Source organism: Heterocephalus glaber, unplaced genomic scaffold, assembly GCF_053883595.1.
Source record: "Heterocephalus glaber isolate CG9 unplaced genomic scaffold, H.glaber_assembly_v1.0 deba00001720, whole genome shotgun sequence".
In the NCBI taxonomy this organism is placed as follows: Eukaryota; Metazoa; Chordata; class Mammalia; order Rodentia; family Bathyergidae; genus Heterocephalus; species Heterocephalus glaber.
The window spans coordinates 2,743,894-2,804,808 of NW_028258433.1; the positions used below are offsets into that span (position 1 = coordinate 2,743,894).

The window sequence follows — 60,915 nt, forward strand, 5'->3', positions numbered from 1 at the left end:
AAAGCTTTCCAAGAAGGGGAAAAGAATTTGACATACAGATAAGTGAGGCATACAGGACTCCAACTAGCCTGGATAAAAAAAAAGTTCTACACCTAGGCATATAGTAGTCAAGATCCCAGAAACTAAACAGAACAAACAATTGCATTTAGACAAAAGTAACAAATCACATACAAAGGAAATTCCATCAGAATCATAGCAGACTTCTCAACACAAACCCTCAAGTCAAGAAAAGGCTGGAGTGAAGTATTTCACAAACAGCTTTCAACCCAGATTGATGTAATCTGCAAAACTATCTTTCAAAATTGATGGACAAATAAGATACTTTCATGACAAAGAACAGCTGAGGAACTTCATGAATAACAAACCAGCACTCCAAAAATTGTTCAACAATATCCTGGGAAAAGACAATGAGAGTCACAACCCCCTGAAGCCCAACAGAAAAAATCCATCAGGCAAGACAAGAAATTAAATGCAAGGGGGATGGGGTCAATCCAACAAGAGGAAAAGATCAGGCAATACATATCAGTTATAACCATCAGGGTTAATGGTCTCAATTCACCAATCAAAAGAAATAGACTGGCAGAATGAATCAAGAAGCAAGATCCAACGATATGCTGCATAAAAGAAACACACTTAATTCAAAAGAAATTCATAGGCTGAATGTTAAAGGGAGGGAAAAAAATACTCCATGCAACAGGAACCTGAAAAAAAAGCAGGAGTAGCTATTCTATTTGCAGATAAAATGGATTTCAAACCAAGGCTAATTAAGAGAGACAAAGAAGGTCACAACATCTTTGTAAAGGGAACAATCCAAGAGGAAGAGATGACAATCATAAATATATATGCACCAAACAATAGTCTGCCTAACTGTATAAAATAAAATTAACAGACATAAAAAATCAAATAAGCACCAATACAGTAGTAGTGGGGGACCTCAATACCCCACTGTCACAAATAGACAGATCAACTAGACAAAGAATCAAATTAGACTAGAACTCAACCAAACTCTTGAACAAATGAATTTAACAGATGTTTATAGAGTGTTCCACCCCACAAAATCAGAATAAACATTCTTTTCAGCTGCACATGGGTCATTCTTCAAAATAGACCACATACTTGCTCATAGAACATGTATAAGTAAATGCAAAGAAATTGAAGTTATACCCTGTATATTATCAGATCACAGTGTGATGAAATTGGAGATCAATAGCAAAAGAAATCACGAGAACTTCATAAACACATGGAAATTGAACAACACCCTCCTGAACAACCAATGGCTCACAGAGGAAATTAAAGAAGAAATTAGACAATTTCTACAATTAAATGACAATGCCAACATATTGGAATCTATGGGACACAAAGCAGCCTTATGAGGAAAATTCATAGCAGTGAATACCCATATTAGGAAAACAGAGTGAGCTCAAATTAACAACCTACTGCTGAACCTCAAGCTTCTAGAAAAAGAAGAGCAAGACAAACCCAAAGCTCATACAAGGGAGGAAATTATAAAGATCAGAGCAGAAATCAAAGCAATGGAGTCTAAGAGAACAAAACAAAACAAAAAAATCAATGAAGCCAAGAGTTGGTTCTTCGAAAGAATCAACAAAATTGACAAACACTTACCAACCTTATCAGAAAAGGGAAAGAAATGACCCAAATCCATGCAATTAGGAAAGAAAAGGGTGAAATTACAACAGATCCAGCAGAAATCGAGAGGATCATCTATACCTACTTTGAGAACCAATTAAATGGAAAACACAGAAGAGCCAATAAGATGGAAAACACAGAAGAAACAGACAGATTTCTAGATACATATGAATTACCAAAGTTGAATGAAGAAGACCTAAAAATTCCAAACAACCCAATATTAATCAACAAAATTGACAATGTAATTAAAAACTTCTCAACAAAAAAATGCCCAGGTCCTGATGGTTTCACTGCTGAATTCTACAAGACATTTAGGGAAGAACTATTGCCACCACTGTTTAAACTTTGCAATGAAATAGAAAGAGAAGCAATACTCCCAATTCATTCCTGGAAGCAACCTTGATCCCAAAAGCAGAGAAAACCCAATCAAAAAAGAGAATGTTCTAAAAGCCAATCTCCCTAATGAAAATAGATGCAAAAATCTTCAATAAGGCACTGGCAAATAGAATGCAGAAGACCATCAAGAAGATCATACACCCTGACCAAGTGGGATTCATCCCAGGGATGCAGGGATGGTTCAACATATGCAAATCAATAAGTGTAATACACTATATTAACAGAGCCAAGGACAAAAACTATATGATCATCTTTTTTTTTTTTTTTTTGGTACCAGGGATCGAACTCAGGTCCTTGTGCTTGCGCAGTATATGATCATCTTAATAGATGCAGAACAAGTGTTCAACAAAATCCAACACCCATTCATGATAAAAATCCTACAGAAAATAGGAATAGGCCATTAGACTGCTCCCAGCCTTGAAGTAGAGGCTTCCTGGCTGAGGTTCCACTGCTCCCAACCCAGAGGATGGGGCTTCTGGGCTGCCGTTCCACCACTCACAACCCAGAGGTAGGGGGTTCCAGGCCACTGATCCACCCCTCCCAGCCCAGAGGAAGGGGCTTCTGGGCTGGCATTCCACCCCTCACAGCTCAGAATAAGGGGCTTCCAAGCTGCCGTTGCACTACTCACAGCTCAGAAGAGGTGAGCTGAACAGGTGCCAAAAACACTCCCCTCCCCCTGTAGAAATGAGAAGACACATAAACAAGTATCAAAACCAAACTTCCAGATCACCTACAGCAACCCCACAGGGAAATGAGATGGAACACTCTGATACTCAACCACCTGGAATCCCTGAACTGGCAACAAAAGAGGACCTGGAAAAAGTGAAATCAGAAATAATTTCTCAGATAACAGCAGAGATTGTGCTCATAGTGCAAGACATGATTAATAAATCTAGAGAGGAGCTGAGGAACATGATGGAATCCCAACACAGGAAACAAATGGAATCCATAAAACGCATGCAAACAGATTTCTAGGAGGTCAAAAACTCCACTGAAAGTCTACACAGCACAATGAGCCAATGTGAGGACAGAATTTCAGATATAGAAGGTAAGATTGCAATTAGTGACCAGGAAAAAAATTGCTTCAAAAATGTAAGGGACCATGAGAAATCAATCCAGCAGCTGCTAGACAATGGAAAGAAGAATAACATAAGACTGATTGGAGTCAATGAAGAAACAGGAGAGAGTGCAGATGACATAAAAAAAATCTCTTCACAGAAATAATGGCAGAAAACTTCCCAAGTAGGGGAAAAGAACTTGACATACAGATAAGTGAGGCTTATAGGACTCCAAATAGCCTTAATCAAAAGAAATCTACACATAGCCATATAATAGTTCAGATTCCAGAAACCCAACAGAAGAATAAAATTCTACAAGCAGTTAGAGAAAAGAAACAAATCACATACAAAGCAAAGCTCATCAGAATCACAGCAGACTGCTCAACACAAACCCTCAAGGCAAGAAGAGCTTGGAGTGATATATTCCAAGCCCTAAAGGAAAACAGCCTCCAACCCAGATTGATGTACTCTGCAAAACTATCTTTCAAAATTGATGGAGAAATAAGATACTTTCATGACAAAGAGCACCTTAGGAACTTCATGAATACCAAACCAGAACTCCAAAAAATTTTAGACAATATCCTAGGAACAGAAAATGAGGACCACAACCCCTGGAAGCACAGCAGAATGAATCCATTGGACATGACAAATTAAATGTAAAGGGGGGAATCCTACAAAAAGAAAAAGTCGAGAATGATAACTCAATACATATCAGTTATAAGCATCAATGTTAATGGTCTTAATTCACCAGTCAAAAGAAACAGACTGGCAGAATGGGTCAAGAAGCAAAATCCAACAATATGCTGCATACAAGAAACACATTTGATTCAAAATGAAACTCATAAACTGAAAATTAAAGGGTGGAAAACAATACTCCATGTGACAGGAACCCGAAGAAAAGCAGGAATAGCTATCCTCTTTGCAGATCAAGAGGATTTCAAACCAATACTGGTTAAGAGTGACAAAGAAGGCCACTGGATCCTTGTAAAGGGAACAATCCAAGAGGAAGAGATGACAATCATAAACATATATGCACCAAACTTTAGTGTGCCTAACTATATAAAACAAATACTAATGGACATGAAAAGTCATATATGCACCAATACAATAGTAGTGAGGGACCGCAATACCCCACTGTCACAAAAAGATAGATCAACTAGACAAAAAATAAGTAATGAAATGCTAGAACTCAATCGAAATCTTGAACAAATGAACTTAACAGATGTTTACAGTCTTCCACCCCACAAAATCAGAATACACATTCTTCTCATCTGCACATGGGTCATTCTCCAAAATAGACTGCATACTTGCTCATAGAACATGTTTAAATAAGTACAAAGGAATTGAAGTTATCCCCTGTATATTATCAGACCATAGTGTGATAAATTGGAGATCCATAGCAAGGAAACCACACACTTCTGAATAACCAATGGGTCACAGAGGAAATTAAAGGTGAAATCAGACAGTTCCTTCAATTAAATGACTATGACAATACAACATATCAGAATCTATGGGACACAATGAAAGTCTTACAAGGGAAATTCATAGCAGTGAATACACATATTAGGAAAACAGAGCGAGCCCAATTACAACCTGATGCTGAACCTCAAGCTTCTAGAAAGAGAAGAGCAGGAAAAACTCAAAGCTCATACAAGGGAGGAAATTATAAAGATGAGAGCAGAAATCAATGCAGTGGAGACTAAGAGAACAATACAAAAAATTAATGAAGCCAAGAGTTGGTTCTTCAAAAGAATCAACAAAATTGACAAACCCTTAGCCAACCTTATCAGAAAAGAGAAAGAAAAGGCCCAAATCCATGCAATTAAGAATGAAAAAGGTGAAATTACAGCAGACCCAGCAGAAATCCAGAGGATCATCAATACCTACTTTGAGAACCTATATGCCAATAAGGTGGAAAACACAGAAGAAATGGACAGATAACTAGATATGTATGAATTACCAAAGTTGAACGAAGGAGACCTAAAAATTCTAAACAACCCAATATCGATCAATGAAATTGAAAATGGAATTAAAAACTTACCAACTAAGTAAAGCCCGGGTCCTGATGGCTTTACCACTGAATTCCACAAGACATTTAGAGAGGAACTACTCCCCCTACTGTTTAAACTCATCAATTAAATTGAAAGGGAAACAATTCTCCTGAATTCATTCCTGGAAGCAAGCATCACCTTGATCCCCAAAGTGGAGAAACACCCAACTGAAAAAGAGAACTATAGGCCAATCTCACTAATGAACATAGATGCCAAGATCATGAATAAGATACTGGCAAATAGAACGCAGAAGATCATCAAGAAGATCATACACCCTAACCAAGTGGGATTCACCCCAGGGATGCAGGGATGGTTCCATATACACAAATCAATCAATGTAATACACTATATCAATAGAGCCACGGACAAAAACTGTATGATCATCTTAATAGATGCAGAAAAAGCATTTGACAAAATCCAACACACATTTATGATAAAAACTCTACAAAAGCTTGGAATAGATGGTCTCTACCTCAAGATAAAAGCCATTTATGAAAAACCAATAGCCAGTATCATACTAAATGGTCAAAAACTGAAATCCTTCACACTAAATTCAGGAACAAGACAAGGATGTCCGCTATCACCAATCTTATTCAATATAGTTTTGGAAACATTAGCCACAGCAATTAGACAAGAGCAAGAAATAAAAGGAATGCAGATAGGAAATGAAGAAGTCAAATTGTCATTATTTGGAGAAGACATGATACTTATATAGAATACCCCACGAACTCCACCAAAAGTCTTCTAGACTTAATAACCAAATTCAATAGAGTAGCTGGATACAAGGTCAACACAAAAAAAGTCAATAGCTTTCCTCTACATGAACAACAGACTCACTGAGACAGAAATAGGGCAAACAATTCCTTTTAAAATAACATCCAAAAAACTGAAATATCTAGGAATCAATCTAACAAAAGTAATCAAAGACCCCTTCTCTGAAAACTATAGCACTCTGAAAAGACAGATTGAAGATTATATCAGAAAATGGAATGACATCCCCTGCTCCTGGGTAGGAAGGCTCAATATAGTGAAAATGGCCATACTTCCAAAACTGCTATATAGATTCAAAGCAATGCCAATTGAAATCCCAGCAGCATACATCACAGACCTTGAGAAAACAATCCAAAAATTCATTTGGAACAAAAAGCGACCCCAAATAGCAAAAGCAATCTTAGGTAACAGAGACATGGCAGGGTATCACAATCTCCAATTTGAAACTATACTACAAAGCTTGTGTGATAGAGACAGCATGGTACTGGCAAAGAAACAGACCTGAGGACCAGTGGAACAGATTAGAAAATGCAGAAACAACTCCAGACACACTCAGCCATCTCATCTTCGATAAAGGAGCCAAGCAGCCTCACTGGAAGAAAAATATCCTCGTTAATAAATGGTGCTGGAAAAATTGGGTTTCAACTTGCCAAAGATTAAAACTAGACCTATATCTCTCACCATGCCCTAAACTAAAATAAAAATGGATTAAAGATTTAAATATTAAAATCAAAACACTGAACCAGCTGGAACAGAGTTTGGGTAGAACTCTTGAAGACATTGGTGTAGGAAAAGATTTTATGAACAAAATGTCAGTTGCCCATGAACTAGCCCAAACAATAAACAAGCAGGATCTCTTCTTACTAAAAAGCTTCTGCACAGCAAGAGAAACCACCAGCAGTGTGAAGACACAACCCACAATGTGGGAAAAAAATCTTCATCTGCTGTTCCTCACACAAAGGCCTACTATCTTGAATCTATAAAGAACTTAAAAGATCAGACCTCCCAAATTCAAAGACCCAATCCAAAAATGGGCATCTGAAATGAACAGACATTTCTCACACAAAGAAGTAGAAATAGCAAATAAACATATGAAAAATGTTCAACATCACTGGTCATTGGAGAGATGCAAATGAAAATAACACTGAGATTCCACCTTACTCCAGGAAGAATGTCTGCTATCATGAAATCAACCAATAACAAATGATGGCAGGGCTGTGGGGAAAGAGGAACCCTCCTCCGCTGCTGGTGGGTGTGTAGACTGGTGCAATCACTATGGAAATCAGTAAGGTGATACCTCAAAGAACTAGGACTGGCAGTCCTATTTGACCCAGCTATTCCCCTGCTGGGCATCGTCCCCAAAGAATTAAAAGGATCATACCACAGTGATATATATGCACCCATGTTCATAGCGGCACAGTTTGTAATAGCTTAAAGTTTGAGGCAGCCCAATTGCCCATCAACTGGAGACTGGATAAAGAAAATGTGGGTTTTCAATAAAATGGTGTACCACTCAGCCATGAAAAATGAGAAATTAGAGATATTTATAGCTAAATGGATGCACATTGAGGCAATACTCTTAAGTGAAATAAATAGTACACACATGTGCAAATACCAAATAGTTTCTCTAGTTTGAGAAACTGAAAGTGTAAATAAGGACTAAAAGGTATAATAGCTAATGTGAAATAGGAAGAAAAGGGGCAAAGGGGAAAGGGAAGTGGGAGGGATATGGGAAAGGAAAGAAGTGAATGGAATTAATATGAGTAAGTGGAAAAATGGAAACAAAGTCTTTGTAAATAGGGAGGGATGGAGGGGTTGAAGGGAGGGCAGGGGAAGGGGGAAAAATAAGAACCAAGGGTGATTATGTAAAGGTGCAACTTTCCAATGTCGAATGTCATTATAATGTATATCTAAAATGTACCAATGATTAAAATGAATAATTGATAATGCTAGATAAGAAGAAAAAGTCCAAAGTGGTAGGGGAAGTGGGAGGGGTAGGGGAAAGGAAAAAGGGGAAAGGAAAAATTATGAGAAATGGAAAAAACGGAAACAAAGTCTTTGTAAATACCGAAGGGTGGAGGGGTGAACGGAGGGCTGGGAATGGAGAAAAAATAAGAACCAAGACACATCATGTAAAGGTACAAGTTCCCAAAGAGAAATGTAAATGTACTGTATACCTAAAATGTACCAACAAAAGAATTTAAAGAAAAAAAAAAGAAAAATAGAAAATTGGAATAGATGGTCTTTAAATCAATCTGATAAAAGCCATATATGGCAAACCAAAAGCCAACATCATACTAAATGGTCAAAAACTGAAATCTTTACACTGAAATCAGGAACAAGACAAGGATGTCCATTATCACTACTCCTGTTCAATATCGTTCTGGAAACATTACCCAAGAGAAAGAAATTAGCAATTAGACAAGAAAAAGAAATAAAAGAAATAAAGATAGGAAATGAAGAAGTTAAATTATCATTATTTGCAGATGACATGATACTCTATATATAAGACCCCAAGAACTCCACCAAAAGTTTTCTAGGCTTAATAACCAAATTCAGTAGAGTAGCTGGATACAAGGCCAACACACAAACATCAATAGCTTTCCTGTACACGAACACAGACTCGCTGAGAAAGGAACTAGAGAAACAACACCTTTCACAATAGCAGCCAAAAAATGAAATACCTAGGAATCAATGTAATCAAAGAAATAAAAGTCCTCTAGTTTGAAAACTACAGCACTCTGAAAAAAGAATTTGAAGAGGATATGAAAATGAAAATTTGAAAATGTAAAGATATCCCTTGCTCCTGGGTAGGAATAACCAATGTAGTGAAAATGACCATACTTCCAAAACTGCTATATAGATTCAATGCAATCCCAATTGAAATTCCAACAGCATACTTCTCAGAACTAGTGAAAATAATCCAAAAATTCATTTGGAACGAGAAGAAACCTAGAATATCAAAAGAAATTCTAGGCAACAAAGACAAGATAAGGGGTATCACAATCCCCAACTTGGAACTATACTACAAGGCTACTGTGATAAAGACAGCATGGTACTGTCAAAGAAACAGACCAGAAGACCAGTGGAACAGATTAGAATACACAGAAACAACTCCAGATACACTCAGCAACCTCATCTTCAACAAAGGAGCCAAATACCCTCACTGGAGGAAAGATAGCCTCGTTAATAAATGGTGCTGGAAAAATTGGGTTTCAACTTGCCAAAGATTAAAACTAAATCTATATCTCTCACCATGCACTAAACTAAAATCAAAATGGATTAAAGATGTAAATATTAAAACAGAAATGCTGAACCAGCTAGAACAGAGGTTAGGTTTAGAACTCTTGAATACATTGGTGTAGGAAAAGACTTCATGAACAAAACCTCAGTTGCCCGTGAACCAGCATAAACAATCAACAAATGGGATCTCTTTTTTATTAAAAAGCTTCTGCCCAGCAAGAGAAACCACCAGCAGTGTGAAGAGACAACCCACAATGTGGGAAAAAATTTTCACCTGTTGTTCATCCTACAAAGGTCTACTATCTAGAATCTATAAAGAACTTAAAAAAAATAAGACCTCCCAAATTTAAAGACCCAATCCAAAAATGGACATCTGAAATGAACAGACATTTCTCAGACAAAGAAATAGAAACAGCACATAAAGATATGAAAAGTTCAACATCTCTGGTCATTGGAGAGATGCAAATGAAAACAATGCTGAGATTCCACCTCACTCCAGAAAGAATGGCTGCTATCATGAAATCAACCAATAACAAATGCTGGAAGGGCTGTGAGGAAAGAGGAACCTTTCTCCCTACATTGTGGGAGGGTAAACTGGTGCAACCACTCTGGAAATCAGTATGGAGATAACTCAAAGAACTAGGATCTTAAGTCCCATTTGACCCAGCTATTCCCCTGCTGGGTATCTTCCCAGAAGAATTAAAAGCATCATTCCACAGTAATATATGAGCACCCATTTTCATAGCAGCACAGTTTGTAATAGCTAAATCTTGGAAACAGCCCAATTGTCCATCAACTGGAGACCTGATAAAAAAGATGTGTGTGTGTGTGTTTTATAAAAGAGTACTATTCAGCCATAAATAATGATAAACCAGAGATATTTATAGTTAAATGGATGCACATTGAGGTCATATTCTTAAGTGAAATAAATAGGACCCACATGTAAAAACCGAATAGTTTCTTGTGTGAGAAACTGAAAATATAAATGCAGACCAAAATGTATAATAGACAATGTGAAATAGGAAGAAAAGGTCCAAAGGGAAAGTGGAAGTGGGGGTGGGGGTAGGGAAAAGAAAAAAATTGGAAAAAGTCTTTGTAGGTAGGGAGGGGTGGGGGGTTCAAGGGAGGGCAAGGAAATGGGGGAAAAATAAGAACCAAGATATATCATGTACAGGTACAGATTCCCAATGATGAATGTCATCATATTGTATGGCTAAAATGTACCAATAAACTTAATGAATAAAAAATAAATTAATTTAAAAAATGTAGTGTGGTATGCTTTTTTATTTAATAAAATGAACAGGCAACTGACAAACTAAAAGAAACTTTTATATATAAAAATCTCTTCTGAACCAATATAAAAAAGATGAATTCAAATGTTAATGCAAATTCACAGTGGGAAAATAAAAATGGTCAATATACAAAGATTTTTACCTTTCCCTATAAGACAATAATAAATTAAAACAATAAAATCCTCCTACCTGATGGGGAAAAAAGAATGAAAATAGTCTTGGCAGCAGTTAGGGAAATACTGTTGACAGCTTAAAGTAGTACCTTCTTTTGGAGAGCAACTTGGCATTACATATCAAAATTCTTTACAAAGAGCAAAACATCTGATTTAGTCTAGGGATGGATTCCCAGCAAGTAATTGGACAATTTTCCAAAGATCCAAGTACAGAAATGTAAATGGCAGGATTTTTGCTTATAATACTGAGAAATGAGTAAGAACTTAAAATATTGACAAAATAAGGTCATATATATCATAATTAAGATAAAAAAGGCTTCTAAATACTATGAAAAGTTTGACGAACTTTCATTTAATACAAATATGTATATATATTACTGAATATACACATATAGGAATGTTATATATGCATTTAAAATGCACATGCATGAACATAACGTATGTATTGAGGGAGGAAGTGAAAGAGGGAGAGGGAGAGGGAGATCCACTTAACTGTTCTCAGTGCTTTATATATCATGTCATTTAATTCTCACTAGTACCCCATGAAGTGGGTGCTTTAATGAAGCCTATTTCACAAATGAGGAAACTGAGGCAGAAAAGGGAGGAATTGGCCTATTCACACAACTGGTGAGTGACCAAGCCAGGTTTGACACTCAGGTACTGTGACTTCCATCTCTGGCCTTGTTCTAACCCCTACCAGAGGTAAAGTTACATGCTCTGAGATCTCTGCTTCACGTGAATAGAGAAAGGACCAGCTTTCAGTGCTTATCTTGGGCTCCTATTTATTAATTTCAAATATGAAAATATTTTCTGATTTTTTTGCATTTAATGCAAATCAGTGGTGAAGCACTGCAAATTTTTTCAAATTTACAAAGTTGAAGAAATACTAATTTCCTACTTTGTTCCACTACGTTAGCAATTTGTAGGCCAACATAGGATTAACAGAGAGGCCAGGCTCAGCTTCCCTAACCCAGTTTTCTGCTAAGCCCTTGATTGTAAACCTCACAAAGGCACAGAATGTATGTTAGAGATTTGTATTTTCCCATTTCATTTCATTTCTTTCTGAACATTCTGGGTCTCTCAATTTTTCCTTCTCAGCAATTGTGGCACTAAGTCCAGCATTCCAAGGCCTTGATGTACAGACCATGAGTTCAGGCCCTCCTGTAAGAGGATTCTTCCCACTGCCGGTCACCCAGCATCGCCAAGATCCTTGTTATTTGTACTCAGTGTTTTCTCAAAATCCTAGAGGACATTAGAGTGAGGGAAATTCTAGTTTATTTTTGACTCAACTCATCTTGGCTCTAGAGATTGTAGCAAATATCAAAGGGGATTAGAAATAGCACAGTATTTCCTGGTATTAAAAAATATAAGATTTAGAATAGAGATCATAGTATAGGTTACTTCTGAAATCTGTGTCAGAGTTGTCAAATCCATGGTGGACCTGATTAGCTCCTTCAGTTCAGTAGTGATGATGATGGTGATAATGATGACTGTTAAGATTTTCTGGAGACTGGTCCTATGTCTGACCTTGTGCATAGAGCTTTGCCCACACTGTTTTATTGACTGTCCCCTACAGGCATGGGAGTTAGGGAAGGGCATCCCCACTTTTTTCAGGGTTCAGTGGCTCAGAGGCTGGCACATAGTCACAGAGCTCAGAAGTGTAAGTCCAGGGATCCTGAATCAGGTCTGTCCAAATTCAAAATCTCTGCCTGGCTGTTGAGATCAGAATTTAAGACCAGAAATAGCTATGAACGATGTTTCGAGTCAACATCCACTTAGCACTCCCTCATCCATGTAAAAAAGAACCAGGGCCAAGGGGCTTAACCCATAATGTTGAATTAATGAATAGTTGAGTGAAAGGATGCATGAGCAGAGCCACTGCCAACATGCCCAAGAGTGTGGACAGTAGAAAAATGGCCATCATGTAAGGTTCTTTTTTAATTTAAGAGAGTATTTCTCATAATTGGTAGGGTAGAGCTGGGTTCTGGGAGTGGCTTTTCTCTTTTGGTCTGGGGTCTCTTAGATTAAGAAAGGGATACTTTTAAGTTCTGCAGTGGGGGCAGGTCTTTGCCTAGAAAATAGGGAAGAGCTCACTCTTCATCCCAGTCTGGTTACTTTAGAGCAGGGATTTGCAGCCTTTTTCTGGAAGGGGCCAGGCAGTGAATGTTTCAGGCTTTGAGGCTCAGGAAGTCTCTATTGTAGCTACTTAGTCCAGCTGTTGTAACATGGAAGCAGCCATGTGTAAACAATGGATGTGGCCACATTTCCATAAAATTTTATTTATTGACAGTGAAATGTAAATTTTAAATAATTTTTATGTCTAAAATATTACTCTTCCCCTTTTTTCAGGGGTCCTGGGTATCAAACCCAGGACTCCATGTATGCCAGGCAGGGGCTCTACTACTGCCCCCCCCCCCCCCGCTTTGGTACTGGGGATGGAACTCAGGACCTTGCGCCTGCAAGGCAGGCATTGGAACTACTGAGCTAAATCCCCAACCCTACTGGCTCTTTAAAAAGTTTTTGCCAATTATTTAAAAAGATAAAACACATTTTTCATCACAGTCATGTGAACACAAGCAGTGAGCTAGACTTGGCTTGGGGAATGTAGTTTGTCCACTTATTTTTTTTTTGGTTCTGGGGATCGAACTCGGGTCCTTGCACTTCCAGGGCAGGCGGTGGAACCACTGAGCTAAATTCCTGGCCCTTGTCCACTCCTTTTTTGGTGGCAAGGCAAACGAGAAGAGGAACTTTTCCAACTTTTTACTGTGTCAGTTTGGACCCTGCTCCTGGTGTATGTTTGTGGATCTTCTAAATTCACAGATTGAAACTTAATCATCAAGCAGTGGTGTGAGAACACGGGGCACTTGGGAAGTAACTGGGTTGTGAGGGTGGAGGCCCCATGACAAGATCAGTATCTTAGTAAAAGACATCAAGGAAAGGGAGCATATTCATTCCTCTGCCATGGAAGAGCACAGCTAGAAAGCATCAGCTGTGAAACAGAGCAGCCTTTACCAGACACCAACTCAGCTGGTGCCTTGATCTTGGGATTTTCCAGCTTCCAGAGCTGTAAGAAATGTTTCGGGTATTTATAAATTACCTAAATCTAAGATGTGTAGTGTAGGAAAGAGCCTATGAAAAGTGCTTTTGCACTGGATCACCTGTGTGACGTTGGACAATTCATTGGAACTCGGTATGCCTGTTTCTCCTTCCATAAAATGGGGATGGGAATAGTTCCTAGTCTGGAGGATTAAATGAGATAATTCACTGAAAGCAGTCCTAAGAGTATCTGGCATAGAAGTCTCACTAAATATTAGCCATTATCATTATCATTGTTGTGGTTGATTCCATAACTGGGATGCAGAAGGATGTAAAAATCCCTTTACCAGTTTGGCCCATTTGACTTTTCTAGGAGCCTCAATGATGTTGAGGTCATTAGAAGTTCTCCTGGACCCATCCCTTGACCTTCCCAATCATCTTGTTTTGGAGTAATAAACTCCGAGTTGGAAGGGCTCTCTATCTTCTAGTGGAACCTTCTGTCCAGGCAGGACTCTTACCTACAGTCATGATTAGAAGGCTAGAGTTCTGCTTTGTATTCTTTTATGAGATGAACAATTGGGTGCACTACAAGAGGAGAGACAGGAGAAGCTCAGGAAATAACAGAGTTTATTGTACTCACATGTTCTACAGCAGGATGCACAGAAGGCCATGAACAATCACATGACAAAGATTCCAGGGTGGTCTTTGGGCTGAAGACAGGAATGAGGGGCAGATTTAGGCTATGGCTTTTATTGGAATCTGTTCCAGAAAGGCAAAGCAGGGGAGGTAAGCAGTTTAGGATTGGCTAGTTTCAATAATTCTGGCAGTTTTGGGCCTATCAGAAGGAATCTCTAGCTGCCTACCTCTGGCCTGGAATGTCTCTTGTAGAGGAATATTGTCACCTGGCTTGCAGGGCCAGCTAGAGGAGGTCTGACTGCACTGGCTAGTGTGCATATCAGAGTCCCCTGCTCCGGAGATAACAGCTTTCCTAGAGAGCCAGTCTCTCTACAGCCAAAAAGGACTTTTAAAATGCCAAAGCATCATAATGCACAGAAAAATTTAAAATATTTATAATGTACCCTCTCAAATGAAATTTCATCTATATCCAATCTCATTCAAATTTCTGGATTTGTCCTGGGTTGCCCTCCATACCCAACACTTCTGTTCCTGGGCTTTATGACCCTCCACCCTGACATTCTCCTACATATCTATTTGTCTTTATGTCCCCATCCTTCCTCCTCCATCATCTATTCCAACAGTTACTGACCACTTACAGCTGCCTTGACTTAGAGGACTCCAGAGACAGGGAACAGGTCTTAGGCATCTTTGAGTGCCAAGTACTTAGCTCATACAAATATTCAACCAGTGTTTTTGTAGCACTGAATGGTCCCTATTTCTACACTTGGTCCTCATCTGTAGATTCACCCTTTTTGGCAGGCATTTGTACTCCTCTGGACTCTCTCCATGTGCCAGATGCTCACAACTGCAGCAACATCCTGACCTACATTAGCCTTAGTGCCCCACAGCATTGAGCGTTCCACCAGCAATTAAAAAGAAATAGCCCAAGTGCCATAGAATGTACATAACCAAGATCAACCTACTGGCCTGGTAGGCTTCCATGTGACCCTGGAGGAGTGTTTATTTGGGCATACAGGAAATAGTGAACTCAGAGACTAACACAGCTAGAGCCCAATGAGGTAAGCCCAGAGGAAGGAAGGAAAATTTTCCATTCTAGTTCAGCCATGACTAAAGTTGTCAGGAATCATTGCAATAACTACAAATTTGAACTTATTTACATGAATATATCTCTTTGAAAATCTGGGCTTTTATTTCTGCATATGTTCCTACTTTAGCTTTCTTAAGACTCTGACAGTTACAATTGTAGAAAAACTGATACAAACAATGTTCAGTATTTTTTTCATTTATTTAATACACATCAATAGTATTTATGCCAATCACTATTTGAACTTTATATATAGCTGTGTCACAATGCTGCTTATCATTCATTTATTCATTCAATAAAATAAATTAGATGTCTTCTATGAAACCATGTTGTGCTTTGAATAAAAAGGGTTAAGATATAGTTATTGTTTTCCACTCACTGGTTTAGTAGGGGAGACACACAAGCAAATCAGTAGCACAACACTTGTAGATGGTGTGATAAGGGCCTTCACATTGTTCTATGAGGCAAGGAAGAAGGACATCTAACTTAACTTCCAGTAGACAATGTTTAAAGTGTGTCGTAAAAGGTAAGTTAGGGTCTGTAAAGTGAAGAAAGGGCCACATAGTGTGAGGGCCGGGCACAGAATGGAGGGAAAGCAAGCCTTGCCTTCAAGAGACCAGAAAGCCACAGTCCATTGCCTCAAGCTGAAGGCCTGAATCTGAGAGTGAGGAGGAATCTTATTGGGTCAGGAACCATGATAAAGAAACACAGACTGAGCAGCTCAAAAAAACAAACTTTACTTTCCTACAGTACTGGAAGCTAGAAGTGAAAGGTTATGGCACAGATTCTGTTTCTGGGGGCTCTCTTTCTGACTTGCAGAGAACTACCTATCACTGTGTCCCATATGGCCTATCCTCTGTGCCTAGCCCCCTGGAATATCTTCTTATAAGAACACCAGTCCTATGGGATTAAAGTTCTATTTGTGTGAACAGATATGGTTTGAATCTAAAATGTCCCTTAAAAATTGCATGTGCTCAGTAGCAGGCTTTTAAAAGATGATTAGATCATGATGACTTTGTAGTCATCAATAGATTAATCCACTGATGAATTTATAATTTGATGGCATTATTGGGAGATAATAAGAAAATAAGGTGGGATCTAGTAAGAAAGAATAGGCCATGGGAGTGTGTTATGGCTTGTATCTAGATGTCCTCCCAAACCCTTATGTGGTCATAGATGGGCTTTTGGGAGGTGGCTGGATCTAAGGTGTGTTGTACTGTGAATACAGGTGTGATGCTGTGATTAAGGATGCCTGATTACTAAATTAGTCCACTGAATGGTTTAGCATAGGGTGGGTATGGATAATGGGAAGGTCAACCCTGAGTTTGGGCAACCAAAAAGGTGGGTAGCCTGGAAGGGATAAAAGGGAGAGGCAGACTGCTGCTGCTGCTTACTGCTCACTGCTTTGCTGCCTTCTGCCTATTCTGTCATACCATGAACTGTTTTTCCTCTGTGTTTGCACTCTGCAGTGCCATCCTGCCTCGGAGCCAGCCAACTATGGATGGAAACCTCTACAAACGGTAAGCCAAAATAAACCTTTCCTCCTTTAACTTTAGTGTTGGGAATTTTATCTCAGCAATGAGAAAAATGACTAAGACAGACCACAACCTTGGGAACTACATCTGGTCCCCAGCCCCTTCTTGTTTGGCTTTCTACTTTCTCTGCTTCCTGGTTGGCATGAGGTTAGCAGCTTTCCTCCACCACGCCTTTCTGCTGTGATGCTTCTGCATTACTACAGGCCTAGAAGTAATGCAGTCAGCTGATCATGTACTGAAACTTTTGAAACCATGAACCAAAATAAATCTTAAGTTGACTTTCTCAGGTTTTTTGTCACAGTGACAGAAAACCGAAAAACTGGAAAACCCATGACCTCATTTAACCTTAATTCATTCTCTAAATGATTTACAAATATGAGGGGGTTAGGGCTGCAGTGTATGTATTGCGGTGGGGGGGCACAATCGAGTCATTACACATGGGGAAAAGGGGTGGAGAGGAGCGATGGCTTGTATGGCAGCTACTAAAGTAGTCCAGGGTTAGAAAAATGGAAAGCTAATTGAAATCAACTGCTGTGGGAGTGGGAAGGAAGCAAGAAATACCTGAAATTGGTAGAAGCCAAGTTTTAAACTCTGAAAACTTCTCAGGTAGAGATAGCCCGTCATCTAGGGAGATGGGGATGGAATAAGAGCAGAGAAGGGATTCGTGGGAGGAGGAAGAGTGAGGGTACAGTGTAGACTGCCTTTGAAGTTCTGGATGGAGGTATAATGCTTCCACAGGTAAGGAGCACCCCTATTGGGGTGGGAGAAAGATGATTTGTTAGAGCTTCCAGTGGAAGTCACAAGGAGAGGCTGGGCAGAAAGTTAGGTATGTTGGTCTGAGAATCTGACAAATCTAGTCTGGAGCTAGGAATTTGGAAATCATCAACTTTATGAAGTTACTGGACCCACAAATTTGGACAAAGTCATCTGGGGAAAGAGGAAGGTGGCCAAGGATGCTCCTTGGATCTTAGGAAAGAAGAGGACTGAGAAGAAGAGATACTATAAGGTGACAGGGACCTGGCACTAATAACTGAGGGCTTGTGTGTCAGACACTGCTAGATGCCATACACGGGCTGTCATCTCACTGAACTCTTACAGAAGTTCCCTGATATAGGCATCAAGCACATGCTAATGACACTTCCTTTGTGCCAGACACTGCACTAAATACTTGTCAGTAGCTCATCAAACCCTCACAAACCCTACTATTTGTACACATGGAAAGTGAGGCAAACAGAAGTGCTGTGTTTAAGGTCACAAAACTAACTTGGAATGTCAACTGGAGCAATGAGGCATCTAAGCCTGAGTTCTTAACTGTGTTGCTATTCCTCACTCCTGTATTGTGCTAATTTTAGAGGTGAGAAAATTAAGGATCAAGAGGGTTTAAGAACCTTGTTCAGGATGACATGGCTAACACATATCAGAGCCAGGCTTTAAACTCTAAAACCTTTGTTCACTGCACTGTACAATGCCTTCATAAGCTAAGAAACGAGAGAATTATACAGGTAGGTGTGTCTGAGTCTGATCAAAATAGAAAGCATCTGTGAGATTTGACAACATGGAGGTCATTGACACCTCATAAGGACAGTTTCATGGCAGAGGTCAGGGTGTAGTCTTGGGGAGTGAAAGGCAGGCTAGGAATTTGGAGGATCCTCTCAGGGAGTTTGACTATAGAGAGAAGATAAGAGATGGCAAAATAACCAAAAAGGGAGGGAGTGAGATGTAAAAATGTTTAAAGAAGTTTTAAAAAATTATATAATAGAGGAGGAACCTGCAGATATCTGTGTGGTAACAGAAAATTCGCGAATGCATTTTGGTGGTCTAAGTCTGAGAGTTTGGTGAGTTTGAGTCAACATCTTTGAATTTGTCCAACTTTGAACTTGGAAAGCTGGGAAGCTAAGCCTGTGAGCAGATCACTCTTGTGGTGGCACAGATGTCATGATCTTTCGCCTGTCTTGTTTTAACTGTAAGCATAACCATGGAATCAACAGTGAGTGATTGTTCTGCTTTAACAGACTTGTGAATGGTAACATCACAGCTCCTCTATCAACTTAAGAGATACAAATGTAAACAGCTATGCGGTACCCTACTCAGTACTAAAGATCCAATACCATGAGAATTCACTGTTGACCAGAAGACAATAGGTACAATTCTTTTGGAAAACAATGGTACATGTTTCCAGAGCCTTGCACATTCTAATATCACTTATTCTAATACTTTCATTTCTGAGAATTTGGATAGTGAAAAAAGTACAAAGATGTTCATTGTGGCATTGTTTATAATAAGGAAAAATAGAACAATTTCAAGTGTTTGCAGCTATAGAACTGTGTAGACAAACAAGGCTACATCCACTTGCTGGAAAATTATATAATGGTTTAAAACACTATTTACAAAGACAATGCAATTGTCAAAACATGAAATACATATAGTGCCAAAGAAGAAAAACAGAACAAAAATCCTATAATATGAAAGCAACTGTGTAACTAAACCAACAATGTAAAAAAATGGAAATATCTTCACTAGCAGTGATTATGTTTGCCTAGTTGTTACTTTGATAATGAAAAAGAAACTAAAAATGAAGAGATCTCTGGAACTCCACTGATTTGCAATGTCTAAGAGTACATTGAGCACTATTTTTTTCCATTCACTTTTTCATGTCTTTCTTTAGCATCTTTGTAGTACATAAATTATTCATAAAAATGCAGGTGTTTTACCCAAAATGCATCAAATGAAACCCCTAGGTAACATACCAATAAAGTATCTTTAAAATGTTTTTATTATGCTCAGCATCATTTTTTTTGTACAAAACACACATTGGGAAAATGCACAAAAATTATAAAATCAGAGAGAACTATAGAGAAGTAAAGAAAAATCTCTCTTAATCCTTCTCAGGTAATAAATGCTGATACTGTAAAAGGAACAGATTTTGATGGGAGGAACATGTTATGTTGATTTTAAACAAGTGCGTATAACTGACATAAAATTTTGATGTAACGTTTTTCTCTTCAACTAAGCCAAATCATCTATAAACAGAGCAGGTTTAAGGGAAATCAATATAGTTGTTGAGTTCAGTCTATACTGGGTCTGGGTGAGGCTCTGTAGTAGACCTTTCCCCCATTGACCTTACTCATCAGGAATGCAACTTTATTTATTGTTGTTGTTGAAAATACATTACACCAGGGGATCATAGACATGTTATAAGCAAAATATAATTAGATTTCAGCAGTGTCTTTGAACATGGAACCAGAAGAACCTCACTTATGGTGATCTCCACATTCCCCTTGTTATGGAGCAGGGGCCATTGTCTATTTACCTCTGTCTGTCCCCTATCGTTTGTTAGTGAAATGTTCTCTGCTATAGTTTGGATCTTAAATATCCCACAAGACCCATATACTAAAGACTTGCTCACTAGCCTGTGGTGGTGTTGGGAGGTGGTGGGACATTAAGGAAGCAGAGCCTAGTAGGAGGAAGTTAGATTACTGAGGGTGTGTTTTTGAAAAGGATACCCCATCCTTTCCCCTTTCTCTCTTTCTCTTTCACTTCCTGGCCACCATGAGGTGAACAACCTCTTCTATCATGTGCTCTGCCATGATTTACTGTTCCTCCACACACCCAGAGTGACAGGCCAACTAACCATAGAATGAAACCTCTGAACCCCTGGTTCCAAATAAAGTTTTCCTCCTTTGAAGCTGATTATCTCAAGTATTACATGAAAAGCTAACAACTCCCATCCACTTCTCTGGCTTCAACCTCCATTTTTAAGCTAATGACTTTCAAATCTCAATAATCAACTCTGACTCCTTTCTTCAAATCTAGAACCAGATAACTAGATAGCTGCCTCCTGAGCTTTTCACTTGGATGTTCCATAAATAGCCCAAAAGCAGTATGGCCCCACCTGCACTTACCATTTCCTCCCAACCCTGCTCTTTCTCCCACAATCCCCAGCTTCATTAATGGAAGCACCATTTCTCTAGGTACCCAAGAGGGAGAACAAATGAATTTCTTTCTGCCTTTTCATTATTTGCTTTTGAAACCCTGCTGACTCTAGCTCAGAAATGTCCTAGATTTGTCATCTCCATTCCCAACACTTCTGTTAGTTCAGACTCTCATCATAATCTTACCTGGATTATTATTATTTTTTAAAGTAGGAAGATATTTATTGATAGGAAAGCTCCTGAAGGGCAGGAGGGGTCCTGAGCGGGTAGCCAAAGACCCCACTTCGCAAGGAAGTTTTATAGGGTGAAACCCAAGTGGGTACAACCTGGGCCACAGCCATGAAGATCCAGTAAGGTTACGAGTATAGTCACTTAGGTAATGGTGGTCCAATTGGGAAGCAAGACACATAGCAAGCATACAAGGGTTTTCAGTAAGGTTGGGGGTCAGGGATATTTCCTGGAGAAGCTGGGTTAATACCTTGACCTCCCCACCCAGGTGACTGATGCCTATTTAGAATATCAATCACTGCTATTTATCTCCAGGGGAAACACAAGGTGTGTAGTTTCTCTCCTTTTACAATTCTGGCCCTCAGTGAATGTGCCTTGGGTCACAATTGTCCTCATGCCAAAGGCCCAGCCCTGTATAGACGGCTGGCTGTAATATTTATAACTAACTTAGCTGTCTACAATACCAAGAGTCCCCAATAACCTTCCAGCAAATCCCCTTGGGTTAGGTCGGTCTGTCCCTCTCTGAGCGTACAGCCAGGAACTCTAATTGATGTGGTGCTGTGGTGTGTTTCACCTTTGTCCTAGCCTCCTCCAGGACTTAGCCCTATCTGACTGCCTATAATATTTCTACCTAGCTCATCTGTCTATAATATTCCACCCTCTGAAGTATCCCGAACTGCCGTGAGGGCGCAAGGGGTGATGACTGCTCGAGCTACTTCATCTTACCTGGATTATTACATTGATCTCCTAATTTCTCCTCCTTCAATATTTTTGTTTCAAAGCATTTACATGGTCTAACCAAAGATATCTGTCCAAACTCAGGTATAATTATATTATTTCCTTCCCTAGAAATATAGAAAGTCTTCTTATTGCCTTAAGAACACAAATTCCTAGACAACTCTAAGAGCCTGTCACAGCCAGGCCCCAACTTCCCTTTCTGGTCTCATCCCTGATAAAATTCACCCTCATGAACATGGCCTACTTTAGCCACTCATAATTTCCCACTCTGCTCCAAATAGAGTGTCTTCTTTCTTTGCATAGAATGGTACAGAACCTTCTCTCTCAACTTTCTATTTCTTACTTGAGAATTCCTACTCCATTCAAAGCCCATCCCACACCATGTCTCCTCTGAGCACCCTTCCTGCGTTCTCCATGGCAGAAGTAACCATTCCCCAACCTTGTTCTCCTAGAACTTAGCCCATGCATCTATTGTAACCCTTATCTCTGTTGAGTTTTGTTATTTTATTTTGTATTATTTTTATTTCTTTATGTGTGCCCTCAGAGCTTAAGGGGGAGCCTGGTGGAGAGCAGTGCCTGTGAATGCTTGGAGGATAGCTCCAATTTGGATGTGAAGGACATAATGCCCACCTCACCTCTCTCTCGGGAAAACAGTTGAGCCTTGGGTCCAACTATAGACTCAGCCCACCCCAGGTCCATGCTGTGCAATAATCCTCTCATATCACTTTCCAGAAGAATCTCATGGCAGATCATTTCATTTTCAGATTTTTCTTTCTTCTCTGAAAAAGATGAATTCAATAGTGATCAATGTATCACATTTGAAATGCTCCCTGAATTAGATGTGTGCTGAGAGACCCCAGAACTGATCCTGGGTAAAGGAATTGTGTCTTGAGAAAAGATATGTGTTTTCCTAGAACAGGGAAGGAGAATGGAGCTCATGTTCTAGGATTGAAATGAACAAATATACACAAGAACCCACTTTGGAAGCACGCCAAAACAAATGGATGACATTCTCTAAATTCTACTTAACCTTTTCATCTAGAGTCCTATATCACAGTATTTCAGGAAACTTCAAACAGGCTTAATTCTCCTCCCATATCATCCGGGTTTATCCAAAGCAGAGATTTTCATTTAGTGCAATGCAGTGTTGGAATGCCTGCCTGCCCCTCTATTAGACTATAAGTTAGGAGATGGCAGAGTTGTGTTTATTCATTCTGGTCTTCTCAGAAAGTAGCTCATTATCTATTATCTGTTAGATGTTCCGGAAATACTTGTTTAATTAAATTGAATGAAATAGTCCTCCTTTCGTACCTCAGGAGACTAAGGAACACATAGCTAGCGCTCATAGCCGTCAGATATTTCTAGACTGAGCAAATGAAAATACTCCAGCACTCACAGAGTTCACAGCCTCCTAGGAGGCGGGGAGGAGCGAGGACAGCTAAGGCTTCCAGCCTGAACCAGAACATGCAACGTTGAGTCCACCAGCCAGTAGAACAAGAGAAGGAAGGAATGAAGTTCACGGAGATTGGCCAAGGCTTTCTGGAAAAGTGACATGATCATCATTGGAATTTCTAGGTAGAAGGGAATCCAGGGGGGAGAACCAGCGCCAAGAAAGAAGTGTGGGATATGATTTGGATTTGGGAAGAGGAGAGAAGACTGAGGCTCAACATTGACGGGAGACTTCTGACTCCAGCTTGGGGTGTGGATGGGTTAGAGCTGAAGCAGTGCCCTCTGCCAGGCCCCGGGCCCCAGGTGGAGAGTGGCGTGAGGCGCCTTGGGCTGCCCTGCAATCAGCACACGGCCGTGTCTTAGGCACGGGGAGGGGTCGCGCCCCGCTGCCCACCCTGTCAGTCCGGATTTGGGCGCGGTGCCTCCCCTACCCCAGGCCAGGCAGTGTCCCCCAGGCAGGGCGGGGCCCAGCGCCTGCGGGGCGATGACTAAGCCTTGGCTGACAGCAGGAGCGGCCTGGCGGGAGAGTTAGGAGACAGGATTAGTCGGCCGAGCGTCCGGGGTCGTGGCGTGGGCCGAGAGGGGTGCGGCGGACGCCAGAGGGCAGATAAAAGGGGCGGCGCGGCGCTGGGACCGCTTTCCCCGTGCCGCGTAGCACCGGGAGAGGCCGCCATCGGCCGCGGGCAGCGCTGGGCTGGGACGGGAGGCCGGGACGGGAGGCCGGGAAGCATCGACGCCCGGGCATGGCGGCGGCGGCGGCGTGCGAGCCAGTGGGCAGGCCGAGCCTGACCTCCATCTCGTCAGGGGAGCTGCGCAGCTTGTGGACCTGCGACTGCGAGCTGGCCGTGCTCCCGCTGGCCCAGCTTCTGCGCCTGCAACCCGGAGCCTTGCAGCTACGCGGCGACCAGCTCGTGGTGCCCGGGCTCGGGGAGCCGGTGGCCGTGCGTGGGGGCTTCAACGTCTTCGGGGACGGCTTCGTGCGCCTGGATGGGCAGCTCTACCGCCTCAGCAGCTACATCAAGAGGTGGGTGCCTCGCCGTGGCCAGCCGCCAGCTCCCGGGAAACTCCACCCAGCTGCCCCCTTTGCCCGCGACCCCTTTCCCTTTTCTTTCAATCTCTAGATGTTCTCGCTGTTAACGTCACCTGGAGCCTGCAAGCTGTCCCCGCCCTGGCTGCTGCCGCCCTTTGCACTGACCCTTTGCAGCTGCAGGTTGAAGCAACCCAGAGGACATCAGGCGGGCCATGTGGGGAGGGCAGTGTGGGAGCGCCATGGACTCGCTCAGCTCCCACCCAAAGTGCATAACTGTGGTTGCTCTTTCCATTCCAGCTTCTTAACTGGGCCAGATGAGCTCAGCCATCTGACCGATGACTTGAGGCACACCCTTTAGGGAATATTTGCTGTGCAGAGACTCACATCCTCTCTTTAGATATGGGGCCTTGGGAGGGCAGTTGTACAGTTCTGAGCACAACTAGTTTTATCCGGTGAGGAGTTCCAGTGAAGAAGCATTTATACGTCTTTGACTTCTCTTACTGTGTCACCAACCATCCAGTCAACCAACTAACAACCGACCAATCAGCCGCGGTGAAGGAAACAACCCGGACAAGTGCAATCCAGTGCAGTGCGACCTGTGAGTTGGCAGATAAAACCTGGAGCCCTAACTGAATGGAGTTTCCCCAGAATGGTGCTAGGCTGATGTGGCCAAAGTGACTGAAACCCTCATAGGCAGACTAGAAGCCAGCAGGAAAGTGGACCATCTGTCTGAGCAGGCTTTGATGGTGGGGGATGGAGGAGGGCAATCCCTGCCTGATTCTATAGGACCTGGGCCTCCCCGGGTCATCCTGAGGGAAGGGAATGTAAAACTCTCTTATATTTGCACTGCAGTTCTCCAAAGAGGCAAGTGCAGACTGGAGTTTGATTAAGAAATGAATGAACAGTCGGGGATTTAGCTCTTGGTTCAGGCACCTGGCTCCCAAGCTCAAGGTCCGGAGTTTGATCCCAGGTACCAAAAAAACAAAAAAAACAAAAAGAAAGAAATGAATGAACTGCCATCTATTAAGATGTAATATGTTTGTTGCTGGGAAAGACTGAGTTGGGTACCGTGTTGGTGGAATACAGCCAAGAGGGGCAAGCAAACAAAATGAGGTATTTATAGTGCTTGTTTCAAAGCTGCTGGCAAAAACAAAAACAAAAAAACCCCGTGCTTTTCCAAGCCAATATAGTTAAGGGCAATGAATGCCTGTAAAACCATTCCACAGCAAGACTTTCTCTCATTTCTCTTCTTTCTCCCTCTCTCTCTCTCTGTCTCTCTCTCTGTCTCTCTGTCTCTCTCTCTGTCTCTCTCTCTGTCTCTCTCTCTCTCTCTCTCTCTCTCTCTCTCTCTCTCCCCTCTCCCCTTCCCCCCCCTCTGGTGAAATGAAAATTCCAACCCATAAGCAAGGGGCAGAAGGAAGAACTGAGTCAGAAATCAGATTTAGAAAGATTTAAAAAGAAGATAACTATTGTATTTGAGACTTAATTGGAAGGATGGATAAGGCTTTAGACAGAACCAGCTCCCCTAATCTTAGTAAACACTGCAGTAGTCCCTGGGCAGTTTAAGGCCTACTAAACAACTGGCCAGTAATGACCAGATGGCACATTCAGAGGTCAAACACAGAACTACAAAGGCTCTACTCCATAAGCAATCATGTGTGAGGGCTTTTGTACCCTGAGGAATAGCAACCAGCCCCTGAAAATAACTTGGGCAACAGAAGGAGCAGTGTATCTTCCTTAACGGGACGTACCTTGGTAGGGAAGGTAGCTTTTATAAATGGATGTGCAGTCCTGAAAGGTCACTAGAAGGGAATCTGGTCTGAATGGAGAGAGCCTGCTAGGATTATGTGCAGCAGTGAGACATTTGTCATCATGCAACAAAAGAGAACATACCAAATTCAGACATCTGAAGTTGTTATTCCTCTGATCAACATTAACAATTGTCTTTGGTTTTTGGAATTGTATAAACTTCCTACCTCAAAATATTACTCCAGAGCAGTGTCTTTCTGCCTCCCTCTCTCTCCCCTTCCCTCCCTCTTTTTTTTGGCGGGGGGGGGGTACCTGGGCTTGTGAGGCAGGCTGGGCAGTGGAACCACTGAGCTAAATCCCCAACCCTCCCTCCCTCTTTCTTTCCTTCCTCTTCTTCCTTCTTCATCTTCCTCCTGCTCCTTGTTCTTCCAGATCTGGCCAGTTTTATTAAACAGAATTGCAGATTTACCTTGTTCACTGGTGTGTCTGTCATGCTTCTGACACTCTCAGAATCACCTGGATCAATGACAGCCAGGGCAGGTGTATTCTCCGCATGCTGTACCCAGTTTGACATTACTGTCACTGTACTGTGGGAGGCACTGATTTTGAATGTCCCTGGCACAGCACTCTACTTTGGTTTCTCTTGAGGCAGGCCAGTTGATGAATGAAGAACCAGTCTGTTTTTGCCTTGTCTGGCATCCTCAGTTCCCCAGAATGTACTTTCCATTTGTCAAAGGAGCTGGAGCCTGGAGTCAATGAACTGCATTAACTTTTGCATCTTTGTGGCCACCACATTCCTGCCTTAGGTGTGGATGGCTTCTAACCAAGAACAGCTGTCAAGACAGCCAGGGACTGAGAAAGGCATAGTGCTGATTCTTAAACATTTTAAACTGTATGGCTTTTGAGAACTACATGGAAACCTTTTCCCCAGAAAAGTAGATATATTCCCAATACTAATAACCATTCAGGTAGTTAATAAGATACTTGGATCCAGGTTAAGGACCTTTGATCTATTAAATAATTAGGGTTTTTCCCAGTCACTATATATTTTTACTGTGGAATAAGCCCATGATGTAATTAAGATTTCTTTTTAGAGCCTCAAAAGGTTTCACAAGTCCCTTTCCCAAGTAACACCAAAGGCTGAGAGCCATTGCTCTTCACATTCACATGGTTCACTTGCTCAGGGAGCAAGAGGATGATTTCTGTCCTACACATTCAGGTTTGTTTTCTGATAGGTAGACATTTTTCTAAATACATACCTATAAAATAAACAATGAGAGTCTAGGGTGATGGGACAATTTAGTGAAGGCCACCAAGCTTTAAAGCTTCTCCCAGAGCCTGCTTTAACAATTTTTGTCTTACTTGATGGGATTTATGGAAAGATCTTTCTTGTTCTTTTTTTCTTTCAAGCTCATCTATATTACAACCAAGCCCTGCTCAGGAACCAGATGTACATGCTAGTTATCCAAAGAGCTAGTCATTCAACACTTTAAAATCCAAGGATGAAACACCCTTCACTGCTCCCGTCATGTACCTTTCTTTTTGCCTCTAACACTACCTCATAGTCATATGTAATGGCAACATCTAGCAAAGAGGACCTCTAATTCCTTCTCTTTGGTGTTCCCCTAGCAAGAAAGAGACAGCTTGGGTAATCAAAATAAGTACAACAGTAATAATGGTGGCTGCTGACATTTACTTGAGCACTAGGTATTATCTCACAAAAGCTTACAAAGTTGGCACTACTATTGTTGTCCCTTTTTTACAAATGGGAAAATTAGGACTCAGAGAGATTAAGTAATTAAACTAAGCGAGATGCTGGCAGCAATAGAACCAGGGATTCTAAGTAACATTGTCGAATTGTGAAGCCCCTGTTTCTCAAAAATTGCCTGGAATGGGAAGTAATTCTGTCTTCCTATAATCAGCAGCAGCTTCTCACTTCCAGAGCCCACAAATAAATAACTGTGATTCCATCAGCTCCTGTGCAGCTTATGTAATCAGTGTAAAAGAGAAAGTAGGGAGGTTTTACGGAAGTCTCTATAAGCAGAAATGTAACCTGGTCCTGCCTGTGGCCAAGCAGCTGTTAGACAGATGGGTAACAGTCACACCCTCCTCTGGGCAGGTCCCTGGGGCAGAATGCAGAAGGGTGGGACTCTGGGACTCAAGGGTGAAGCAGGACTAGAGTCAGGGCCGGCACATATTTAGATTTGTGCTGAGTGGCATCACCTGCACCCTGTAGCAGGAAACATGGACTTTGTCCTAGCCCAAACCTGGTTGTCACAGCTCTGTATATAGCCCAAAGAACTGGGCTGTGCTGCTTGTGTCTGCCTGTGACTTCTCCTATGTGCTGAGTCTGAGGCATGGAAACCTGCCAAGGGCAGTAGTCTGGTAAAGGGGCATATCATGACACTGATGAACTAATACTAGTCCACACACTGGGCTATGATTTTGATGAGACTCAGTCTGGAGGAAGCATGGATGAGGTGAGTGCTAGCTGAGAGATCTTGGGACATTTCCTTAATTTCTGTGTGTCTTGGTTTCCTTGGCTATTAAATGAGAATAATAATCCTCTCAAACTTACAGGATTGTAGAGAATTTAAGTTGGGAAAATCCTAAAAAACGGTGATTGGCCCATATTAGACACTTGACATTCGTTAGTTTTTATACTGCCAAGTAATCTCATCAGACAACTGTTTAATCTGGTAATCACCTCATCAGCACCTTTCATTAGATGATTTTACAGGTGAGGAAAGTGAGTCTCAGCAAGGTTAGATACCTGCAGAGGTCACGGAGACAGAAATCACACTCAGATTTGATGCCTTCATCTCTGGCTTCCTTCCTCCAGAGGCTTGCTCTGACTTTCAGCCATACTATAGTCTGCTTCCAACACTCAGCCCACCTGGTCTTTGCCACATACCTGCCTATCCTCCCAGATGTAGCCACCCTTGTAGTCCCCAAGGCTTGGCCAAGTAGTGGCTCCTCCTATGGTTCTATCCCCATCGTGCTTTCAATTAATGGCTTTGATTCCAAATGCTTCCCCCATGTTCATTTTTGTTTAAATAGGAGCTTGGGTTTATGAATGCAGAGAACTGTGTATCTCTCTGGCATTTGCATGTTTGAATAATTTACCAGTTTGCAATCCTCAGAATGGCAGGCGCCATGTCTTAGACTGATGCGTCTAGAAATTTAAATAAGCGTGCAAGTCTCTTGGTGATCTTGATAAAATACAGATTCTACTCAATAAGACTGGGAAGGGGCCTGGATCCTGCATTTCAACAAGCTTCCAATGATGCTAGTGCTTTTCGTCCAAGGATCACACTTTGAGCAACAAGGTCATATATATCCATCATTTCCTATTAAGATGGTATATTTTATCTGTCTTCAAATACATCTGTATGGCACTTGGAAGTAAGACTGCTTTCTTTCTCATTTTTGTGTCCCCTGAGGCCAGCACATAGCAGGTGATTAGTTAATTTTTATTGCACGGATGGACCATTCTCTGCCCCATCACAATTTTCACACACACACACACACACACACACACACACTAGCTATCCATAACTGCTCAATAAGCAAGTGAATTAACAAGGGTATCCTTGATTTCAGCTACAGATGTTAGAATCATAAAGTCTGAAAATTTTGCTTAGTTTCACTACAGTTATGGAAGGAAATGAAAGAGAAGGAATTGTTTGAGAGGGTGAAGCTCTGCATACGGCCATCAAGCCAAACACTGTCAACATAGCAGGGAGCCCTGCTTGCTCCCAGGAGTAGAAATTTCTGAAAATGTTTGCTTAGTGTCACAGTCAAGGATTGTAAGAGCCACAAGCACTGTGCACGAAGACCATATGGTGTGTGCTCCTCTTTTTGTCTGCTCCATTCTCTGTGATTTGTCTTATTTTACTTGCATTTTAATTGTGATAAAATACACATTGAACAAAGTTTGCTATTCTAGCCACTCTTAAGTGTACAGCTCAGTGTTATGAAGTACTTTCAAACTGGTGTGCGACATCACCACCGTCCATCTCCAAACTCGTTCATCCTTCTGAAACTCAGGACACATTAAACTATAACTCCCCATTTTTGCTCCCCTCCAGCCACTGGTAACCACTGTTCTAATTTCTGCCACTATGGATTTGATTACTCCACATATCTACTACAAGTAGAATTATATAATAGTTGCTTTTTTATGCCTTGCTTATTTTACTGAACATAATGTCTTCAATCAAGGTTCATTCATGTTGTAACATGTGTCTGCATTTCCTTCTTTTCTAAGGCTGAATAACACTCTAAATGTAGGTATGTACCATGTTTTGTTTATCCAGTCATCTGTGGATGGACGCTTGTGTTGCTTCCACCTTTTAGCTATTGTGAATGTTACTGTGAACGTGAATGTGCAAATATCTGAGATCCTGCTTTTACTTTCTTATGCTTGTTTTTTTATTCAAGGTTTCATTTTTATCTTTATGTTAATTGATAACTAATTATATATATTGCATATTAATGGGGTAGGTAACATGTGATATTTTCATATCTTTATCCATTTTTTAAAAAATTTAATGCATGTATATATACCAACCTTTCAGGTGGAGACCATGGGTTTGAGTTCCTCTTTATCATGAAACACTGGATCATTAGTGTAGGGAATAGGAAGGGGACATTATCAGGACCTCTACCATGGGTCCTGGCCTATGAGCCACCTTAGCACAAGGTGAATTAAAGAACAGACAGGAAACAAGACTTAGAGTGACAAGGCTGGGTCTTGGGACCTGGTCAATGCTGCTGATGGCAATAAAGACAAAAGCCCCCAAGTGCATCCAGCATTTATTGAATACAATAATGAGAAGGAATAGGGAGCTAGGGAGCTTTGAAGTCATCTAGTGAATAACTGCTGAACACCTGGCGTGATGGTGCCAGGCAGGGCTGTCAGGGAGTCAGCACTGCTTATCTTGCTAGGATAGAAGAAACCAGTACTGGGACCAGACGCAATTAGCAAGCAATCTACGAGGTCAGTGAAAGCGATAATTCAGGGGAAAGGATTTTAATTGGGGTCACGCTGACCTCAGCTGCACATAATTCAGCAGGGCCCTGGCACTTCACAGACCAGGACTTAGGCCTTGGTGACAGCCATTAGCAAAGGAGCAATACTAGTCCAACTCTGCTGGCTGACGTGCCCATTTGAGTCATGCAGGGCTGTGGTCTGACTCCTGATATAAAACAATATAGCCAAATTAGGAAAGGCAAGAAGCATGTGCCACTCATAGCCTGCTAGTATTGGGCAGGGATGTCTCCTACATCTCCTCCTTTCTTATTTGGAAACAGCAGCTGTTGTAGCAGGGTGATATTCCATGGCATCTAGGCATTGGTTTGTTGTGTTTCCTCTATGGCAGAATATGCCTGCTCTTGGGTTTCAGCAGCAGGCAGTGTGTCAGGTCTGGTGATCTCTGTGGGTCTGAGTTTGTCCTCTGTTGGAACACAAGCATACTCTGACCCCTATGTTATTAATTCCATTAAACCATTTTATCTCAGTCAGGACATCCTCTGACAACATGTGTGTCTAGGACATGTCTGTAGATTTATCTTAGTATCAATGGAGTTTTGATGGAGGATATTTACTTTCCATAAGTGGATTTAAAAAATTTTTAAATGAAGGCAACAAGAGAAGGTGACAAAATCTAATTGAGCTTGTAGAGGTAGCTGTACATTAGGGTTGAGGGAAATCTGGGGCAGTTCTCCATATTGTGCTGTGGAGCGTGAAAGATGCTCTGAAGGTGGCACCTTAGAAGGCGGTACATCTTACTGCCATTCCTGATTTGCTAGAAAGGAAAACACAGTGCTCTTTCTTGGTCTCATCTTTCAGATGTTGCCTCTTTAAGCTGTTCCTATTAGCCTTCCAAACTGAAAAAAATGAGGCAAGAAGTTGGAGCAGAGAATGAGAAACTCTTGCTCATTTATCTTTCAGACACTTATTTCCTGGTAATTCAAATAAATATACTCCTGGTTGGGAGTCAGAAGCTTACAGAACCTCATCCTATTGGCCCACTGATTTGTCCAGAATTAAAGATAATCACAGTGTTTACTGAGCATCTCCCATGGGCTCCAGCATGTGTGTCTATGTTACACATACTGAATTTAATCTCCACATGAGGAAATACTGTTATGCCTCTTTGACAGATGAGGGACCAGGTATAGATAGGTTACATAACTCACTTCAGGTCGCAGTGAGCTATGACTGTCAAATGAAGTTAACAGAGCCTATGAGTTAGGACATGGATTAGATCTTATTTTGAAACACTATGCCTCCCCTGACATTGTTCTGCCTTCCTATCTTTGTACTGAAGCCAGGCTTAGAATGTTTCAGCCTAGAAGTATTTTGGGGTCAGGGCAAAAGCAAAGAAGCAATCAGTTTAAAGGAACTGTCTATCTCAACTGTTTGCTTTTCATCCCCAATGATAACTTCAGCAAATACAATAAATATTCAATATACAAGAGCGATATTTCCATCACTAATTCAGAAATATTCATGATTAAAGACCAAATAACTAGTCCCTAATGTACCCTAGCAAGACTCATCTTAAAACCAGTGATTAAATGTCAGATACTTAAATATCTGCAGGTTTTAACAACCAGATCCTCTGATCTTTTTGTATTTTAAGGAATTTATGAATCCAAATTTTATGAGTGAATTTTAAAGAAATGCATATGTTTGCTTATTTCACTGGAATTTTAGAGTTTTTAACAACTGGACCATAACTGGGAGGCTGGGCATGGAGGAATTAATGGGGTGTAATACTTTCCCCTTATTCATGGTTTAGCCTTCCTTGATCTGTGGTCAACTTGGTGAGAAAATATTAAATGGAAATTTCCAAAAATAAACCATGCATATGTTCTAATTTTTATACTATTCTGGTACATGCTGAAATACTCACTGTCTGATTCTTTCTCATGCTCAGCAAATGAATCATCCCTTTGTCCCATATATGCTTACTTTATATATATACTACCCACCCATAGTCACTTAGTAGCCCTCTAGGTTGAGATATCACAGTACTTATATAGGATCTGGTACTACCTGAGTTTTCAGTGATCCCCTGGAGGTCCTGGAATATATCCTGGGAAGATAAGGAGGGACTACTGTAGCTCTTATTTATATCCAGTAAGTTCTGGTATCAGAGCTCTTGGATAAGCTGTGTTTTCACACATCTGTCGCAAGAGGATAATGGACATGCTCTGCTACAAGGTTTGCAGCCCATTAAGGTCTCCAAATCATCAAAGACAGATTAATTTCTGTCATGCATCCAGGCTTTTTATTAAATTCAGACTCCAAATGGACTTTTCATGCACAGGTTATACATTAAACTCGATATGTGACTGGAGGGTACCTTTCTCTGACTATGCCAAGCAACTGCTTGTTGAGCCCTATAGCATTCAGACAAGCCTTCCACAGAACTCTGGGGAAAACTAATTATTCTCCTAACCATTGATCATTTCTAAGTTGAGATTTGTATCTTTTTCTTTTAAGCTGTGGGTTCACAAAGAAAATCCAGTGATTTAAAATGCTGTCTCCAACCAATGTCAGTTGATTGTGTGAGTAAAAAGGAATAGTGCACTGTCATTTGGGTTATCAGAAAAAGTAATAAAAGTGCAGATTTTTTGGATGTGTTGTACACACCATGTGTGTACACCATGTGCTCACTCTAGAAAACAGTCATATGACTATGGGTTTTGAAAGAATAGAGGAATCTCCTTGGGTAGAATAGTAAAGGTGCTTAACTCTGGAGATGGGAAGTTAGGGGTCAGGTGTTACTTCTTAACAATGTGTGAGAACAATGTTTGTATCCTCAGATCAGCCTTGATCTCCAAAGGATTCAGGAACACTCACTTAACTCCCTGGTTAGCAAGGTGGTGGGTGAATGTGAAACTTCCTGAGATGGATCACAAGTGGTGTCTGGCTCCCACTCAGGTACATACACCTTTCTTTTTCATATTAGGCCTGCGTCGGTCACTGACAGCCAAATAGAAAGATGACAGAATAGGGCACATGGAAGAATACAGGAGGCTTCCTGTCGTGCACACTCCCCAACTCCTTGCCAGGCTCTGAGCCATGCCTGTTTTGCCTACTTGGTGCCCAGCACATCACCAGGGTTTAATGAATGTTGTGGAATGAATGAATGAAGCAATGAGAATGAATGAACCCAGAAAACAGTGGTTCCCTTTTCCTTCTTTCTCTTCTGCTTCTTTTCTCCAGTGCCTTTTTAATAGTTGGTCATTTGGGACAAAGAAGGACAGGGAGATTCTCTCCCCACAGGAAACCCAGGTGCCACCCCCTCAGGCTTTTAGGTACTGCCACTTACCCTTTTCTCCTGTTCTGCCCAGCTGAAGGTGAGTGAGGAGTGAAAAGAACCACACAAAACCTGGGCTCTGTGTTCTTTTATCCCATCTGTTTCCTTATTATGCCCCAGATCCTGACTCTTGCTCCTTCTCTGCCTCCCTCTTCTCTCACACCCCAGAGCATCAAACACCTGCACCTCTTTCCAGCTCTGGAGCACTCCAGCTTTTGTTCTCCTGCCACCCCAGGACAAGCCCCCAAACCACCTCCAGGGCAGATGGCTTGGGAGGTGAGACTACTTTCAAGCTTCATGAAATAAAAGGCACGAAATTTTTCAGAGGCTCCATCAGGGGTCACTTCTTAAAAGCTCTCAAAATCAGCTCTGACAATGTAGCAAAATGATAATGACATAGATTTCTATGAAATCAAGCTGGGAAACAGGCAAGTAGAAGCTGTGTTTTTCTGCTTTAGGGTAGATATTCTCCTGCGTGCTCTTGACCCACACCTGCGTCACTGTCTTGTACTCTGGCTCCTCGGAGGGGGTTGTGGGAAGTGGACCCAGAGAGGGATGCCAAGGTGACTGCATGGCCACAGCCCCCTGCGGCAGCTCTTTTCTTTCCAAGGATATGATTTTCATGTCAGGCACTGGAAGGACAAGCAGCTGGAAAGAAATGCCTGGAGCTGTCTACTCACAACTAGGTATAAGAAACAATCACACCGCAGTGTAGCAAAAGGCACCACATGCTGTCAGCTCAGCCAGTCCATTCACTCCATTCAGATGCTTACAGCTGTGTCAGTGGGGAACCAGCTCCTGTTTAAGAGGAACTGTGGCAAAGGCATCCTTCAGCCCACCAGATGCCTTTAAACCTGCCTCTATCTGCACAGCATCTGAGCTCAGTGTAGTTAAGAAATTAGCCATCTTCTTGAAGGAAGCTAATTTTCCCTTGGATCTTTTTATTAGCAGCATAGGTAGAGACAGAAAGTCTGTTTGGAAGACTTGTAGGGGACAGAAAGAAAGCTAACATGCTACATGACAGAGTCAAATTGAGAAAAATCTTTCTTGCCAAGACAAATGAAGGAAGTTAAGTTTAATGAGGATATGGGCAAAAGTCCAACAATAATTTTATTTAAGTTACATAGGCTCAGGATTGAGGAAATAGAATTAGTAATAGTTTATACAAACATTGGTTGACTGTGCAATCTTGGGATTAAAGAGGGGCTGGGGGAAGAGAAGGAAAGGAAAATTCCAGGCATACCAGTTAGATAAGATGACGCCACTGGAGAAGATCCAGTTAATTCCACTTACTAAGTAATTCATTCTTGATCTAGCCATACTTGGGGCCCTTTTACCTTCCAGTGTATTCTTCTAACCCATTTTGAGAGCCAAACATCAACATCAAGCCAAGCCAAGGCTATGGCACCTTTGCACACTGAATCCTCCTCAGTTGATCAGTCATGACCAAAGAAAGGAAATTTACTTATATGATATAAAAGGATGGTGACCTCTGCAAGGACATGCTTTAGAAAACTTCCCTCAAAGAGTATGTGCCTATGACAGATACATGTCCATATATCCCTTTCCTAACTGAAATGGGACAGTACATTACATTTGTAATTTTCTTTGCTTTTTCGTAGGTATGTGGAACTGACCAACTACTGTGATTATAAAGACTATAGGGAAACTATATTGAGCAAACCAATGCTGTTCTTTATTAATGTACAGACCAAACAAGACACCTCAAAAGGTAGGTATATAATTTGGTTTTGCCTTGCTGGGCTATGCACTAAGGCACATTAACGAGGTAGAAGTGGGGCATAGAGAGAGCAGGCTGGATATCAGCTCAGGACAAGGTCAACAGCTAGGACCCTGATGTGTGAGGCCATATGTAACATAGCACAAGCTTGCAGAACAAACTCCTAATGGTTGTAGGGCAAAGCCACCTGTCTGAGAAACTTCTTCCTACTTCCTCTGTAGGCAGGAAGTGACCTGATGCTCTGGGTCTTCAATGACTGCAAAAATGGCTGGAGTGATAAGGAATATATATATATATATATATATATATATATATATATATATATATATATATATATAAATTATACTCTACCATATATCAAACAGTATGTCTGTGAAATGCTCTGATGTAATTAATTGGCACAACAGCCCTATATGGTTTATCATCTAAAGGGGAGCATTGTTTTGAGCAAGAAAGTCATCATAGTCGATATTTATTCTGGGACAAAGATTTAAACTGGGACTGACCTAGGAGACTAGGATGCATTGTTGTCCTACCTATATGGTACATAGTCTATCCTTATTCTATTTTTGTTTTACTTGTTTCTTTTTTTGTTAGATTGTTTGAGACAGGGTCTTCCTATTTAGTTGAGGCTGCCCTTGAGCTCACTGCATAGCCCAGGCTGACCTCATGACCCAGGGGTGACCCCTCCCTCAGCCTCCTGAGTACTGGGATTACAGATGTCTGCCCCCACACCCAGCTAGTCTCCTTTTATATATAAGAAAACTAAGATTAAAAAATAGCAGTTGTAGATGCTTTATGTTTCATGTTTCTATGTAGTAGGATTTCATGCTTATTTTTAGTTAACTGTAGTTATTAGTACATGTGTGTAGTAATAATGTTTACATTCCTTGTGAGAAGTTAGTACATGTACATCTTAATTCCTTTAATCCCTTTTCCCTTCCATCCCTCCTCCCCTCTCCTCCAATCCTTAGTCTCTTCCTGGTAGTTTGGGGTTTTTTTATATGTTTACAGTGCATAATGCTCACATTCCTTGTGTGGAGTTGGTACATGTACATAACACATCCCAATTTCTGTTTTTCATCCCTTATGGGGATCAAGAGATGGAGAAAGGGGAAAGGCAGATTTCATGTTTAGACACACTCTTTATGTTTCTTCTAAAACATCAGATTAACTGGAAACAACTCTATAACTTACATTTCAATATGAAAATGCTCTCATTTTCTCATCTTCCTCCTCAGAGCAGCATGTGGGGAAAGTCATGGGCATAATGTCTGTGATAAGGGTGAAATTTTTTTAAATTCTTTTATTGGTACATTTTAGGTGTACAATACATTTACATTTACCATTGGCTGCTTGTACCTGTACATGATGTATCTTGGTTCTTATTTTCTTCCCCCATTACCTGTGCGCCCTTCACCCAGGGTGAAATTTTTGAACTTGATTCTAAATAGAACTCTTAAAATAAGTCCAAGGTCATAAGAAATGATCTACAAATTTCAACTAGGTGTCTCCTAGCATGGGCTGTCATTCACATTACTGGCGCTCTCTCTGCTCATTTCATGGTTCAAAGTCAGGATGCTCTCTGCAGGAGAGACCAGGAGAACACACTGTTCTAAGCAGTGCCTGTTAGGCCACCTGAGCCCCACGTATTCTTTGGCTTGGAGAACCAGAAAGCCAGAGTTCTCTAGGAATGTAATTCACAGCTGTATTAAGAACACCTCCTGGGTTGACCTCTGAGAGGAATCTGCAGCAACAATAAGAGCCCTGTCCATGTTAACATTTCAGTGAAAGTACAGGAAGTGGCACAAAAAGATTTTTTTGTGTGCCCTATAGAAAGTGCTCTGAGGTATGACAACTATTGTGCATGGAGGCACAAAAGTCATTACTAATTAATTTTAAGAAAAGTTCTAAAATACAGGGGTTCTGAAATAGAGAAACTTAAGATGGTCAAGATAGGTTATGAAAATTATGATTAAGGCAACATGTCAGTCCTGATACTATTTTGAACTGTACTTTTATGCAAATTAGAAAAACCTTCATTTTCTCAAGACAATTGCTAATGCTTTCCAGGAGCTTAACGTGATAAATATACACAGACATGTTTATAAATGTAAATGGCTTTCTCTAGAGTTGTGTAGTCACAACCTGCCCAGCCAATACAACTATGGAACATAGTGGCCTTGAGTGTGTAATCAGCCTAAAGGTCTTGGTTTTGTTTGGGTGAAATTTTAATTCAAGGTATCAAATAATTTGCTTGCTTTATTTTATTTATCACTTGTCTCAAAGAAAGTATCAGGTAGTTTATATCTCAAGGAAAAGTAAGATGAGTAAGGGTAATTCAAAATTCTTTCCTTCAAAATGTAAATACTTGTTATTGGTGGGCCACAGATTTGCCTCTGAGATAGCTTAAAGCCAAATCAAAATGTTCCGTGCTTTTACACAGAGGGTGACCTAGGTATCCCCCTGTCTCCTTGAGGAAGTGCTTGATTCCAGAGGGTGGAAAAGTTGAGACTGCTAGTCAATAATATTTCAAATTTCCCAATGAGTGAGCAACCTTCCCTTTGCTTAGATTATGCAGAATTGGACAGAACCACACTTACAGGGTTACAGCACAACACAGCACAGCACACACAACACAGCACAACACAGCAACAGGAAAAAAAAGGCCAGTGTCTTCCAGGACAGAGATAAGGTATCATTTAAACAATGGGAAAGACATTTCTTTTTCTTTTCTCCCTTGGGAATTTGTTAAGGTTAGGAGCAGGGGGCAAAATCAATCTCATGTTGCCTTGATCCTTCGAACCCCAGACCGTCCATTTGACAGAAAGAATGCCAGGTTTCTGGTGAAGCTGGGGCTGTGGTGAGTGGTAGTGGAAGGCATAGGCAGACCTTTTCTCTAGGCTTTGCTGATTTTCTGCTTTGCAAATAAGGAAATAATGGTGAGAGACAAGCTGTGATTTAAATATACAGCAAGGCAGGACCTGAAAACCAGCCATGTCGATTTTCCCCTTCCTTCCCCATGCTAGATTCCTGCTATGCAGAAGAGTTCTCATCTGTGATAATTATAGAGTGGAGCTTTTGATTTCTGAGACACAGGTGATAAACCTTAGCCTCGAGGAAGATGATTTGCTAACCTGCTTTTACAATAGCCCAGAGCTGCCTTCAAATCTGCAAAATTCTTGGGAATGTTTCTAGAAATCTCCTCAGATGTTTCAGTAAGGGCTTGAGGGAGGCTTATAAGATTTACTCCAAAGATTACTGCTTCAGCATATCCCAAGAAGCGCGTTTATGTCACATGTACACATTTCTTTCTGAATTCTGCTTGCTAATTTCTAGAAAAGACATACGCACTTCTTGTGAACACAAGGCACCCAAAGATAAGAAGACAGATAGAGCAGGGGATGGACATGGTCATCTCCTCAGTGATTGGAGAAAGTTACCGACTGAAGGTAAGCCTAGCCTGGCTGGATTCAGGCTGCCACTCATATGAAGGGGCTGCATAGTTCATGCAGTCTGTGTCCCTGGAGCCTGCACTCCACTGTGGTGGGCCCCTGATAAGTCACACACATGCCTGGAACTATGCATGGTACCAAACCCTATTATATGTCCAATGTTTTTTTTTTTTCTATATGTACATACAGAAAATCTCAGAGTTTTACTTATACATTAGGCTCAGTGAGGAACACTAACTATAAAATAGGACAAATAAAAAAATTCTTAAAACTTATAAATTATTTCTTTCTGGAGTTTTCCACGTTGTATTTTCAGACAACAGGGAACTGAAACTTCAGAAAGCAGAACTATGGATAAAGGGGAATTGTTTTATATTCAGACATTTCATTCCCTATTGTGTCATAACTGCTGGCTTAGTTTCCAGCAACTTTTTAGGAATGGGGTATAAATAAGTGTGATTCTGGCCAAGCAGTTCAAAGTTTTAAATTGGATACCAAAATGAAGATTCATTTTTTTAAAAAAATAAATAAATAAAGATAAGAGTTTTACAAAGTAAAAGAGAAATAAAGAGTTGAGTAGTTGTTAATTCTATAATGTCAACATAATAGTTCTATTCATACAGTCAATTAAATGTTTCTTTGTCTTTCAGTTTGATTTTCAAGAAGTAGTGAAGAATTTTTTCCCTCCAGGAACTGAAGTAATTAATGGAGAAAATCTGAGCTTTGTGTACGAATTCAAAGCTGATGCCTTATTTGATTTTTTCTATTGGTTTGGGCTCAGCAATTCCACTGTGAACGTGAATGGAAAAGTTCTGAATTTGTCAAGTACAAGTCCAGAAAAGAAAGAGACAATTAAGTTATTTCTGGAAAAAATGAGTGAACCTTTTATCCGAAGGAGCAGTTTCTCTGACCGAAAATTCAGTGTAACTTCCAGAGGTATGTGAAAAATTCTCAAGGGCTTGTGAAGGATAGTTCAATCACAGTGGAATAATACAGTGAGAGAAGAAAATCAATTGAGAAGGCAAGAGCCAAGATCTGGTGATAAAAGGGAAATACATCCCATAATTTAGAAAGAATTGAGAAATGTTTATTAACAAAAAGAGACCCTGTTTTTAAGAGAGCCAGGGAGAGAGAGAGAGAGAGACAGAGAGAGAAAGAGAGACTGAGACTTTTCTTCTCTGGCTCCTTTAAGTTTTCTGACATAGCAATTATATTGTGCAGCACACCCAGAAAATAATTTTAAAGATTATTAATTTAAATTATATTGATGCTCATTTAAATATTATGAAATAATGCTGCTTTCTTTGTGTGCATATTTTGGACAACAGAATGGTCACTAAATCAGTTGGGGAAGAAGTCTACATGGTTGTGTTACTTATCTTTAACAATTTGTGGAAGGGTTCTCCAGGTCTTGCAGGACTACAAAAGAGACACTCTTGAGAAGATGTCATTTAACAAACTGTAATTGACATATGGTGAGTTCTCAATTTTGATATCCATGTGGCTCAAGCAGATGGCACGGATCACGTTTTGTCTGGATGTGTCTTTGGTGGAGTCCATTCTCTATTGCAGCCTCCTCTAGGACATGGAATAGCTTCCTTGAAGCAGAAAATAACCAGTCTCTATGAACCTGCAGTGTTCTTACAGTGCAGATGGAAACTATTCTCTTCATATTTGTATTTAGCGACAGCTGTTTTCTTCCAGTGTTTACAGCAGAAGTGCTTACTCCCAGCTGTTTCTTCTCCTAGAAGTGGTCTCTCTCTTTCCCTTTCCCTCACTCCTTCCCTCCTTCCCCTTCTCTGTCACTGTCTCTCTCTCCATCTCTGTCTTTGAATCTCTCTGTCTCTCTATCTAGACTGTCACTGTTCATCCCTCTTCCCCCCCGGCTCCCATGTTTGTCTGTCTATCTGCCCCTCTCCATGTTACATTAGCTTCCTCTGGCTGGGAGTTTCTCACAGAGATGCCCCTGTGCTATCTCCGTGGCAGCTACATACAGGATTATATTCAGCTCCTTTCAGGAAGATAACTCACCCTGTTGTGGCAGTGTGACACATGCCCGGTCCCTCTATGGCACCCTCAACCCACCCACTGGCCGCAGAAGCCTGGAAAATTTTCCTGTTTCATTGTGACTTGCTCCCTGTCCTGTAACCTATCCAGAGTGTCCATATCCATCTCAGGGACACCGAGGCACATGGGAAGTTGGCAGGGCTTTTCTGGGAGTTTGCTGAGCCGGCCCCAGGATCCCTTCAGCTCCAGACAGTGGGTCAGGACCCTTCCTGGAAGCTGCCACATACACTGCGGATGGCAGAGCCAAGAGGGCTCTACTGCCCTGGCAGGCAGGCCCAGCTCCAGACTGAGTACAGGGCTACCAAGGCTGCTACCCAGTTCCATCCCCTTCAAAACCTAACCTCTTCCCTGAGCATCTATTCCCCAAACCTGGGCCTGCAAGGGAGAAAGAGTATGTGTGGCTCAGGGCAACTCTCCAGCTTGCAGAAAAGAAAGTGATAGTCATGTCCCACTGATAAGCAAAAAGAAGCACATAATAATGAATGCCTTACTTATTGTTTTTCAGGTTCAACAGATGATGTTTTTAACTGCAATCTGTCACCCAGATCATCTCTGACAGAGCCCCTTTTGTCAGAATTGTCATTTCCAAGTGTTCTGGAATCTGAAGAGATACCCAAAGAATTTATCTGATTGGACTGAACATTTTTGATGTGACTTCTCTACTCCAGCTGAAGGGATGAGAGGAGGTGGGAGGCAAGCACTTCCATCCCTTGCCAACCCCAGCTCCCCCATGCCTTTTAAGAGGATTCCTATCTCCATTTCCATGGCATCATGCCCTGGGAGGGTCAGTGCAGCTGGATTCCTTCAAGGTTTCAGTTACCAGAGTGGAAGGGCTTTGGCCCCATGGTGTGGAGGTGGGAGATTCTCTACTTGGCACATTTCTCTAAGGCTGCAGGGTCCTGCAACCCTGAACCTTTGCGTGGCACCCTAGTGCCCTAGCAGTGTTCCTGGCCACTACCATGGGAATCATCTGACTTGGGAGTTGGCTCAAGTATCACCTGTGATGTTTCCTAAATCAGAATCTGACCCTCTTCTTGGGACACCCTTGGTAATGCCCAAAGCCAGGAAGCATGGGGCTCATGGGGCTCTTCTCTTCAAAGCTGTTGAGCAGAAAGCCTGCACCAGCTTTCTTGGGGAGGCAATCATGTGTTCTGATCTGCCTCTATGAAATCTTATGAGAAACTTCAACATTTGGTTTACTGGAGGATTGGCCAGGTAGCTAGCACAGTAACCTTGACATTCCTTGCCTGAAATGTGAAGTTTTTTGGCCTCCCTCTTAGCACATGGCCCATCCAGAATGAGGTCAGGTGATGTAGTACATGGCAGCGTCCTCCTTCCTGCAAGCACATTATATCAGTTGGGCATTTAAAATAAGCTTTAGCAATTCTAACATGAAAAGAAAAATAGAAGAAAGCTATACAGTATCATAATACATTGTTACATCAATACACTTTTCCTCTTAGCTGCAGTGGAATTCTTCAAAAGAAGAAAGCCTATTTCCATATAAAAACTTGCATGAATGAATCACTACATATGTTCATAATGAGATTTATGGCTCCCAAGCATCATTTTTATATCCTTTTAAAAATATGTTCCTGTATTGTACATTTTGATAACACTATTGATGGTACTGCCACTTATATTGAAATTTTATGTAGTACATTTGCACAGTTAAAATTTTCTTAGCATTCAACCTAGAGTGGATTAAATTTGTGACCAGGGGTGTGTGTGATTATTTCTTTGTGATTTTCTGGTGGTATATATCCTTATAACTTAATAATTACAGTAGGAATTGTGATTTCCATAGCTACTTTCTTAAGAAGAGCCTTTTGAAGAATGGAACTATAAAATATTTGGAGGAAGGAAACAAAATTTGATTCTGCTCTTTCAGAAAACAGAAGGGAAATGTTCCTTTATAACAAAAGAGGATAAGCATTAGCTATTAAATTCAGTAAAAAATGAAGAATATAATAATAAAGTAGATTTTTATACCAGTACAAACAAACTTTAGGTTCATTGGGTGCATTCCAAAAGAAATGATTTCAAAATTGACAAAATTTAAATAGCTGAATTGAATAAAACCATTAGCAACTGCTCTGGAAATGTCCTAAAGGTCTGAGAAGTGTCTTTCATCCTTAAAAACATTTTTTAGTTGACAGAACCAAATTTATTCTCAGCAAAGTTTTATAAACTACTTGTAAGGTAATTATACACTGTGCTAGAGCATTTTATTAGCAAATATAACAAAGAAATGAGATTTAAAAACCTATAAATTAATGAAACATAGGAAGCCTCCATCTGGGTACATATGTGGCCCTATGTGGCTATTTTAAGAGTTTAAGATCAATAGAAATTTGCAGAACAGTGGTATGTTTGCTGATGGTTTGTCCCAACCAAGACTAACGTTGAAATTTAATCCCCAATGTCAAAGTTAATTGCATTTAGAAGTGTCTCTTTGGGGAGTAATTAAGATTAGATGGGGTCATGAGGATGGGGCCCTCACGATTGCATTAGTGCCTTTATAAGTAGAGGAAAAGAGGCCCAAGCAAACAAGCTTGCTCTGTCTTATCATGTGACATCCTTCACTTTCTCAGTACTGCGCAGAGTCCCCACTAGCACGCATGAGGCCCCCAACAGAAGCCTAGAGGAGACTCACACCATACTCAAGTCAAAATTTTCTTTAGAAATTACCCAGCCAAGGAACTCTGTTATAGTAACAGAAAGTAGACTAAGACACGCAACAATGACCTTAACAATCTGTCTGTTCAATTCTTTCATCATCAGCACATATGTTTAAATGGCTACCATGAGTCATGCACTAAGGTGGATGCTGGCATATAATGGTGCTTAAATATGACTTTTGCTTTCAAGGAGCTTTCAGTCATGTTAAGACAGAGCTGAGAGTGCAGCTCAGTGAGAGATCATGTACTTAGCATGTGTGAGGGCCTTGGGTACAAACCTCAGCACCCCCTCACCAAAATACAACTTTCAAAAAGGAAAATATCAAAGATATCTGAGATCCTGTTTTGGCAATAAAATGAAATACAACTAAAATTTAGGGGTTTTTGTTGTTGTTGTTGTTGTTGTTGTTACAGGGGATTGAACTCAGGACCTTGTGCTTGGGAGGCAAGCACAGCCCCACTGAGCTAAATCCCCATCCCTGTAAAATTTAATTTTAAAACAAATTTGTAAGGATTGGTTTATCCAGATGATTGACTTATACAAGTTGTCAATGACCTTGGGGACTATTAATTAATTCCAATAAGAATGCAAGTACAGAAACTACAGAATGAGGAAGTTATTTTTGTCATTGCCTGATGGTCATAATTTGATTTTTGGCTAAAGGACATTGCCCAAACTGTCACCTACCTTGATTATCAACTAGAATGTATTCTTAATGTTTTAAATATCCAATCAGTCTTCAAAGAATAAAGTTATGTTCTTACTGAAGAAATTCAAAAGAATGTGTCCATCAGTTTCTTAAGGGAGTTTCTAAAGAATTTCAAAGATACTTTAAGCAATGGCAGCATCATTAAAATGAATTACTTTGAAGAAGAGAATATTCATTTAAATGGGCACATGCTGGTAAAACAGATTTAAAATGAATGTTCACACTTGATGTTCATAACTTAAATAGACCTAAAAGCAGAACTAACAATAGAAGACACTGGTAATTATCCAATAGCTGGCTCCCTCATTAAGAGTTCAGGGAAGGAAAAAATACAAGAAACAGGAGGAAGAGCCCTGCCCCATCGCAGCTGTAAGTGCACACAGATGGTGGGGAGCAGCGGTGTGGACCAGTGCCATGTGGCCACAAGCAGATCTGAGCCAGGGCTCTGCCCTGACTCCAGAGGCTTGGGCACACTCGCCCAAATCAAAGGCCTGCCTGGAAAAGAGCTGAACAGATGCACAAGCAAGAGCCAGAGGTTCAGCTCCAAACCATCAGTAAGTGTGCCAGACCCTAGCCAGAACCGTGCACACAAGAGGAACTGGGGTGCACAGCCCCCAGCCAAAGGCCATCCCAGACAACAGGTACATAGGGGCTCTAACCAGGGGCAAATCTAGACACCATCCCCAGTGTGCACAGGCCCCAGGCAGAAGCCCATCCAGACAACAGGTCAGATCAGGGATCTGGAATGCCACCATTCTGAACTCAGGAATTAGTGTACTGGTGAGCAGCAGAGAAAAGGATGCTCAGTGGATTTCTGAGAGTTGAAGACCACTGGGTGAGCAAAAAGTTGCCTTAACAAAGGCATAGCAGGCTGCATCTGTTGAAATGAGAAGACACATAAACAAGTCTCAAAACCAGACTTCCAGATCACCTAAGGTAATGCAAAGAGAAAGAAGAAGGAACAATATGAGACTCAACAACCTGGACTCCCTGAGCTGGCAACAAAAGAGGATCTGGAAAAAATGAAATCAGAAATAATTTTTCAGATAACAGCAGCCATTGTGCCCATAGTGGAAAACATGATTAATAAATATAGAGTAGACAAGAAAAAAATTGAGGAGCTGAGGAACATAATGGAATCCCAACACAGGAAACAAATGGAATCCATAAAACAGATACAAACAGATTTCCAGGAGATTAAAAACTCCATTGAAAGTTTTCACAGCAGAATGAGCCAATGTGAGGACAGAATTTCAGGTATAGAAGAAAAGATTGCAATTAGTGACCAGGAAAAGAAAAATTGCTTTATAATAGTAAAGGACCATAAGAAATCAATCCAGCAGCTGTTAGACTGTGCAAAGAAGAATAACATAAGACTGATTGGAGTCAATGAAGAAACAGGAGAGACTGCAGATGACATAAAAACTGTTCACAAAAGTAATGGCAGAAAACTTTCAAAGCAGGGGAAAAGAGCTGGACATACAGATAAGTGAGGCATATAGGACTCCAACTAGCCTTGATCAAAAAAAATCTACACATAGGCATATAACTGTTAAGATTCCAGAAATCCAACAAAAGAAAAAAGTTTTGCAAGCAGTTAGAGAAAAGAAACAAATCACATACAAAGTTAAGCCCATCAGAATCACAGCAGACTTCTCCACACAAACCCTCAAAGCAAAAAGAGCTTGGAGTAATGTATTTCAAGCCCGATAGGAAAACAGCCTCCAACCCAGATTGATGTACATTACAAAACTATCTTTCAAAATTGATAGATAAATAAGATACTTTCAGGACAAACAGCATCTTAGGAACTTCATGAATACCAAACCTGCGCTCCAAAATATTTTAAACAATATCCTAGGAAAAGGCAATGAGAATCATAACCCCAGGAACCCAGCAGAATGAATCCATCAGACATGGCAATAAATTAACCACAAAGGGGGAGAATACAACAAAATGAAAAGGTCATAACAATGATAACTCAATACATATGAATTATAACCACCAATGTTAATGGTCTCAATTCACCAATCAAAAAAAAATAGACTTGTAAAATGGGTCAAGAACCAAGATCCAGCATATGCTGCATACAAGAAACACACTTAATTCAAAAAGAAACACATACACTGAAAGTCGAAGGGTGGAAAACAATACTCCATGTGACAGGTACCTGAAAAAAAAAAGCAGGAGTAGCTATCCAGCTATCCTCTTTGCAGATCAAGTGGATTTCAAACCAACACTGATTAAGAGAGACAAAGAAGGACACTATATCCTTGTAAAGCAAACAGTCCAAGAGGAAGAGATGACAATCATAAACATATATGCATCAAACACTAGTGTACCCAACTATGTAAAACAAATACTAACAGACATGAAAAATCAAATAAGCACTAATACAATAGTAGTGGGGGACCTCAATATCCCACTGTCACAAATAGATAGATCAGCTAGATGAAAAACAAGCAATGAAATACTAAAACTCATTAAAACTCTTGAACAAATGGACTTAACAGATGTTTACAGAGTGTTCCACCTCACAAAATCAGAATAAACATTCTTTTCAGCCACACACAGGTCATTCTCCAAAATAGACCACATACTCCCTCATAGAACATGTTTAAGTAAGTGCAAAGAAATTGAAGTTATCCCCTGTATATTATCAGACCATAATGCAATGAAATTCAAGATCAATAGCAAAAGAAACTGCAAGAATTTTATAAACACATGGAAATTGAACAACACACTTCTGAATAACCAACGGGTCACAGATGAAATTAATGAAGAAATCAGACAGTCCTTACAGTTAAATGACAATGACAATACAACATATCAGAATCTATGGGACAAAATGAAAACAGTCTTACAAGGAAAATTCATAGCAGTGAATAGACACCTTAGGAAAACAGAGCGAGCCCAATTAAACAACGTGATGCTAAACATCAAGCTTCTAGAAAAAGAAGAGCAGGACAAACCCAAATCTCATACAAGGGAGGAAATTATAAAGATCAGAGCAGAAATCAATGCAGTGGAGACTAAAAGAAAGATACAAAAAATAAATGAAGCCAAGAGTTGGTTTTTTGAAAGAATAAACAAAATTGACAAACCCTTAGCCAACCTTACCAGAAAACAGAAAGAAAAGACCCAAATCCATGCAATTAGGAATGAAGAGGATGAAATTACAACAGACCCAGCAGAAATCCAGAGGATCATCAATACCTACTTTGAGAACCTGTATGCCAATAAGGTGGAAAACACAGAAGAAATGGACAGATAACTAGATATGTATGAATTACCAAAGTTGAACAAAGGAGACCTAAAAATTCTAAACAACCCAATATCGATCAATGAAATTGAAAATGGAATTAAAAACTTACCAACTAAGTAAAGCCCGGGTCCTGATGGCTTTACCACTGAATTCCACAAGACATTTAGAGAGGAACTACTCCCCCCTACTGTATAAACTCATCAATGAAATTGAAAGGGAAGCAATTCTCCTGAATTCATTCCTGGAAGCAAGCATCACCTTGATCCCCAAAGTGGAGAAACACCGAACTGAAAAAGAGAACTATAGGCCAATCTCAGTAATGAACATAGATGCCAAGATCATGAATAAGGTACTGGCAAATAGAATACAGAAGATCATCAAGAAGATCATACACTCTGACGAAGTGGGATTCATCCCAGGAATACAAGGATGGTTCAACATGCGCAAATCAATAAATGTAATACACTGCACCAATAGAGCCAAGGACAAAAATCATATGATCATCTCAATAGATGCAGAAAAAGCATTTGACAAAGTCCAACACGCATTTATGATAAAAACCTTACAAAAAAATGGAATAGATGGTCTCTACCTCAATCTGATAGTGGTCTCTACCACTATCACCACCTCTGTTCAATATAGTCTTGGAAACATTAGCCACAGCAATTAGACAAGAGAAAGAAATAAAAGGAATAGGGATAGGAAATGAGGAAGTCAAATTGTCATTATTTGAAGATGATATGATACTCTATATAGAAGACCCCAAGAACTCCACCAAAAGTCTTCTAGACTTAATAACCAAATTCACTAAAGTAGGTGGATACAAGGTCAACACACAAAAATCAATAGCTTTCCACTACACGAACAACAGACTCACTGAGAGAGAAATAGGGAAAACAACTCCTTTCACAATAACATCCAAAAAACTGAACTACCTAGGAATCAACCTAAAAAAGAAATCAAAAACCTCTGCAAATTATAGCTCTCTGAACAGAGAGATTGAAGATGATATCAGAAAATCAAAAGACATCCCTTGCCCCTGGGTAGCAAGAATTAACATAAGGAAAATGGCCATACTTCCAAAACTGCTATAGATTCAATGCAATCCCAATGGAAATTCCAACAGCATAATTCATGGAACTTGAGAGAGCAATCCAAAAATTCATTTGGAACACGAAGAGACCTAGGATAGCCAAAGCAATTCTAGGCAACAGAGACATAGCAGGGGGTATCACAATCCCCAGCTTGAAACTATACTACAAAGCTACTGTGATAAAGACAGCATAGTACAGACGAAAAACAGACCTGAGGACCAGTGGAATGGATTAGAAGATGCAGAAACAACTCCAGACACACTCAGCCACCTCATCTTTGACAAAGGAGCCAAAAACCCTTAGTGGAGAAAATATAACCTCTTTAATAAATGGTGCTGGAAAAATTGGTTTTCAACTTCCCAAAGATTAAAACTGGACCTATATCTCTCACCATCGACTAAACTAAAATCAAAATGGATTAAAGATCTAAATATTAAAACAGAAACACTGAACTGGATAGAAGAGAGATTAGGTAGAGCTGTTAAAGACATTGGTGGAGGAAAAGATTTTATAAACAAAACCTCAGTTGCCCATGAAGTAGCACAATGAACAAGTGGGGTCTCCTTATTAAAAAGCTTCTGCACAGCAAAAGATACCACCAGCAATGTGAAGAGACAACCCACAATGTGGGCAAAAATTTTCAGCTGCTGTTCCTCAGACAAAGGTCTACTATCTAGAATCTATAAAGAACTTACAAAAATCAGACCTCTCAAATTTAAAGACCCAATCCAAAAACAGGTATCTCAAATGAACAGACATTTCCTAGACAAAGAAGTAGAAATAGCAAATAAAAATATGAAAAAATGTTCATCATCACTGGGCATTCAAGAGATCCAAATGAAAACAATGCTGAGATTCCACCTCACCTCAGAAAGAATGGCTGCTATCATGAAATCAATCAATAATAAATGCTAGCGGGGCTGTGGGTAAAAAGGAGCACTGCTGCACTGCTGGTGGAAGTGTAGACTTGTGCATCCGCTGTGGAAATCAGTATGGATGTACCTCAAAGAACTAGGACTGCAAGTCCCATTTGACCCAGCTATTCCCCTGCTGTGTATCTTCCTTAAAGAATTAATAGAATCATAGCACATTGTCATATGTGCACCCATGTTCACAGCAGCACAATTTGTAATAGCTAAAACTTGGAAGCAGCCTAATTCCCCAACAACTGGAGACTGGATAAAGAAAATGTTGTTCTGGTGTTTCTAAAAAAATAAAATGGAGTCCTACTCAGCCATAAAAAATGAGAAATGAAAGACATTTATATCTAAATGGATGCATATTGATGTGATACTGTTAAGTAAAATAAATAGGACGCACATGTGTAAATACTGAATAGTTTCTCTGGTGTCAGAAATTAAAAGTGTAAAGAAGGACTAAAAAGTATAATAAATAATGTGAAATACAGAGTAAAGGGGCAAAGGGGATCGGGAAGGGGGAGGGGGAGGGGAAAGGAAAGAAGGGAATGGAATTAATATGAGAAAATGAAAAAATGGAAACAAAGTCGTTGTAAATATGTAGGGATGGAGGGGTTGATGGGAGGGCACTGGAATGGGGAAAAAATATGAACCAAGAGAGATTGTGTAAAGGTGCAAATTTCCAAAGATGAATATCATCATATTGTATACCTCAAATGTAACAATAAAATAAAAAAAGAACCACCCCGCCTTTTATCTAAGACCCAGGACAATGGGGACCTGCCTGCCTTGTGAATTATCCTGATAGTTTTGTGAATTGTGACAGAAGGTATGAAACCCTGGTCAGAGCCAGAGAGTTGCATTTCTCACAGCACAGAAAACAGCATGAACTTCATGTTTACATCAACTCATCCCTCATTATGAATCATTTAAAGCTGGATCTAAGTCAAGATCTTGGAATGGAACTTTTGGTAAAGCTGTTGATGGGCCAGAATTATATTGGAGAATGGCCTGTTTGGCAGTGGAATCTACCTTGGAGTTACCTTGGGAAATGGTGTCCCTGGAAGCTTGATGGCCCTTGCAGTGGATAACTGCTACCTCACATGGGAGATTTGCTGCCTTGAGCAGGTTCAGGATCTCTGCTCTATGTTTCATTGGTACCTGGTGACTAGTTAAAGTCATGTTCTTTCCAAATGACTGCATGTACATGTAGGAATAGAAAGGCATATCTGGAGTCAGTGTGTACATATATGTTAACCCTCTTGGCCTGGGCAAGTTGGAGTGCCTTGGAGAGGGTAATAAGCTCTGCCTTCAGGGCAGAAGTCCCGGAGAGAAGTCCTCTCATTTCAGTGACCTGGATGGGCCTGACTGGTGTAGTGTGCCCTCTTAATGCCATCTTTTATGAAACTGCTGCCATAAGTGAACTATGTGATAGCTGGCCCCTAAGATCAGGATGGCTGGTATAATTTTGGGTGATGGTTTGTTCACAGTCATGCTGTGTCTATTGGTTGGTCATGAAGAGTATGGCTGGGTTTAAAACAGGGCAAGACTGAAGAGAAACATCTGAATATTCTGTAAGAATGGCCTGATATTTAGTGAGCTTTTTTCCAGTCATCCACAAATGTCCCTTGAGTTCTTGACCAAGCCTTAACTTGATGTGGAGTAGGAACTAAGAGTTTTTGTCTTAAAGTTATCGTAGAAGCTTCCTGGACTGAGTGCCATAGCAGCTATCACTTGTAGGCAGGTAGGCCAGCCCTGTGATAGTTCATCCAGTTGCTCAGAAAAGTAAGCATCTGTTCAGTTTTCCTAAACTAGACATTGCATTAGTATTCCCATGGCTACTTCCTGCTTCTCAGCCACAAAGAGAGAGAAAGGCTTAGTTAGTTCTGGGTCTGTTTTAAGGCTTTAAAAGCCTCTTGAGCAGCTGCTGTCCATTTTAGGGGTTCAATTTCTGGTCCTCAAGTTGCCTCACATAGTGGTTGGCTATTACTACAAAGTAGGGCATCTATATATGGCAGAACCTGCCCATTCCCAAGAAAGCTTTCAGTTGCTGTTTAGACTCTGGAGGACCCAGATGTCAGATTGCCTCTGTTCTCCTTGACGATGGTTGTATTTGTCCTGGAGGTAAGATATAGCCAAGATAAGTCACCTTGTTTTGAGAAATCTGGGTCTTGTGTTGGAATACCTTATAACCTGGTTTTGCTACAAAATTGAGTGTCTTGATGGTGTTCTTATCAGATAGCTCCTTAGTGGGGCTACAAGTGAGCAGATCATCTACATAGTGTAATAGGCCTCCCCTTTTGAAATTTAGGTCTCTCAGGTCTTGGGCTAAAGCCCATGCAAACAAGTAGGGACTATCTCTAAAGCCCTGGGGCAAGAGTACAAGTATATTGTTGTTAAAGTCCTGTTTGGAGATCCTTCCATTCAAATGTGAACAAATATTGGGAACTAGAGTCCACATGGATAGATAAAACAGCATCTTTGAGATCAAGGACAGAGAACTATTTAGTGCCTCTGGGGATCTGTGCTAAAAGGGTATATGAGTCTGCTAATAATGGATGAAGAGGTACCACTGCCTCATGGATGGCTCTGAGATCTTGTAATAGACAATATTCTCTTGATGGCTTGACTACTGGTAAAATGTATTGCGCAGAGACTGGTATGACATCAGTAATCCTGTAGACCAAAATGTATCAATAATAGGCTTGAACCCCAGTCTAGAATCTTTCCTAAGGAAGTATTATCTCCTGAAAGGAGATAGATTAGGGTCCCCTCAGGTGAATAACTACTGGAGTAGCCTTGACAGCCTTCCCCTGAGTGGTACTGCAGCATGCTTGAGGATCTATTCCTGGCAGAGACATTGGGCTCTAGTCAGACTGACTGCATTCTTAGAGACTAGGATATGGGTTTGCCAGAGGTTTGAGTAACAGATTGGCCCTGATTAGGAAGAGTAAATCTCTTCTAATTATTAGCATGGGGCACTCAGGTATCCCCAAAAAGGCAGCTTGGAAAAGGAAATTTTCCAAAAGGAATTTTAGAGTAGGGGCAAAGAATACTGTCTAGTTAACACCCTGAAGACCCACAACAACTTGAGAATGGGATGTAAGCTCACCCTAGTAAGAAACGAGAATGAGTAAGTCAGACCAGTATCACAGAGGAATATAACCTGTTTACCCACTACATCTAAAGTTATGCAAGGGTCCTATGGAGTAATTATGATGCTCTTGTGGAGGAGCCTTGGAGGCTGCCTCAGGCACCATCACCACTGATCGTCTGGACCTTCCTCCCTGGCCACTGTGGAAGCCCTTGGGATGACCTTGTCCCTCTTTGGGAATGAGGGCAGTCTCTCTTCCAATGCCAAGAGTCTTCTCCCATGTTCTCACAAGTCCAACAAGGTCTAGATGGTTTCTGAGGGCATTCTTTTTCCTTGTACCCTGTTTTATTGCACTTGAAACATTCGGACATTCTCCCATCCCTTTTTGGATTACGTTAGATTTCCCTAGAGTTTTGGACTCTGTTATGAACCTTATCAAATTGGGCAAGCATGGCTTCAGCCTCCTTTCCTTATTCAGTTCTTGTTTGTCCTCTATTTCATCATGGTTATTGAACACCAAATAAGCTTCACTGACCAATTGGCTTATTTCAGTTTGTAGGTCCAATTAATTTTTGGAACTTTTTCCTAATATTTGGAGCCAACTGTCTGACAAAATACCCCATTAGGATAATATGACATTTTCTAGACTCAGAGGCTAAATTAGTATATTTACAGAGTGCTTCTTCAAGCTGAAGCTGAAAAACAACTGGATTTTGGGGGGAGAAGACTGTTGGCATTAGAAGAGAATAGTAAGATGGAGGGAGAAAGCAAGCTAGCATTAAAAAAGCAGTCTTGAGAGAGCTTGACTGGTAGCCCTAGTACCCAGGAAGGACATGCAGACAGCTGAGAAATGCCCAAGTGGTGCCCTTCCAGGGGGCCTGTAGGCCTCTCCTACCATCTGGGAAAACAGAGGCCTTGTGCTTTTCCTCCTCCCTCCCACGTGGTGGGACACACTAGGAACTGTTACAGGACCCATGGGAAGACTTCCTGAGTTCCCCAGGTATCATTAATTCCCACACCCTCTAGCCACCTTCCTCTCCCTAATAACTAATATCAGAAAAAGTTAAAGGATTTGAGCTTTCTGACAGATGAAAGCCTCGGTGGGATAGAAGGGACAAGAAGGGGATTGGGGCTTTCTTAGGTGAGAGAGGAAGAGAAAGAAATTAATCAATGGGTTCCTTCTTGGACCGAGTCCATAGACTTAAGGTCATGAGGATAATTTCAGTTATCGCCTGAATAACCACTTGAATCTGCATGGCTTAGAATATGTTCTCATCCACCCAAAAGGGGGGAATACGGCATCAGGTGGACTCACCTTGTGCCCTTCAGTTATGAGAGAGAGAGAGAGAGAGAGAAAGAAAGAAGAAGTGTAAAAGGTAAAGTGGTTAGGACCCCAGCATGTGTGTGATTTAAGGAGATTGCATCCCTCATGTGTCATCTAGTCTTCTCCATGGTGTCTTAGGACCAGGTTTCACATGCCAGTTGCATGAGAATCTTTGCTGGAGACACAGGATGAGTCAATCCTTATGTGTCTCCCTAGTGAGCAATTTCAGTTCCATCTTACCCAGGAACAGGATATGTTGACCTGAGGGAGTACCCAATGAGGCTGGTACACATCATAGAGAATGCCTCTCCACACCTCTTCCCATTTCTGGTTAGAGGGAGCAAGAGCTTCTTGTCCTCCGTGCTTTTATGTATGAGCACTCATTTTCTAGGACTTTGGAGCCTCTAGCTGCTAAAAAGGAAAACCCTAAGGCTTCAGAAGTTTGTAGACATGGAGAGAGAAAAAGAAGAAAAAAAGGGATAAGCTGTGCTTCAGAGGGCAAGGAGTTGAAGGAAATGGGGAAGAAAAATATGGAAACTTTTTGGATTTACCAAAGTCATAATCCTGAGACCTCTTTTTACCTCCTGACTGTCTCACCAAGAGAAAATGTCACCAGGCTGGATCTGAGAGGTTCCCAAAGCTGAAAGGAATGTAACCCACCCTTTTGTAGAGTAAGCTGCTGGCTCACTGACTCCTATCATGGAAAAGAACTTTCAGGACAGATCAGAAAGAGGCATAGGAAGGACTTATAAGGCAGAAATTTAGGATGCACTCAAGAGTGAAGTGTGGGTGCTCAGAGAACTGAGATGCATTGTTTCCTGGAACAGGAAACATTTATTCTGCTCTTGAAGGGGAAGGGTGGCCCTGGGAAAATGTGGCTGAATTGCCACAAGGGTACTACTTCATTTTACAGGTTTTTTTTTTTTTTAATATGTAAACATTCTTTGGATTGTCTCAACCTGTTACTTTATTTTAGGATCCAAATCCTGTGCTTTACTTTTGAAATTAAGCCAATCTATGGACTTTCAGTATTCCTGAGGAATTTTGGATGTGATGGAGCCAGTAGGGAATTTAACTAAAGGAATGCTGATATAGATCGCCTTGGGTAATGTCAGCTGTGTTCTGGAAGTTGCAGTCTTCCCCAATGTACAATTTTTAGTTATGATTTTCTTGCCTACTTTGTATATCTATCTCTTATTGTTTTCATCCTACCTCAGTAATGGGTAGCAATTAACCTAATAATTCTCCCATTGGCAATTTTACATGACTCAATATACATTTGTGCATTCTGGAAGCTAGAAGAGGCAGTGATGACCTTGGCATTCTGTCATGAAATTTAAGATATGTTTGTATCCAGATTCTTCTGGAATTGGAAGCAACACTATCTGTGGGAGGACGTGAGTGGTAGAGATTATAATCAAATAACGTGTCAGGGTCAGATGGGCTACTCGCTGTGGTAGTGGCTCATAGCCTGGAGGATGTGGGGGCCAGGGATGAGTGTTGCCTCCTCATTTGGGGGAATGCCCTCCAAGGCAGATGGACTGATTTGCTGTCACAGCTGTGGGCCAAACTACCCTGAGTTCTCCTGGCAGGACTGCAGAGGCTGGAGGAGTTTCAGTTTACTGAGAAGAGTAATAAGGGCCAAAGCATGAGGTGGTGATTGAGATTCTTTAGGGAGGGAGCAAAGCCTGAAGGTAGTGGAATTCTGCATTTGGTCCCAAAGGCAGCACTCAGAATATCAGGATGCTGCTGGGGCCATGAATATATCTATACCCTACTGGGCTTTCTGTATTTGGCACAAGAGGGTTTCTTTGTCAAGCGATGCATCAGGTAACTAGAAAGATATTGTGGGAAGGTCACCCTAGGAAGTTGCAGAAATAATTGAAAAAACAAAAACTGATAAAGATGGAATAGAAGGAGTGATCAAAATATACGATGAACATTTAAATTTTAAAATACTTATTATGGGCAAAGGTACATGACTATTAATCCCCCTCAAAATAACCCCTCATACTCCAAACACAGAAGCTCTGGAAGTCTTTAGTCTTCATGGGGTGTGATCAAATGTATGGCGAATGTTGCCATCTAGTACCACCCAGTGGAAAGGCAGACTTATGAAAACATTATGGTATGTCCTCATCCACCTATTCATGCATTCTGGCACTGCGACTTCTAGCTTTTCCCCAAAGTCAAAATGATGATAAAAGATAATTTTATTTTGAATTTTTTCAGGATATCGAGGCAGCCAGGACAGTGCAACTAAAGACACTCACAAAAGAGGACTTCTAGAACCACTTCAGAATGATGAGCATAATGATGAGATAAGTGTGTTTGAAGTGAGGGGGAATATTTTGATGGGGAATTAATGGCAATGTGTCTTTTAATAAATTTTAAAAATTTTATACATTCACCTTCTATTCTGATCACACCTCCTCATAGCTAAAGATAACGTCAAGGAAATAGTAGTACCTCCAGTCTTTCCTTAGAAAGGATGTGAAGAGGAAATTTGATGAAGTCTTTGCAAGGAAACTGATTGATTCCACAAATCTCTCTTCCATGGAGTTTTTAATCTAGAAGAGATGGGAGGAGTCCATTCTGCAGGCTTCTTTTGGATAAGCTCAAAGTGTTAACTATGGAGTATGATCACACAACTGGGTGAATGCAGTTGCCAAGTGCCATCCACCATAAGGACAGGGATCTTCAATAAGAGAAACAGTGTCCCAAAGCTTACTAACAGGGTGTAACAAGTTTCAACTTGTTCAGGGAAGTTAGTTGGTTGTGAGCTATAGTTGAGAGTTGTGTTTCAAAGTGTGCCTCAAATCATGCATCACAAACAATGCATCAACATGGAATTTTGTTTAAAATTCCAAAAAGTGCTAAAGAAACACAAGACATGTTAACGTTAGTTTATGGCCATGGTGCAATGACTATGAAGATGATTTAAAAGTGGTTTGAATGACTTCATGATAGTTGTGAGTCAGTTGAAGATGAGGGGAAATTGGGATGTCTTTCAATATCAAAAACCCAAGAAAATGTTGAAAGGTGAAGTGAAATAATTTAATCAAACAGGAGATTGGCTATTTGGGAAATTTCTGAGGATCTGAAAATGTCTTATGGTTTGTTCAAATCATTTTAACAGATTTGAATATGAGGGAAGTGAGTGCAAAATTTGTTCCACACGTTTTTACTGGTCAGTTTTATTGGAATTGTATGATAGTGAGGCTTCAGATTCTAGCATTTAAAGAAATGTCATCATAGGAGATGAAACTTGGCCCTATGGTTATGATCCCGAGAGCAAGGTTCAGAGTTCTCAATGAAAATTACCCGGTTCATCTTGTGTAAACAAGTGCGTGAATGAAGATCCAACATCAAGGTGGTGTGATTGTTTTGGACATTGATGGAGTTGTGTGAGCTGAATTTGTACCCAGCAACACTATGGTGAACTCTGAATACTATAAGGGCTTATTAGAGCATTTAAGGAAACAATCTGAGGGCAGCCAACTCAGCAGACTTGGAACTGGACCACAGCATATTTCCCAGAGCATAAAAGGTGAAAAACAAATGCTATGAATGATCTTGATGACTTCTCTCAGTCGTATGAAAGGGCCTCCAAGGATGGTGAGCTGCCTTACCCTAGTTGTGGGGATATTTTACTGCTAATCAAGCAACTTAGAATGAAGTCTTAAGTTGCAAGAAGACCAGCATTGACACAAAGAGGCCATACAAAGTGCTGAGAAAATGAAAGATTACCTACAAAAGCTTGAACTGAAAATTCCTAGTTAAAAGTTGTAATAAAAAGCAAACAGAGGCAAAGGAACAACTTCAGAAAAACCTGTTAAGCGCACATTTGTTCTAAGAAGCTCAACAATCAACACAGAGGCTGAATGTTGAGGAAAATGTGTGAACTTGAAAATTCCAAGTTAAAAGTTACAGTAGAAAAACAAGCAGAGGAAAATCAACAGCTTCAGAAAAACCTGTGAGTACAAATATGGAGTTATTGTCTCTGGAAACTATGCAAATGTTTAAAACTAGAGAGAAATAAAAAGAAAATGAAATGAGAAATAGTATACCTCAGATAGGACACAGAAAAGAATATGATAGAATGTGGTAAAGTACAACAATAAATGGAGATTAAAGAAAGAGCAAGACAAGATTTAGTAGAAAAATTAAAACAAGTCCATAAGTTTTTACAAACAAGCAGGAATAAGTCAGATAGAAGTAAAAACTATATGGAAAATGAACTATCTGAACTGAAATCTCAAGAAGAATCAGATCATTATGAAATCAACTAAAGATGGGCAATGAGAAGCTAGAGGAGGCTGGTAGAGAACTTCTTGTGGAGAAATGGCAGAACAGATCTTTACTCAGCATTCATAGTGCAAGGCCTCTCCTAGAGTCCCCTTGTGTTGGGAGTCATAATAGTTGTTTGGTTCTTAGCCAGAGATCTATTGCAAAACAAAATTTAGTGGCTTCTCCCTCAAACCCGTCGCCTTCAAATGAGACCAGGATGCTGCTGAATTTGAATCTGGATTCTTTGAGCCATAGTCCTACATTCTTCATTACGACAGTGTTCTTTGTCACTCATTGCTTCTAGTCTGGCAATTTATGTCAAATAAAAACATTACTGCATGTTTTCATCTACTTTATCCACCATATTTGGCACTGTGAGACTCTGGCTCTTCCCCAAATTAAAAATGATCATCGTTATGGTTTAGAAGTCGAATATCCCCTCTAAATTCTTATGTGTACAGAATTGGAGCTTTTGGGAGGTGATTGGATCATGGGAATGCTATAATCATGAGTGAATCATTCCATTCTCAATTTCATAGCTAACAGTGAAGGAGGCTGGTGGCTGGTTAGAAGAGGTATGTCAGTGGAGGTGTGCCTTTACAGGGTGTAACTACCTCCCCAGCCCCCCAGCCCCCCCTTCCCATCTGCCATGGAGTGAGCACCTTTCCTCCATCATGCTCTTTTGCCATGCCATTTCTGTCTTGGAGCATGGATTGAACTTGCTAGAAACTGTGAGGCAAATAAACATCTCCTCCTTTAAGTTGTAAATGTTGGATTTTGAGACTCAGCAAAGACAATGCTAACTAATACAACCATGAAAGCTAAACATTTTGAATCCATCCAGGCAGCCACCAAAGTGCAACTAAAGACCCTTGTGAAAGAGAACTTCCAGAACTGCTTCAGAAATGGCAAGAATGATGAGTTAAGTGTGTTCAATGTGAGGGGAGTATTTTGAGGGGTGTGTGTGTTTCTTTTACTCTAATAAATTTTTAAATATTCACTGTATTTTTAAAAATCACACCTTGTAGTGCTGAGAACTCAGAGAACCTGGTAGGCATGCTGCTGCTGCAGCCTCAGCAAAGAGGGAACCCTTTGCTGTGGTCTGGAGAGACAGAGAGAGCCACTTAGACAGAGATTGGGTTTTCAAATTAACAGTGGCAGAGTGTAGATGGCTCCTGTGGCATGCACTTTTCAGCAAGGTACAGACTTGAGAGTTTTATGAAATGGGTATAATAATAGCTTTGCCTGAGACCTATGAAGGGAATTGATCTGCATAGGCAATTTATTGAGTTCAATTTCTTTCCAAGAAAGCTTGTCTCAAAAAAAAAAGCCATTTGTAGGTTTGTTTTTTGTGGGGTTTGGGGGTTTCTTTGGTCTTGCTTTTTTTTGAGACAGGGCCTTGCTATGTTGTTCAGGCCGGCCTCAAACTCACTATGTAGCCCAGGCCAGCCTTGAACTCACAGTGATCCTCCTGCCTCAGCCTCCCAAGTACTACTTGGACTATAGGCAAGTGCCACCAAGCCCAGCCTGTGGGGGGTTATTAAGCACATGTCAGATTACACCCTCTTCACAGGCAAGCATAGGAGCTGTATGGAGAAACTACTTCAACTGCTTCCTATACCTTAAAGTGCATGGAAAATATTCTCTTTAAAATAAAAGAGACCTCAAGAAAGAAGGCTGCTTCTGCTGTGGTGGTCCCTTGGCTCAGGCCCTTTTGGGAGGTCTATTTACAGTGGCGACCATTAATATGAATGGTGAGAAGGCAGGAAGAAATCAGAAGTCTTTTGTTTAGCAGTCAACTATTTAGAAATTTAACGGAGGTGCTAGAGCTTGCATCTTGTTTCTTGATTAAATACTCAGGAGAATCATGGTACTTTTTGCCTCTGAAAA

General features: G+C 40.7%; 1 protein-coding gene and 1 pseudogene across 2 annotated transcripts; both read left to right on the forward strand.

Moving 5' to 3' along the window:
* The first annotated feature begins 22,358 nt into the window (after nt 1-22,358).
* Nucleotides 22,359-44,704, forward strand: Medag (mesenteric estrogen dependent adipogenesis). 2 transcript variants are annotated; one of them, XM_087199582.1, is made up of 6 exons: nt 22,359-24,296; nt 34,556-34,663; nt 36,010-36,119; nt 39,468-39,580; nt 40,234-40,519; nt 42,156-44,704. In XM_087199582.1, the coding sequence occupies exons 1-6, from the start codon at nt 24,016-24,018 to the stop codon at nt 42,278-42,280; spliced, it is 1,023 nt and encodes a 340-aa protein (XP_087055708.1). In that variant the 5' UTR covers nt 22,359-24,015; the 3' UTR covers nt 42,281-44,704. The 2 variants fall into 2 exon arrangements, with proteins under 2 accessions (XP_087055708.1, XP_004854837.1); XM_004854780.4 differs by lacking the exon at nt 34,556-34,663.
* Nucleotides 44,705-58,631: 13,927 nt separating this feature from the next.
* The window catches only part of LOC110343932 (large ribosomal subunit protein eL42-like), a 5,281-nt pseudogene continuing 2,997 nt past the window's right edge, over nt 58,632-60,915 (forward strand).

What these genes read in the sequence shown, in the direction of transcription:
- Medag (XM_087199582.1), top strand. Translation starts at nt 24,016, where the DNA reads ATGGCGGCGGCGGCGGCGTGCGAGCCAGTGGGCAGGCCGAGCCTGACC. An exon ending in CAGGGCAGATGGCTTGGGAG is followed by an intron (nt 34,664 to 36,009) that starts GTGAGACTACTT and finishes GCTTTTTCGTAG; the next exon opens with GTATGTGGAACTGACCAACT. An exon ending in GAGAAAGTTACCGACTGAAG is followed by an intron (nt 39,581 to 40,233) that starts GTAAGCCTAGCC and finishes TTTGTCTTTCAG; the next exon opens with TTTGATTTTCAAGAAGTAGT.